At 42.8% G+C, this 72,089-nt stretch overlaps 1 protein-coding gene across 1 annotated transcript; it reads left to right on the top strand.

Moving 5' to 3' along the window:
* Positions 1 to 25,566: 25,566 nt before the first annotated feature.
* Positions 25,567 to 54,297, top strand: LOC120944265 (vomeronasal type-2 receptor 26-like). Its single transcript, XM_040358276.1, has 5 exons — positions 25,567 to 25,592; positions 30,479 to 30,614; positions 42,807 to 43,034; positions 46,392 to 46,515; positions 53,393 to 54,297. The coding sequence occupies exons 1-5, from the start codon at positions 25,567 to 25,569 to the stop codon at positions 54,295 to 54,297; spliced, it is 1,419 nt and encodes a 472-aa protein (XP_040214210.1).
* Positions 54,298 to 72,089: the final 17,792 nt, after the last annotated feature.

Here is a 72,089-nt window from a genome sequence, read left to right as displayed (position 1 = left end):
TTTGCGCAAAATTTATAGTGTTTACAAAATAGGGGATAGTTTTATTGCATTTTTATTAATTTTTTTTTTTTTACTACTAATGGCGGCGATCAGCAATTTTTTTCGTGACTGCGACATTATGGCGGACACTTCGGACAATTTTGACACATTTTTGGGACCATTGTCATTTTCACAGCAAAAAATGCATTTAAATTGCATTCTTTATTGTGAAAATGACAGTTGCAGTTTGGGAGTTAACCACAGGTGGCGCTGTAGGAGTTAGGGTGCACCTAGTATGTGTTTACAACTGTTTGGGGGTGTGGCTGTAGGAATGACGTCATCGATCGTGTCTTCCCTATAAAGGGAATGACGCGATCGATGCGCCGCCATAGTGAAGGACGGGGAAGCCGTGTTTACATACGGCTCTCCCCGTTCTTCAGCTCCGGGGAGCGATCGCGATGGAGCGGCTATAAACAAATAGCCGCGCCGTGGTCCCGGATCGCTCCCCGAGCGGACCCGACCTCCGCATGTAGCGGGGGGGGTCCCGATCGGACCCCCCACCCGCTAATAGGCGAGGACGTACGTGTACGCCCATGTGCCTGTACGTGCCATATTGTGGACGTATATGTACATGCGGGGGTCGGGAACTGGTTAATAGGGCAAAAAATCAAAACCGTAGAGGTGATCAAATACCAGCAAAAGAAAGATCTATTTGTGGGAAAAAAGGACGCCAATTTTGTTTGGGAGCCACGTCGCACGACCACGCAATTGTCAGTTAAAGCGACGCAGTGCCGAATAGCAAAAAGGGGCCAGGTCCTTTACCTGCATTAAAATGATTATATTTTTAATAATATTGAATATATGTTTTAAATATTAAGAGGAAGAAAATAAAAATAGAAAAATACATTATCAATGAGACATAAAAGACTACTAAATATAAGGGCATATACTTTTCTGCATATCACACCTAATTAAATAGTATACAAAGAGCAGTAAATATATATATATATATATATGTACAGTATATCAGAATTATTTTTTTTTCAATTGTATTTTTATTGGAAATCTCCAGAATAAAACAAACATAAGAGAAAACATCGAAATATATGTCATCAGATACCGTATATCGATAGAACGACATAATGAAAAGAGGTTGTGATGATGTACATAGACAAAAACGACATGGTACATACCGTAAACATTATAAGGGTAGCAACCTATAGAGCAGATGTATAAAAAAAAAAAAATAAAACTTGCCTCAAAACATATGTAATTGAGGGGGGAAGGGGTTACACCATGGGAAAGAGGGGGAAAAAAAGACAAAAAAAATTATGTACTATAGTGTAATAAAAAATGGAGTAGAGGGAAATAGTTAATCAGGTGTATGGGATAGAGATCCTGGGTTAAGTTTAGAATTGTCCAATAGATCCCATTTTTGAAAATTATAAAGAGAATAGGTTTGGGACTTTAAATGAGGCATATGAAAAACATACGCCTCCATCCCTGTTGGGTAGAAGAAGTTTTTTTTTTGAAAATTGGGTAGAGAGTGATTTACCATAGCAGTAAGATGTTCCATTCTACGAATATGGGTTAGAGCTTGTAACATTTGAGAGAGTGTAGGGGGAGAAGTAGATAACCCAAGTAGAGCGTTTATGAGTGGACAGAGGACCAAAATGGTTGGGTAATGGGGCATTCCCAAAAGATGTGAAAATGTGAGCCCACAGCACCATAGCACCTCCAGCACAACCGGGAAGCCTCAGAATTATAATTGTGAAGAACCTCTGGGGTTCTATACCAAAATCACAAAATCTTATCAGCTGCACTCTCTCTGCTCCACTCACCTCAAGGCTCTAGATAAAGAGTCCCATAATTTTTGCCATTGTGAAATAGTATCTGACCGTTGCATAATTTGGGACCATTTTTTTTTTATCAGAATGATACGTAATATTAAGCAGGGTGGTGTCATGAAGAAATTTGTAAATTAATGATATATGGTGAGATTGATTAGGGCCTTGGGCGAATAGTGGTGGAAACAAAGTAGGTTTATCTAGGGTAAAGCCTCGTACACACGCACGGTTTTCTTGACTAGAAACAGCAAGAAAACTGCTGGCAGAGCTTTCTTGCCGAGTAAACCGTGCGTGTGTACAAGGCTTTGAGGTTTCTCGTCGAGAAAACTACCCAGAATTTAGATGAGAAAAATAGAGAACCTGCTCTCTATTTTCTCGTTGTGATTCTCTGCAGTGTTTTCCTGCTGAGAAACCCGAGCGTGTGTATACTTACCTGTCTCCATAGAAACCTTTGCATGCTCGAAATGACTTTGACGCATGCGCTGTAGCTTCTAAGGCATAGGTCGGGTGAAGCAAGATGGCATTGAAGGCATCGAATGTGACGAGCGCATGCTCGTCGTAGTCGATGACGTCAACGCATTAGTGCCATTCAAAAGAACAGCGGTTCTTTTGAATCGTACGTGTGTACACTCGGCCGGCAAGAAAATCTTGCCAGGAATCCTGTCAGGAAAAACTACATTTTTTTGCTGACAAGAATCCCGGCCGTGTGTACAGGGCTTCAGAGTAGAGGATTTGGAGGAGAAATAGTGTTTATACTAAAGATATGTATAAAAGAGCTGCTTAGGGATCTGCAATTTGTGTTGGAGCTCTGCAAGGGAATACAGTCTACAGGAAAGTGGATGCACCAAATTTCGGAGTTGGAAGATACCAGCTTGTGACCAGGGGTACATTTGGCTATAGGACAAGCTGTTGGTGATACAGAGCACATTTAATAGAGGTGGACATAGAGAAGAGAGAGAGAAACATTGGGCCAGATTCACGTAGGAGGGCGTATCTTTGTGCGGGCGTAGCGTATCCTAGATACGCTACACCACCGTAACTTAGAGAGGCGAGTACCGTATTTACAAAGAACTTGCGCCCTAAGTTACGGCGGCGTAGCGTAAATGGGCCGGCGTTAGCCCGCCTAATTCAAACTAGGCTGGTAGGGGGCATGTTGTATGGTAATGAATCGTGACCCAACGTAAATGACGCACCTAACGAACGGCGCATGCGCGCGCATGCTCAGTATCACGTCGAATTTTCTCCCTAACTTACGCCAGCTCAATGTTTAGTCGACGTGAACGTAACCTACGCCCATACCCATTCATGGACGACTTACGCAAACGACGTAAAATACGACGCTGTTCCAAAGTTTCCGACGTCCATACCTAACATGACTTACCCCTGCTTTATGAGGGGTAAAGTTACGCCGGTCAAACGCCTTACGTAAACAGCGTATTTTAATACGCCGGGCGCAAGTACGTTCGTGAATTGGCGTATCTAACTCATTAGCATATTCTACGCGGAAATATACGGAAGCGCCCCTAGCGGCCAGCGTAAAAATCCCCCCCCCCAAGATACGACTGCGTAGGAGACTTACGCCGATCATATCTTGGCAAGCGTGAGGCGTATCTGATTCTATGAATCAGGCGCGAAGATACGACGGCGCACATTCAGACTTACGAGGGCGTATGTGGAGATACGCCGTCGTAAGTCCTTTGTGACTCCGGGCCTAGGTGAGCATTTTTTTCCATATAGAAGGAGTAAACAACATTGGGTTCAAACATAAGTTTCTTAAAGTGGTTGTAAACCCTCCAATACAAGTGTATCTCTTAGTAATGTAGATCGCACAGACAGCTGATCGCTGCCTGTGAAAGTTTACTCACTGTTTTCGTTTCCATGTAAATTGTCGTCATTCCTGCAATGAAAAGTGACGTCATACGCGATTGCGCAGTAGGTATTTTCATTACCGGCACATTAAGTGTGCTGTTTCTATCTCCCCCGCATGCTGGGTCATTAGTATTGACGAGCTTCATCTCTGAATGGCACAGAGGGAAGTCTCGTGATACTGCTCTGATGCTTTACCTTTAGATGCTTCACCTTTAGTGCTTTACTTTTAGCTATGGTTTATCTCTGTTGCCGTAGTAACGGCAATCGAGATAGAGGCTTGTTTTGGTGCATTCACAAGATTTCTAAAGGGAAACCTAGTAAGGGCGGAAGTGACGACCATAATAGATTCACGAAACAGTAGAAGCAATGGCGCGGCCAAAACACGTAAATTGAGATTTAATAAAAACTCTGAAAAAAGGTATTTACAGACCTTGTTTTATGCCGATTTTAATGTATGATACTTTGTAATTAGCTACAGTATTTGGATATTGATCTGTTTTAAGAAATGTTAATATTACACCTCTTTAACTGGGTAATAGATGTATCCAAGGTTGACCATAACATAGCACAAGGATGCACTGGGCAAGTGACGCTCATTTCAATCTGCTAGAAGCCATTCTAGTTGACCATGAAACAGTCACCCTGAGGAGAGTAGCATTATAATATTTAATGAGATCCGGGGCCCACAGACCTCCACGGGAACAAGGAGCAAATACCACTGAACTTGCTTTGCGATGTGACTTATTGTACCATATAAAATTAAGACAAGATTTCTGCGTAAATTTCAGCTGTTTCTTTGGTAGTGTTTCAAACAAATATAAAAGTTTTGGAAATATAGACATTTTAAGGACGTTGATCCATCCTAGGAGAGAAAGTGGGTATGTATCCCACTGACATAAAAGATGATCAACGTCCCTAAAAAGAGGGGGAGATTAAACTGGTAAAGAGTGTAGAATGAGGAGGTTAGGTGGCTCCCCAAATATTTGATTGATTGAGAACACCAGGGATATGGGACATTTTGTTGTAAAATGGCAAGAGTTGGAGGGGGATATGTAATGGTAGGGCTTCTGTTTTGTAAAAATGGTGATGCTGCACTGTAGAATAACTGATGAGTAAACTAAAGTGCAAAGGACATGAATGTAAAACAGTCACAATAAATAAATAAGATGGATATGGTGAATGAATGGATAAAAAGGTGGTGTTCAAAAAACAGTTGATTAAAAAAGAGCACTAAAGATGCAATAACAGTGAATAGTGCAATGAAGGTATATCACATGTGTCAAACTGGGCACAAATGACAGCCAAAGTACTAATACATAAATAGCCAATATGCCAACCTAGGTACAAATAACAAACAAAAATATAAGAGTCCATCAGGCAGTATAAAGTGAATGAATGAGTGATGATTCCCTTCACCAAATAGTGAATTAACGGCTGGTGTCAAGCCACTCCAATGTGATGGCACCTCAGTGTGCGCTAGCCTCTCACCTTAACATCATATATCTGAATCCAATACTCCAGATAGCCTCAGGGGGTCCTCTATGGGGTCCCTCTCCAATGGGTCTGGTAGTAATTCCCTTTGCTGGATACAGCCTCCTATGTAGTTACCAGTGGCACTTTTTATGGTACACTTTCTTTATCCCACAAAAATCAGTCCCTGCAATATAAATAGGTTATAGTTGCCCAACTGGCCAAAATTAGCCAATTCTATCCTGACTGTTGTGTAGCATACCCAATCAAAATTTGAATCCAAAATTGAAACTTGTGATTGTCCTCTTTAAATCTTAAGATAATTTTTACAAAGTATTTTAAAATGTCCTTAATTTATTTTCAAGTAATACAGCATATTATTCCAGGTACCCCGAGGCCGATGTTCTGAGCTGTGTCTTCCGGGAACAAGGAAAGTTCTACAGGAAGGATATCACATATGTTGCTATGACTGCGTTCCTTGTTCAGATGGAGAAATATCAGTCATTGCTGGTATAATTTATTTATTTATTTATTGATTTTTACAAAAAAAACAATGGGCCAAATCCTCAAAGCAGATGCGCCGACTTAACCAGAGTTTTCTAAATTTACACGGCGCGTATCTTTGCGCCCGATCCTCATAACGAGTTACGCCTTAAAATCCGGGTTTTCCGTCCTACCTAAAATAATTACACCTGCGCATCCCCGGACGCAAATTACGCTAGTCACGCCGCTGTTTTTGATAGGCAAAGATGCAAATGAGGGAGATAGGGCGATCCACAAAATTACGTGTGTGCGCCGTAGATTACGCCCTGTGCGCACCTGTTAGTTTCCCTGCGCAAATTTACACTTTATAAAAGCAGACCTAATTTTACACATGCCGTGTAAGGGTCTGCTCAAGCAACTGAATAGAGGTAGAGCGGACAACACATCTCTGCAGGACAACAATCTGACTGCCAAAATGCCCGGGCCATCAATGGTTGTAACGGCACTCGCCACTTTACAGGCACAAAGAAGGAGGAGGGCACAGAGGAGGAGGAGGAGGGCACAGGAGAGGGTTTACCGCCCACGGCGAGATCTGTTTGCCATGCCTGCTTCAGAGGTGTATGGCAACTACAGATTTAACAGGGAAGCCATCCTGGAGCTCACAGAAATCCTGAAGGATGATCTCACCACCTCAACCCAACGATCCCATGCCCTGCCACCTCTCCAAAAAGTAATGGCAACATTACATTTTCTGGCCACTGGGTCTTTCCAGCGCGCATCTGGAGGTCTGTCTGGGATGGTCCAGTCCTCTATGAGCAGGTGTGTCCATCAAGTGGTCCCTGCAATACTGCGGCGCATGGCCAATCAGTTCCAAAAGCCCACCCAGGAGGACCAGTGTCTGCAAACCATGACTGACTTTTATGAAATTTATGGGTTCCCACGGACCATCGGGGCGATAGACTGTACACATGTGGCACTACAGCCCCCCCATGACACTGAGCACCTGTTCCGGAATCGAAAAGGCTGGCATTCTATAAATGTGCAGGTGATTGTAGATGCCCATGGCCTCATCTGGCACATTTGTGCTAAATTTCCTGGTTCGTGCCATGACAGTTTTATTTTCCGGCAGACCAACATCTCCCGAGATTTGGAGATGAACGTGTATGGAGACAGCAGATGGTTTGTCCCTTACTTTCTTTTTAGTCTTCTTTAGCTGCTGTCTACTCTTATTTTCTCCAGATATTGCTCCGTTAGTTTAAATCCTTCCACGGCCTCCATCTCTTTTTGTATATATTGAGTTGGCCCTCATCACAGCTACATAGGTGTTCCAGATTATTATAATTTTCCACCCTTTCGAACCATTCTCTTATATCTGGTTTTCTGATACTTAACCATTTTTTTAGTATCGGTCCCTTTGCGGCATTTATCAATGGTGGGATTAATGTTTTCTTATAACTACTGTTTGACTCTTTTGATTCATGGAACAGGCAAGCTTGTATGGTATTGGGTACCTTTTTCCCAGTTATCACTTCAATATACTCAACTTCCTGCCAATATTCCTTTATCGTTGGACAGTCCCACCATATGTGTGTGGTTGTTCCTATCTGTCCACATTCTCTCCAACACAATGGCGTTTTATCTTTACTGAATTTATGCATAATTTCAGGTGTCCTGTGCCATCTCGCGATGCATGTATAATTCATTTCAATTGTAGTCATATCAGTTGCAGTGTTGTGTACGGATGCTATTATTCTTTCTACTTGTTGGTCTTCAACAATTTTTTCCCATTTTCCTATAAAGTGTGGATTTCGTTGTAGATCTAGTTCTGTCAGAATTTGATATACTTTTGATATAACATGCCGTAATGCAGTTTTTATACAACATAATTTTTCTAAGGCTGTTAATTTTTTTCTTCTCTTATGGGCGAGGAAATTGACTTTACCAAATGTTTTAGTTGTATATATTCCCATTCACTGATGTCCCATGTATTCTTTTCCTTTATCTCTCGGAATGTTTTTATTTTTGACTATTGTGTTCTGATCCATCACATATAATTCAGATTAAAAAAAAATTGAACTAAAGGCTGTAATGTAACAAAATAGGTAAAAAGCCAAGGGGGGGGGGGGTGAATTATTTTGCATGGCACTGTATATGAACTGGTTAAGGACAATAGTTTTAGTAATTGCTGCATGCAAAAAATCTAACTAATATCTAATTTTTCTGCTTCAGACAGTGAAAATTGTCAAAAATGTCAAAATAATAAATGGCCAAATAAAATGAAAAACAATTGTGTTGTTAAACTCCAGGAGTTTTTATCCTTTAAGGATGATGTCTCTGTGTTTTTTAGTTTAACCTCCATATTATTTTCAGTGAAATGTCTATTTATAATTGGACTGTTTGTTTTATTCCGGAACACTCCCATAGTCACTGCTAATAATCGGAACCTCAGTTACATTATTCTGACATGTCTCTTACTGAGTTTATTAAGTGTATTTCTTTTCTTGGATCGCCCAGTGGACATAACCTGCATGCTACGCCAAATCTCCTTTGGAATAACCTTTACTATTGTCATATCTTCCATCTTGGCCAAGACTATCATAGTTTGTATTGCTTTTAAAGCCACCAAGCCTGGCACTTTCTGGAGGAAGTGGGTGGGAGTGAAATTGCCTAATTCGGTAATAGTCATTTGTTCATCTGTTCAGGTGGTAATGGGTGTTATTTGGTTGTCAGTTTCTCCTCCATTTCACGAGTCTGACATGAGCACTTATCCTGAGAAGATCGTCATTCAGTGTAATGAAGGATCTGTTTTGGCATTTTATTTTATGTTGGGTTACATGGGGCTTCTGTCCGCTGTGAGTTTTGTTTTAGCTTTCATGGTGAGAACATTACCGGACATATTTAATGAAGCCAAATACATCACCTTCAGCATGCTGGTGTTCTACAGTGTTTGGATCTGTGCCATCCCAGCCTATTTGAGCAGTAAAGGGAAACAAATGGTAATTGTGGAGGTTTTTGCCATACTGGCTTCAAATATTGGAATACTGAGCTGTATATTCTTCCCGAAATGCTATTATATCCTCATGAAGCCTGAGAACAACAAAAGAAAATTGATATATAAGAGCTCTTCGTGAACCAAACAAAGGACTATTATTTACTCAGTTGATACAAATACAGTCAATTTAAGTTCTCTTTATTGCTATTCTATCTTTTATTAAAATTTTGTAGCTCAAACATGATTTTTTTTTTAATTACTAAATGAATCCATAAATCATTTGTCTGTGGACCAAATCAAAAAGTTGTAAATCCAATGAGGTACCCTTACCTTTGTTGCCACTTGCATGGTAGGTCTCTGAGCTCTTAAGCACCATAATCTATTCAAGTACTCACCCTGGTATTGAAGAACATATGTACTAGGGTGAACAATGAGGAGGGATTATTCGTAAAACACACACGACATCAGATTCCACCATTCAAAAGTAAACTAAAGGAAACTAAAGGAAAACAGATGGGCATTGTGGAGATTTTCGCCATACTGGCTTCAAATGTTGGAATACTGAGCTACATATTCTTCCCTAAATGCCTACTTCATAGACTAGACAAAAGGTCTGACATTTACTCACAAATTACTCAACAAATTCAAGATCTTTAACTGTATTCTTCCTTTAACTAAATATGTTTCTATGTTGTGCTTGATATTTAACTACCTGCAGTGTGGTAAATAGATACATGAATCAGTTCACTAAGGATCAAACTTTTTTTTTTTTCACATACAGGGGGTCCCCGGGTTACAAACAAGATAGGGTCTGTAGGTTTATTCTTAAGTTGAATCTGTTTGTAAGTCGGAACAGGTAATTTTTTTGAGTGTAGCTCCAGCCAAAAAAACTATTTTTTATGATAGCATGGGTAAGGGTTATCACCCATGTAACATTTGTTGCTGTCTGTGCCCCTGTTCAGAAGATTTCACCTCACTTTCTGTCCCAATGACAATTGGATTTTGAAAATGTAGGGTTATTAGGGAAACAAGGATTGGTGATAAAGCATCAGTGGAGACACCTTTTTCCCATAAAGATAATTTCCCTTCCTAGGGGTAGATTTCATCTCACTTCCTGTTGTCTCCCTCCGTTTGTAAGTAGGAGTCATTTGTAAGGCGGGTGTTTGTAAGTAGGGGACCCCCTGTACTTTACTTTCCAAATAAGGCACCCTTTCTTTTGTCACCACTTATCTTGAAGAGTTCTGTGCTCATAAGCATCATCACCTATTCTGGTACAGAAGGACAGCATTGAGGAGGTGTTAATCATAAAACACTCACATGATATTGGATATTGTACTCAGTTAAGAATAATAAATACCAATAATAATAATAATAGATACCAATAATATTTTTCTTCATTAATAAACTTTAATTGTTGAAACATCGTCGTCTTGTAAAGCATTATTTATTTTATTTTATCACCATTGTATAGAACTCTTTTTCCTGCTTCCCTTGCCTATGATTATGGAAAACCTGAAACTAACAAAGGTTTCAAGAAGAACAAGAGTTTGATATTCCTTAACATCTAAAGTATTACATAGTTACATAGTAATGCGTTGTACACACAATCGAAATTTCCGATGAAAAAAGTCTGTCGGAATTTTTTCATCGGATATCACAACCGCGTGTAGCCCCATCTGAGTTTTTTCATCGAAAATGTTGATGAATTCCATCGGAGTTTAGATATAGAACATGTTATATAGAATATATATAGAATACTATGCTCTCTTTTTGCTCTTATTTTTGTAAATTTTTTATTCATTTCATATATAATTTGATTTGGTTGATTTATAATAGTAAGACTGGGATGCCAAGGCTCTACTCCAACTGAACCTGATATCATCCCTAAAATTGGATTGAATCTGATATGATAAGGGTAAATGTGAGCCTCTGAAAATATATTCTTCATTATTCATTTTTATACGTGATAGTTCACATATGTTTTTCACCACACACGCTATTTACTAGATTTTATTTAAGGTACCTTGATTTTAGATTAAAATAACAAAGATTGAAATTAAAGGCACTTAGTTAGTTGGATCTGAAAACAAAGCTCCTTCATGGAGACACACTTGATAGGATTTGTATTGAAAACAAAAACTGTTATCTAGAATATTACCGATTGTTGATGGAACATTTCGCTTAACTGTTTTCAGATTCTCGATCCTAGTATTGTGTATTTTCTACTGCTTGTGTCCATATACGTTTTTTGTACACCTTTATTTGTACCTTTTTTATTATATGGAAAATGGAAATACCTTTTAACCTCCCTGGCGCTATGATTCTTTCAGAAAAAACATGCTGAAAGCGGTACCATTATTTGCAAGGAAATTTGGCGTTTTATATTGTAGGTCTGTAATTTTTAGAAATAACTCACTTAAATCTGACCAAACCAGAGTCTAATAGGCATCCCGGGTATGAAATTTTTTTAAAAACAAAATTATAAATTATAATATAATAAATAATTATAAATAATTATAACAAATAATAATATAATTATAATAAAAATTATTCAATAATGTAATCAAATCAAAATCACTGAAATTTGCTCAGTTGCAGAATTGTCGCTGTCATTTTTTTTTTTCTTTTATGACGAATTTCCCCACAAATCGCTATCGCACAATTCTGCAAGTGATTATAATTTATTATCGCTGTTTTTTAGCTGATCTAAAACCATTTTTGACATAAAGGGACACTTTTGGTTGCTATGGACAATCTACAGTTTGCAGGGAGAAAGAAACGTTTTTATTATATAAAATGACATGCATGACACAGGACAGACCACTAGGGACAAGGGGGGTATGTTTTTTTTACATACAGTACTGTAATCTATAAGATTACAGTATACTGTATGTAAAGTGTTTGTTTACTTTTTTGAATTTCGCGCCGTTCTCCGTCCCCGTGCGTCGTAACGTCGCAGGGAACGGAGATCGGCGTTACACAGAGGCAGTGGGCCAGATTCAGGAACATCAGCGGATCTTTGGTCCGGCGCAGTGCATCTTTTTTACACTGCGCCGGAGCAGCGCAGAGAGGCATGCTAGTGATTCAGGAAACTTTTTTCCTGTCTCTTGCCCCGGCGTGGCGGATTTTACACGGCGTAGGGCGGCGTAGCGCGGCTTAAGGCGGGGTAGAATAAAATGGGTGGCTCCCTATGCTAATGAAGCGGGGAGCGTGGCGCAGGGGTCACGCCGGGGCGCATCTTAGACCGCACATGCTCAGTGACATCCAGGGGTAAATGCCCCAATCTGCACATGCTCAGAACTGCGCCCGGCGTGATCCCTGAGCTCCGCCGACCCACTACCAAAGCCCAGTCCCTGAATCAGCCCAGACTTCCGCCCTGCAGGTGCAAATGTACTGAAGCTTTTTTTTTCCAAGCTAGGTGGTTTGCATTGTGGTGGGGCAGTTATGGCTGATGAGGAATCCTCAGGTGGGCGGATGACCAATTTCAGCCCAGAGGAGAGGGCTGTAATTATTGAGGGCCTCTCCCAACATGGGGACCGCCTCTATGTGTTGTCCAGCAAGTGTTGTTGCTCAGTTCCTTTGTAACGCTGCTGCTTTAGCTGCTCTTCAGCTGACCTCTGCAAGTTTGGTGTAAAGTTACCCCTGCTTTATAAAGGGTAACTTTCCGCTGCAAACCAGAGTTACACGCACCGGGAGTAGCCTGCGCCGGCAATTCGTAATTTGCTGAATCGGACCAACTCCCTCATTTGCATATTTAAAATAGAAAAACCAGGGCCGCGCTAGTTCAGACCAGCGTAAATGGGTGCCCACGCCGCACCGGCGTGGAAAGGTCCAAACGAAAAAAAAAAATCTACGTTACGGCGTAATATTGTTTGCTGAATACGGCGCGGAGATACGCCGGCGCAAATTGGCATTTACGCCGCGCATCTCAGTCTACACCGGCGGAAATTGTTCCTGAATCTACCCCACTGTGTGAATCGAGCGAGGTCCCGCTCGCTCACACAGCGCGGTGGCATCGCTGGATCCAGGGACAAGGTAAGTAAACCAAGCCTGTGGATCTAGCGAGGCAAGCCCGAGTCTGACTCGGGGTTACCGCTCGCAGCAGGAAAATCTAACCCCCAGTCAGACTCGGGAATACCGCCAGGCAGGTTAATAAACATATTGAAAAAGAACCTACCCTTTTGACCTGCACCATCGAGGCCCCCTATTTTTTCTTTCTTTTCATGTTTTGTGGATGAAAGCTTTTTGAGTCTCTCCAGTTGGTCCCTATCACCCTTGAAAGGGGTCTTAGGCCTCGTACACAAGACCGTTTTTCTTGACAAAATCCATCAAGAAACTTGGTGGCAGAGCTTTTTTGCAGAGGAAAACGGTCGTGTGTATGTTTTTCGTTGAGAAAACTGTCGTGGATATCGACGAGAAAAAAAAGAGAACATGTTTTTCTCTTCGGGAGTCTCAATTTTCTCGTCGTGTTCCTCATTGGGCTGGTTTACGACGAGAAACACGTTCGTGTGTATGCTTAGAAACCCATGCATGTTCAGAATAAAGTATGAGATGGGAGCGCGCCTTCGGTAAAAGTAGCGTTCGTAATGATAGCACATTCGTCACGCTGTAACACACTGAAAAGCACGAATCATCTCTCACCAAACTTTTGCTAATACGCAGTAACATGAGATTAGCAAAAGCAGCCCCAAGGGTGGCCCCCCGTGGAATCGAACTTCCCCTTTATAGTGCCGTTGTACGTGTTGTACGTCACCGCGTTTGAGAACGACGAGATTTTGTCTTGACACTGTGTACGCAAAGAAAGCTTGACAAGATTCTCGACAAGCCTGACAAGAACCTCGTCGAGGAAAACAATGTTTCTTTTACGACGAGATTCTCAGTCGTGTGTACGAGGCCTTACTTACCAGAATTGAGATGTCTTGTGGATTTCTATCGTTGTCCTAGCCACTCATATGGTTGGGATATTAGCATTGAATCAACCTTTAGCTGAGGAATATTGGGCCCATTGGTTTTTCCCCCTGGTTGACACCATCAGGATATCCAGTGAGGCGTACTCTACACTCGTCAGGATTTCTGCTTACAGTTTGGTCCACTAGCCGGTTGGGATACCGCATGCTCGATCGATCCGTTATCGGGTCCAACAGTTCGGGTAAGCATATTTTATCCATATATTCGGCTTGAAGAATTGTCGCTGGAATGGTCAATTTAATCTCATGACATCTCTACTGTGTTATGTACATCCACTTATGATGGACACTTTTATTACATTGGATTTTTTGTGTGACTTGATTACCATTTCACGTGTGTATACTGTTTAGTGTTTTTTCGACATTTCACTTTACTATATGTAGCGCTGCATATTCACCTGCACTCTTTTCAATTTTTTGTCACATTCCTATGCAGCTGCTCCCCTTTTTCCTCTTTTTGGTTTGCTTGTGTTTTTTTTGGGATATCGCAATAATTATTCACATTTACACTTGCATAGAGAAACAATAGAACATAATATAATAAAATATAATATATATTATATTTTTTTCTATTCCTTTCTATTGTTTTTCTATGCTATTCTTTTCTATTATTTTCTATTCTATTGTAATCTTTTCTATTCAAATTTTAGAAATTTCTGAAAGTCTGAAATTCATATTTTGTATAGAATGAATTAGAATTAGAAAACAATAGAAAAACATAGGACAGAATAGAATAAAATATAATATATTTCATATTTTTATCTATTCTGTTCTATTGTTTTTCTAGTCTATTCTTTTCTATTATTTTCTATTTTATTCTAATTCATTCTATAAGAAATTCAAATAAATATATATATATAATGAAATAGAATTCTAATAGAAAAGACTAGAATAGAAAAAACAATAGAGCAGAATAGAAAATATATATATATATAATTAAATAAACAAATAAATATATATATATATATATATATATATATATATATATATATATATATATATATATATATATATATATACATACTTGATTCTTTGTATCAGTACCAGCCTCTCTCTCATTGTGATTTTTGACCTATATCTTATCCCAGTATGGCATTATAGTGTGATACTTTTTTATTCTTTTATTGACATCATTTCCGGAGTCCCATTATCTATTAAAGCGTTTTTAGTTTCATTGGCCACACTTCCATTAAAATCATGGCTGACACGTAGTTTGTTCCATATTAAAATATTTTATTATGATTCCATTTTTATCTATTACCTCATTTAATGTCAGTTTAATGCTTTTATTTTATGCGGTCACCGCGTTCTTGACGTTTGCAATTTCCGACAACATTTGTGTGACCGTGTGTATGCAAGACAAGTTTGGGCAAATATCCGTTGGAAAAAAATCCACGGTTTTGTTGTCGGAATGTCCGATTGTGTGTACGTGGCATAATTCTACGATTTTATAAAAATGGGTTTTACTCTTAGCTTCACTGATCATGCTAATGCATTTCTTATTGCATTCTTTGTAGTTTTGGTATGCTGATGGTGACTCTTCAGCCTTGCAGTATATTTATTAACCACTTCTCTACCGCCCGCCATCAAATGACGGTGGGAGGAAGAGCCTGTTGTTCTGGGCAGACGTCATATGACATCGCGTCTTCCAAAGCCACTAGGGGGCGCAAGCGCCTGGCAGCTGCGATGGCCGCCGGGTACCCGTGATTGCCCAGTAATTGAGCAGGACCGTGGATCTGTGTGTGTAAATGTCCTGTCAGGAAAAGGAGACCGATGGTGTGTCCCTTGTACATAAGGACACAGATCGCCTCCTCCAGTCAGTCCCCTCCCCCCACAGTAAGAATCACTCCCTAGGGAACACATTAACCCCTTGATCGCCCCCTAGTGTTAACCCCTTCCCTGTCAGTAATATTTATACAGTAATCAATGCATTTTTATAGCAGGGATCACTGTATAAATGCGAATGGTCCCAAAAATGTGTCACAAGTGTCCGATGTGTCTGCCGCAATATTGCAGTCACAATAAAAATTGCTGATCACCGCCATTACTAGTAAAAAAATAAATAAAATTAAAATGCTATAAATCTATCCCCTGTTTTGTAGCCACTATAACTTTTGCGCAAACCAATCAAAATATGTAGAAGAATACGTATCGGCCAAAACTGAGGAAAACATTTGTTTAAAAAAAAATATAAATTTATTATAGCAAAAAGCAAAAAATATTGGCCCGGATTCACAGACACTGGCGCATATTTATGCAGCTGTAGCGTATCTCCTTTATGCTACGCCAACGCAGCGCAGAGAGGCAAGCACTGAATTCACAAAGTCAGTGCTTCCAAATCTGCGCTGGGTTTCCAAGGCGTAAGTCAGCGTAAGTGGAAGTGGGCGTGAGCCATGCTAATGAGGCATGACCCCATGCAAATTATGGGCCGAGCACCAGACAGATACGTATCGCCAACTGCGCAAGCGCCGTCCCGTGGGCGCATCTCAGTGCGCATGCTCACAATCACTTCGGAACAACTGCCTAAGATACGCCTAGTCATATTCATGTCCTACGCAAACTACGTAAAATACGTCGGCTTGTGTTCCCTGGTGCAGCCCTTTGCATGGATGCTGCTGAGTTACACCTCCTTTATGGGGCATAACTTTACGCCGGATGTATGACTTTACGCGCACTGCGTCGGATGGACGTTCGTGTATCAGCGTATCTCCCTCATTTGCATATGTGAATAGAAAATCAATTGGAGCGCCAAATACGTCCAGCGTAAATATGCGCCCACTCTACGCCGGCGCAGGCAAGTTACGTTGGTCGGATGAAGACTATTTTCAGGCGTATCTTAGTTTCGTGGGCACGGCACATAGATACGACGGCGCATATTTGCACTTACGCGGCGCAAGTGCTTTGTGAATCCGGGCCATTGTGTTTTTTTCAAGCTTGTGCCTCTTCTTTTGTTTATAGCGCAAGAAATAAAAACCGCAGAGGTGATTAAATACCACCAATAGAAAGCTCTATTTGTGGGGAAAAATTATAAAAATGTCATTTGGGTACAGCGTTGCATGACCATGCAATTGTCATTCAAAGTGTGACAGCACTGAAAGCTGAAAAATTGCTTGGGCAGGAAGGGGGTGAAAGTGCCCAGTATTGAGGTGGTTAAAGACACTGATTTGTTTTCTCTAATTAATTTACCTTTTTACATTATTATTTAGCCACCCAGGTTTAACTTTAGTTCTTTAAATTTTTTTGTCAATTAGAATGCACTGACAAATTCCATTGTCAACTCTCTAGCTAATTAAAGTGGAGGTTCACCCATAGCGAACACATTTTCCCCTTAGCTTCATGCTCGTTTTGTCTAGGGGAATCGGCTATTTGTTTTAAAATATGATCCGTACTTACCCGTTTACGAGATGCATCTTCCCTGCCGCTTCCGGGTATGGGCTGCGGGACTGGGCGTTCCTTCTTGATTGACAGTCTTCCGAGAGGCTTCCGACGGTCGCATCCATCGCGTCACGATTTTCCGAAAGCAGCCGAACGTCGGTGTGCAGGCGCAGTATAGAGCCGCACCGACGTTCGGCTTCTTTCGGCTACGAGTGACGCGATGGATGCGACCATCGGAAGCCTCTCGGAAGACTGTCAATCAAGAAGGAACGCCCGCTCCCGAAGACCCATACCCGGAAGCGACGGAGAAGATGCATCTCGAAAACGGGTAAGTACGGATCATATTTTAAAACAAATAGCCGATTCCCCTAGACAAAACGAGCATGAAGCTAAGGGGAGAATAGAAAAAAAAAACTAATTGGGTGAACTCCCGCTTTAAGATGGCCAATGACCAGCACCTAGAAGATGACAGGCAGAAGACACTGGCTCTAGTGAGGGACCCGCAGGCATCAGATTGTTGGAGCATAGGTAAATTGTATTGCCTTTAAATTGTAAATTGTATTGCCTTTAAAAGTTATGAAAAAAATTATTGCTGAATAAATAGGCCCATAATAGAAATAAAAAAAATGCTGCTCTAGTACCTAAAAGGTTAGGGCAACAAGGGTTAAATATTGAAAATAACTTTTGAAAGTTCTAAAACTTTTACATTTTTAGTACATGAGAATTTTAATAATAAGGACAAAAAGCAAAATGGAAGGATGAGGTAAGTGAAGGAGGACTGCACTAAGGTAAAGGAAGCTATTTAGGAAATATACATTTTACCTTTACAACCCCTTTAATTTAAAATTGTTTTGAAGAGGACACCAGTATTGATATGAGATGATTTATCTACTTTATGTGCTTAACTGTAATATACTGTATTATAAGAGGATACATAGATAAAGCATAAAAAAAGCAATTCATATATTTTATGACTGTTTATAAGTGAAAACATCTGATGCTTGTAAAAGTAAGAAGAGAATGTGACAAATTTAATCATGTTGAATGAAACAGTACAATATAAATACTGGGTCAGTGTCTGCTCTTTCAAGCACACATAAGAAAGCAGCAGATACCATATTACCTGGTATAATCATTATTACCTTGACACCTGAAGGCCGTCCGTTTTCAATCCTATGAACATTGTTCTCTTCTTGTGAAGCCATGTTTAGGATAACAGTTACTTGTCATTCACTTTTTCAATGTCTGGTAATCTTTAGTTTGGGACAGTGTAAATTCTGGACTCCGTTGAAACCATGTAGATTAAAACTGAAATCTGCAATTGAGGACTACAAGTATTTCAAAGGGGGAGACATTATTATTGGAGGAATATTCACTGTGAGTTATACTATGGAAGATTTTGAAATAATGAAATTTGACAGTCGAATGTTTTGCTTTGGGTAAGTCTGGGTTTTAATAAAGTTGAGGAAAGTGGAAGAGTAGCACCAGATCTGTAGGGTTATCTCAATAATATTACTACCTTAAAGTGTTGATGTAAATGATCTGGTTCCCGGGCAGGCAGCTTCTACACCCCAGAAACTCTCTAGTCCCCTTGACTTGAAGTGTAATGTAATACAAATTGAAATTGAAGTGTCACACCACTGCTTAGAGGTCCATACAACTTTATTCCAATAAAAGTCCAAGGGACAATCCAACTAGTAGACAATGGGGGTTATTTACTAATGACAAAACAACTTTGCACTACAAGTGCAAACTAGACATGTGCACACTGAAATATTTTGTTTTGGAATTTAGTTTTCGTCCGAAAAATACATTTATTTAGTTACTCCCGAAATTTGTTTTTATTTATTTTGTTTTTAGTTAAATGCATTCGTCCGAAAATCAGAATGAATTAAGGTCGAATCTGTCATTGAAGGCTTATGGTGTCTGTCGAATGTTCTAAAAAGATTTGACTGAATCTTTAAAAAAAAAAAAGAATATTCGATAGAATCTTAAAAAAAAAAAAAAAAAGATTTGACAGAGCAGAGAAACTGTACGTACATTTCCGGTCGAATGTTCCGCCTACAAGCTATAGTAGAATTCTAATGTTGTATAACTAGTAATAATTATATTTATTAATTATTATTACTAGTCAACCAACATTAGAATTCTTCTATAGCCTATGGGCGGAGCATTTCACCATAAATGTCCGCTCGCTGCGATCGTATGTTTTTAGCTGCTTCGTCGAATCTTCATGTTTCTATAATGTCAAATCTTTTCTCTCTATGTCAAATCTTTTCTCTTTATGTAGAATAATATTGGACTAATAGAGTTAAGGTTAGGCACATTCGACCGCAACGAAAACGAAAATAAAGCATTTGTTTATGTCGGTTCTTTTGGTTTTCGTTTTCTACGCTTTCGTTATCGTTTGTTAAAACGATAACGAAAATACCTGAAATTCGGACGAAAATGCATTCGGACGAAAAGGAATGCACATGTCTAGTGCAAACTACAACTGCAAAGTGCACTTAAAATTGCACTGAAAGTGCACTTGGAAGTGCAGTCACTGTAGATCCGAAGGGGACATGCAAGTAAAGTAAAAAACAGCATTTTAGTTTGCACATGATTGGATAATAAAATCAGCAAAGCTTCCCCTCATTTCAGATCTACCCCTCCGATTTACAGCGACTGCACTTCTAAGTGTACTTTCAGTGCAATTTCAAGGGCACTTGTAGTTTGCACTTGTTGTGCAAAGTGGGTTTGCCTTTAGTAAATTTCCCCCAATGTTTTCTAGGGGTCAATTGAATAGACTAGAAGTGAAATGGACCTTTTATTTTATTTTCCCGCATGTGAGTGCAAGCATCTTTGGTATGATAAAAACAAAAAATACAAATGTCTTTTTTAGAAATCTCTCATACACATGTCCACACAGAGAACCTACAATTGTCTACTACAGGTACTTTGTTTATTTCTACTAAATATTGTCAAACTGAAAAGCAATACGTGGGCTTCGTTGTGTTGACCTCAGCATTTGAAAATATTTATTGCCTGGATTTCATGCTAATCTTTTCATTCCAATGCTCAAAGAATGAGTATAAGGATGTGCCAATCAGGAGATGTAGAAAAAAAGGGGGGGGAGCTGCCACGCAAATGTCAGCTTTAGCATAAAGGAGTTGTAAAGGGAAAAAAAATGTTGCCTAAAATTAATGGTAGACAGACAGAATAGTGTAATGTTTCTGTCACGTACCTGATGGGAGACTGAGATGACGAGGTCGGCCTCTCTTGTATCTCCCGCCCTGGCACCGCTGGAGATGAAACAGAGGACACCGAGGGACAGGAGGAACACGAGTGCCTGCAGATGAAGACTCCGACAGCAGTAGCGGGAGGTGCGAGCCGGGATGAGCAGGAGGCACTCCGCGGGAGCAGCGACACTGGATATCAGATGAGGTGTAGTTCCTGGAAGACTTGTAGCAGGAAGTCGCAGGAAGTCGCAGGAGCAAGTCGCAGACACTGGGGGGTTGCCAGGGCTCAGCACAGGAAGCAGATGCGGGGTCATACAGAAAGCCGGGTCAAGTGGAAGACGGGCAGCGAGGTACCAAGCAGCAGGCGGTAGCAGCGTCAGGTGAATAGCCAGGATCAGAAACTGGTAGTCAGGGAATAACAGAGTTCAGGAACGGGGTCAGGGCAAGCCGGGTTCAGCAACAGGAGATCAGCAAGGTAACAGCAAGATTCAGGGTATCAGGGTACAAGCTGAAGACCAATCAGCACTGCCTGATGGTCAAATCTCTCTTTAAATAGGCATCAGGAAGGATCTTCCTGTCACATGATGAGCCTATGGCTCCCATTTCATCTACTGGAAAGATTGCCAGTACTTCTTCTATGGCCATTTCTTCTACTGGCAAGATTGCCAGTACTTCTTCTATGGCCATTTCTTCTACTGGCAATATTGCCAGTACTTCTACTACGGACATTTCCCTGACACTTCGTCCTTTCCTTACATTGCCCCCCCCTTACGGGCAGCCTCTGGATGCCCCTCAGGGCTCTCTTTTCTGGGTGGCGTTGAAAAAAGGCTTGCACCAATCATGGTGCATGTATGTTAGAAGCCGGTTCCCAAGAATTTTCTTCCGGGCCGTAGCCCTTCCATTTGATTAGAAACTGGGTTTGACCCCTTCTCTTCCTGCAATCCAGAACGGTTTCGACCACAAATTCCTTGTTTCCTTCGACAAGCACAGGGGCTGGGGCTTGGGGTTCACGATCAGGGAAGGGGTTAGCAATGGATCGTTTCAAGAGGGAGACGTGAAACACTGGGTGAATCCTCAAACTTCCCGGCAGGCCAAGCTCAAAGGCAACAGCATTAATCCTCTTCTTAACAGGAAATGGGCCAATGTACCTGGGTCCTAATTTCTTAGAGGGGCAAGCCAACTTTAAATTTGCAGTGGAAAGCAACACTTTATCCCCTGGTTGAAGGTCAAGGTTACCTCTCCTCCTCCTATCGAAGAACCTTTTGTTGCTTTCTTGGGCTTTAGTGATGGTTTCCTGCAAGCGTTGGTTGTTGGACCTCCAGAAGTCCAGACGATCCTGTACTGCTGGGACTGAGGATTCCTGGGGAACATCAGACAAAAAGGATGGGTGGAACCCATAGTTAGCAAAAAAGGGGGTTTGTTTGATTGCAGAATGAATAGAGTTATTGTATGCAAACTCTGCTAACGGCAAGAGAGAGGCCCAGTCATCTTGTGCGAATGATGAAAAACAACGCAGATACTGCTCCAGAGTCTGGTTTGTCCTCTCTGTTTGCCCATTAGTCTGAGGATGATAGGCAGAGGACAAACAGTGTTTAATGCCCAGAGCTTCACATAGGGACTTCCAAAATCGGGATGTAAATTGCACCCCACGATCAGAGGTGATGTTAGCAGGAATGCCGTGTAGGCATACAACTTCTCTGATAAAGGAAGAGGCAGTTTCCGCTGCAGAAGGGGTACCTTTCAGGGGCACAAAGTGGGCCATCTTAGATAGCCGATCCACAATTACAAAAATGGTGGTAAACCCTTCGGAAGGGGGTAACTCGACAATGAAGTCCATTGAGATCATAGACCACAATTTGTCAGGAACAGGAAGGGGTTCCAATAGGCCCCAATTCTTAGCCCTATCAGACTTATTCCGAAGGCACGTTGTGCAAGATTTAACATAGTCCCTGCAGTTTTGCAACAAGTGGGGCCACCAGAAGGAGCGCAGGACCAAATTTGAGGTCTTATAGGCTCCAAAATGCCCTGCCAAGGGATGGTCATGGCACATGTAAAGAACTGCCGTTCGTAGGTGCTCAGGAACAAAAATTTGCTCACCGTGGTAGTAGAGCCCTTCCTTACATTGAAGATGGAGTTCCGGAGGTGGAGGATGGTTCTGGACTGCTGACTTGATTTGCGAGATGAGATCACTCTGTAACAAAAGAAAATTTTTAGCAGGCAAAATGGTATCAGGTTCAGGAAGAACCTCAGTGTCTTGGAACATACGGGAAAGGGCGTCTGGCTTCCCGTTCTTAGACCCTGGCCGATAAGTGATATGGAAGCAGAATCTTGCAAAAAAGAGAGCCCATCTAGCCTGGCGGGGTCTTAGTCTCTTGGCTGTTCTTAAATACTCAAGATTTTTGTGATCGGTGAACACAAGAATAGGATGGGCCGCTCCTTCGAGAAGATAGCGCCATTCTTCCAGGGCAGACTTAATAGCGAGTAATTCCCGATCACCAACGTCATAGTTCCTTTCCGAGGTACTTAGTTTCCTAGAAAAGAAGGCAACAGGGTGAAGTAGGGACTTTGTCCCCAGGCTTTGAGACAATTCGGCTCCCACAGCAATTTCGGAGGCATCAACCTCAAGAACATAGGGCAAAGCAGGATCAGGATGTCTCAAGATGGGTGCAGAAGTAAAAAGGCCCTTCAATTTTTCAATTTTTGCCTCTAAAGTCCATGAGAAGGTTGTGTGTGATCTGGTTAATTGTGTGATGGGAGATATGATACCTGAAAAGTTCTTGATGAATTTCCTGTAAAAGTTGGAGAATCCCACAAACCGTTGTACAGATTTTTTATCAGTCGGGGCTGGCCATTCGAGAACTGCAGAGACCTTTTGGGGGTCCATAGCAATCCCATCCGCGGAGATAACAAGACCCAGGAACTGAATGGTGGACTTCTCGAACTCACTTTTTTCTGCTTTGGCATAAAGATGGTGTTTCCTTAGTCTGTCTAGTACCTTCTTAACATGGACTCGATGACGCTCAAGGGAAGTGGAGAACACCAATATGTCATCTAAGTAAACGAAAACACATCGTTCACAAAGTGCTGGAAGGTCGCTGGCGTGTTACAAAGCCCAAAGGGCATCACCAGGTACTCAAAGTGCCCAAAACGAGACCTAAAAGCCGTCTTCCACTCATCCCCTTCTCTGATTCTGATCAGGTTATATGCCCCTCTTAGATCTAACTTGGAGAAAACACATGCTTCACGCAGTCTCTGAAACAACTCAGGGATGAGGGGTAGAGGGTATCGATTTTTAATGGTAACCTTATTTAAGTCCCGATAATCGATACAAGGCCGAAGCGTGTGATCTTTCTTTTCAACAAAGAATATCCCCGCTCCAGCAGGGGAAGAAGAAGGCCGGATAAAACCCTTGTCAAGGTTTTCGTTGATATACTTCTGTAATTCCTCAAGTTCAAGTTCAGAAAGGGGATAAATTCTGCCAAAGGGGATCTCAGCGCCAGGTAGCAGTTCAATAGGACAGTCGTATGGTCTGTGAGGAGGGAGAGTGTCGGCATTCTTTTTATTGAAAACATCTAGGTATTCATGATAGACGGAAGGCACAAGTTTAGCAGTCTCAGGATCCACAGTGATGCAGAGGAATGGTTCACCCGGGCTGGGCGTGTGAGGAAAACAGTGTTTCTTGCAATAATCAGAAGAGAAAGACACCTCCCCAGAGGACCAGTTGATGAGAGGATTGTGTGTCTTCAGCCATGGTTGCCCTAGGATAACTGGGAACAGAGGGGATGTGATGACATCCAGACGTAGGAGTTCATGATGCCCAGAAGCCGTGGAACAGGGAATAAGTGCAGTCTCAAGAGTGACGGGTCCCGATTTAATACCTGAACCATCCGCTAGATGAACTAAAAAGCTGTTTTTCTTGGCGCACAATGGCAGTTCATGCATGGTAGCTAATGAAGAGTCTACAAAACAGCTACAAGCCCCAGAATCCACAATGGCGGGGACAGGATCTTTCCTAAAAAATGGAGAGAAATTGGTAGTGAGGTGTGGTTCTGGCCCAGGCTTGGAGAAGCAACCATCTGGGATGGAGGGGAGGGTCTCCTACGGTGTCTTCGAGGACAAGACTGAAGGAAATGGCCTTCATCGCCACAGTAGAGGCAGAGTCTATTATGATAACGCCGAGATCGTTCTTGCTGAGTCAGAGGAGATCTCGGAAAACTGGCAGGCGGAACCTTCTGGGTGTCTTTCGGCATAGCTGCGGAGGAGGCGGGTAAAGGAAGTTTGGAATGAACAGGCAACAAGTGGGAATTCAAGGCTTTTTCAGACTGTCCTTCCCGCAGACGACGGTCAATCTGTATAGCAAGAAGAATCAGGTCATTCAAGGAAGAAGGTGTGTCCACCCTGGCTAGCTCATCCTTGATAGCTTCCGACAAGCCGAGATGAAAATGGAAACATAAGGCAGAAGTGTCCCATTTGGTATCAGCGCTCCATAAGCGAAAGTCCGATACATAGTCCTCAACGGGCCTGGAGCCCTGTTGCAGGTGACTCAGAGTAGCTTCCGCTGTGTGATGAAGGAAAGGGTCAGCATATAGTTGAGCCATGGCCGCAAAAAAGGAGTTCACGGAAGCCAAGACAGGATCATGTTGCTCTCGAAGCCGGTGGGCCCAAGCCTGGGGTTCATCCAGCAATAAGGAGATAAGGAATCCCACTTTAACTTCTTCCATAGAGAAGGTGCGGGGTAGCAGAGAGAAGTAAAGTTCACATGCATTTTGGAAAGTTCTGAATCTTTTACGATCTCCAGAGAAACGTTCAGGTAGGGGCACTCTTGGCTTAGGGGAACAGGAAAGTTCAACATGGTTGCAAGTCACGGTTTGAGCAGCAGAATGCCTGATTCCCAAGTCCTCAGAGGTAGAAGCCAGGCTGGGTGCAAGCTGCAATTGGTCATGAAGCTGAACAAAGTCCTTATGTAACCCTTGCACCGTTTGAGAGAGTGCGGTAACAGTCCGACAGAGGGTTTGTAGAAGAGAGACCTCCCTTTCAGACTCCATCATTGGCTGACTGGTACTGTCACGTACCTGATGGGAGACTGAGATGACGAGGTCGGCCTCTCTTGTATCTCCCGCCCTGGCACCGCTGGAGATGAAACAGAGGACACCGAGGGACAGGAGGAACACGAGTGCCTGCAGATGAAGACTCCGACAGCAGTAGCGGGAGGTGCGAGCCGGGATGAGTAGGAGGCACTCCGCGGGAGCAGCGACACTGGATATCAGATGAGGTGTAGTTCCTGGAAGACTTGTAGCAGGAAGTCGCAGGAAGTCGCAGGAGCAAGTTGCAGACAACTGTTGGTGTCAAAGCCACTTGTGAGAATGAACAAAGCCAAGCAGAAGGGAAGGTAGCCAAAAAAGGCAATGGGAGAACATGCAGCATACATGTCATGGCATAATGAAATTACCCAAAAAACAGCAGAAACAAAATAAGAACAAAAAAGGAGATAGCCATGCCAAAATATCAATATATATATATAAAAATAATGTATAAACAATGTGTGTAACAAAAAAAAATATATATTAAAACCATAAGTGCCGGTTCACACAGGGGCAACCCGACTTACAGCACGACTATACAAGGCGACTTCAGCGCGACTTGGAGCAACTTACAATGCAACTTAAATTTGCCTCCAGGACAGGCGACTTTGGCTGTGGCTAATCACAGAATAATCAGCTCTGTAGGAGGGAGGGGTTTGCCTGAGTAAACTATTTTCTTTTCCTGTAAAGTTGCTTCAGTCAAGATGGTGATCCAACTTTGGAGGCAACATTGAAATCTATGGGTACAAGTTGCCTAGAAGTCGCCTTGAAGTCGCCTTGAAGTAGTACAGGAACCTTTTCTGAAGTCGGAGCGACTTAAGTAGTGTGCATTAAGACGGCTCTCATTGACTAACATGGGATTACTGGTGTCAAGTGTCTTGGGGCGACTTGAGGTCTGACATGTCGGATTCCAAGGCTCTGAATATGCCATCATTACCATGCCCCCAAATTAAACAACATACTTCCTCTTCTGATATCAGGTTCATCACCAACTTTCACTGCAAAACTAAACAAATGGAACATATCATTTCTTGGCACTGAAACATACTTCTCAGAGACCCAAAACTTTCCTTAGTTATCTCTCCAAAACCCCAGTTTGTAGAAAAGAGCCCCAAACATTAAAAATAAAATTGCACCTAGCAAAAGATTTCAACAACTATGCAAACTTGAGACGTTTTGGATCTTCACTCTAAATACTTTGGCTCCAAAAGGTCTTAACGAAGAGCTGGATGTGCACACAATTATTTAGTCACCAAATATACATACATGTGTCAGTTTTTTACAAGTTTTTTACAAGTTGGAATTTTCGATTTTCCATAAAAATCCCCACATTCACATTTATCAAGCATATGACATTTTTGGTCTTAAGAATAATTAATTTGGTTAAACACATTGGGCCAGATCCACAGACGAAGTACGCCGGCGTATCTACTGATACGCCGGCGTACTTTCAAATTTCCCGCGTCGTATCTTTAGTTTGAATCCTCAAACCAAGATACGACGGCTTCTGGGTTCGATCCGACAGGCGTACGGCTTTGTACGGCTTCGCATCGTAGGTGCAATACTTCGGTGCCCGCTGGGTGGAGTTTGCGTCGTTTTCCGCGTTGGGTATGCAAATTAGCGATATACGACGATCCACGAATGTACGCGCGGCCGTCGCATTTTCTAACGTCGTCTGTAGTCGGCTTTTTCCGGCGTATAGTTAAAGCTGGTATTTTGCGGCAAATAGATACACTTGCCATGTTAAGTATGGCCGTCGTTCCAGCGTTGAAATTAGTTTTTTTTTTTTGTGTAAGTCGTCCGTGAATAGGGATGGACGTAACTCACGTCTAAGTTAAAAAAATGACGTCGTTGCGACGTCATTTCGCGCAAAACATGGTGGGAAATTTCTGGACGACGCATGCGCAGTTCATTCGGCGCGGGGACGCGCTTCATTTAAATGAAACCCGCCCCCTACCCGCCGATTTGAATTCCGCCGCCAGAAATACACTATGCCGCCGTTACTTACGGCGCGAACTCGCTGAGGATTCGAATATACACCAGGTAAGGTACGGCGGCGTAGTGTATCTCTGATACGCTGCGCCGATCCAAATGTATGTGGATCTGGCCCATTGGTTTTATAATATTTTATATATACTGTATATTGATTTTAGATTAAATGCATGGCATTTCCTTTTTTGCCCTTATTTTGTTTCTGCTGTTTTCTGGGAATTGCATTATGCCCTGAATGCTGAATTGTATCCCATTGCCTTTTTTGTGGCTGCCTTCCCTTCTGCTTGGCTTTGTTAATTCTCATGAGTGGCTTTGACACCAACAGTTTTAAGATCCATGGGATTGACTTCTGTGTGAGTTAGGAATGGGCCAAACACCCGCACTGTTCTGTTCGCAGCAGAACTCTTACACAGGGGAAATGTTCTAACCTGAACGGCAAACTCTATTGAAGTCTATGAAAGTCAAACAGGCATCTATCTGCTACCATAACAACGGTATACCACTTCAAACAGCTGATGGCGGGTGGTCCACTAGTAGTTAAAGTGTAACAATAAAAATGAAAAATTCCTTTAAATATAGTGCCTGGTGGGCCCCTTTAATGTGCCTGTAAAATGGTGCATCTTTAACATGCATAAAACATGCTGCAGAAAAAGTTTTGAAAGAATCCCATTTAAAATAACTCACAGTTGCAATAGCGGGCCCCCGGCTAAGGAAAAAATTAAGAAAAAAAATGGTGTGGGATCCCCCCAGTCCTTACCAGGCTCTTGGGGTCTGGTATGAATTTTAAGAGGAACCCTGTGCCAAAATGTAACAAAAAAATGGGATCCCCCAAAAATCTATACCAGACCCCTATCCAGGCATGCAGCTTGACAGGTCAGGAAAGGGTGGGGGATGAATGAGTGCCCCTCCTTCCTGAACCCTACCAGGCCACTTGCCCACAACATGGGGTATGCGTGCTTTTGCACAGGGGGGGCTCTCCCCCCACCCCAAAGCACCTTGTCCCATGTTCAAGGGGACAATGGCCTCTTCCTGACAACCATGGGCTGTGGTTTTCAGGGTCTGTGGGTGGGGGGCTTATTGGAATCTGGAAGCCCCCTTTAATGTCAGAAGGAGGTGGTGCCACTGGGGTGATGTAGCCTGGTGGCCCTGCCCCTTGCCTATATAATAAATTTCAAAGTGCAGAGGAGGCATTCAGTAGGAGGCCTCCCAGAAGGCAAGAAATGTTTTCATTTTTTACATTTTTCGGGTTCAGCGGTTGGCGTAATTGATGATGGATTTACATTGAGGGACACTTTTTGTAAACTAATAACAATAATCATCCATTAATAATTGGTTTATCATTATTGTAAATTAAGGATTATTAATGTACAGGTTGCTGATCCAAGCACTGTAACTAGTGGTATTTAGTAATATTCTGTAACTTTTACTACCTGGATGAAATGAAATCCTTTACAGATTCAAACAATGGTTTCTATTGATAATAAATTGTCCACTGAAGAAAGCACGGGAAGAAGAAAAAAAAGATTCAGTGCTCAGTATTCAAGGCAGTGATATTTTCTGGTAGACCTTTAAAGGGTAACGTTAGGCCTCGTACACACGATAGGTTAACCAGAGGACAACGATCTGATGGACCGTTTTCATCGGTCAAAACCGATCGTGTGTGGGCCCCATAGGTTATTTAACCATCGGTTAAAAAAAAGCCAACTTGCTTTAAATTTAACCGATGGATTCCTAACCGATGGGAAAAAAACGATCGTTAGTAGGCACAACCATCAGTTAAAAATCCACGCATGCTCAGAATCAAGTCGACGCATGCTTGGAAGCATTGAACTTCGTTTTTTTCAGCACGTCGTTGTGTTTTACATCACCGCGTTCTGACACGATCATTTTTTTTAACTGATGGTGTGTAGGCGCGACGGACCATCAGTCAGCTTCATCGGTTAACCGTCGACAACGGTCCATCAGACCGTTCTCATCGGATGGACTGATCGTGTGTACGAGGCTTTAATTTCATGGAAAAAATATAACAAATACAAAAAATTACAATAATACAGCATACAGGCATACCCCACTTTTAAGTACACAACGGGACCAGAGCATGTATGTAAAACGAAAATGTACTTAAAGTGAAAAAATACCCTTTTTCACTTTTAGAGTGTAGTGGGGGGTCAGGGACTGTAGTGGGGGTGTCAAGAGCTGTAGTTGAGGTCTCAGGGGCTGTAGTGGGGGTGTCAGGGGCACACTGGAACAGGGTGGGCTATGCTCTCGGAGCTTCAGCTCCTTCTACTGCGGCTGCAAAATGTCTGTACAGTACTTGTAAGGCACTTTACATACACTCGCAGGTATGTCCTTACTCGCGAGTGTATGTAAAGTGAGTGTACTTAAAGCGGGGTATGCCTGTATACAATTGCTACACATGCCTTGTTGTAATTTAATGTCCTTAAAAATTACCTTCCCAGTTCAATCTATGGTGCCTTAGTTTTTGTAAAATTCAATGCAATTTGGCAATCTGGGGGCATTTTGTGCACCAGGGCTCTCCAAACTTTTTTTTTTTTTTCCACTTCAGACTCAACCAAAGATAAAAAGGATCTATTAGACGAGGAGAGGACCACGCACCTGGCCCACACTTCACTTGCCGATATCATCTCCTCTATGGTATCGCATCATAAGTGGTTCATGATCATTTTAGTTATATTTATGATTTCCTTTTCTTTCCTTTCTATCGTTTTCCTTCCTTTTTTTTTTTTCTTTTCCCTCTTTTTTATTCATTTAACATATATTTCCTCCTTTTTAACATTCATCTCCAAACTTTCTAAGGAAAGGGCCAGTTCACTGTCCTTCAGACTTTATGGATGGCAGACCGTGGCCAGTGGGAGTAGAAAAAGCCCAGGAATCAATGGGGGTAAACAATACCCTATCATTAATATTAACAGGAATAATATTGCCCCATTGTTGGTGTCAGTGGGTGGAATTGTGTCCCATTGATGGTGTCATTTAGAGGAATGCAGCTTTAGACTTTTCCCCAAAATCTTCTAATATTGTGAGTCAAGTTTAAAAATCTATAAGTAAAGCAGACAATGCTATAAGTCAAACCATTAAAACACATATAATTTAATTTCCATCAACAATTATTATACTTCCTGGTGACGCTTTAGTGTATATTTCAAAGATTTTGACCCATCAGTCTTGTTTTTATTTACAGTTCTCTGGTGGCCAGTTACAGGTATGTTCTGGATTTTCTTTTTGCCATTGAGGAAATTAATAATGATCCCAACATTTTACCAAATGTGACTCTTGGATATCACTTGTATGACTCGTGTTCCAATGAAAATAAAGCTGTAAAAAGTGTGTTGCAAATATTTTCTGGGCCTTTAAAGACCATTCCAAACTATTCCTGTTGGGGACATGGACAAATTGCTGGTTTTATTGGAGACATGTTTTCTGCAACAACTCTTCCTATAGCACAACTACTAAGTATATATGGGTACTCGCAGGTGAATCCCTATTTATTGTTTTACTTTTTTTTTCATCTGTATTCATTTTCATTGTATATTTTATAGCATCACTGCAAAGTTACACTATAGAACACTTGATCTACAACAGATCTCATTTGGGAATTCATACCCCTTGATTGTATGGATACCAAATGATGGGGATATGGGACCAGATTATTGAATCTGAAATCAGCTTATTGTATCAAATAACAATGTCAGTAACTGCACCTTGATTCCATGTTTTGATTGCACAAAACCAACACTATAAAAGCCAACTAGTTTTAGCTACCTTGTGTATTTGTGATTTACAGCTTTTAAATAAATGAATACCTATGATAAAATCCAATTTGTTTTTCCACTGTTCACAAGTAAAGTAAAAACCTGTCCAAATGTAAAGTAAAACCAAGTGACTGACATCTTTTGAATCCATACTGGTACCTATGGCGATTCATTAATAAAGTAAAATCAACAAATTACTTCTTTTAGCGCTACTGGTACCTATAATATTAGTGATGATTTGGTATGAGTAAAACTGCCCCATTTTGCTCTGCCACAAAGCAGAGCAAAATGCTACAGACACAGCTGATCATAGATCAGGGTAAAGGGCCAATCAATGCAGCCTATCAGTGCCAGTCAGTGCAGCCTGTCAGTGCCCAACAGTGCTGCCTGTCAATGAAGCCTCATAAGTGCCATCTCATCAGTGCCCATCAGTGCCGCCTCATCAGTGCCCATCGGTGCCATCTCATCAGTGCCCAGCAGTGCAGCCTCATCAGTGAACATCAGTGAAGAAGAAGCATTACTTAAGCCTGGCACACACAATCAGATTTTCTGCGGACAGAGCGTAGGACTTTTGTCTGAAGGGCGTTCGCCGTGAACTTGTACTGCATACAAACGGCAAAAAATTGTCGGCTAACAAACATGAAACTACGTGGTCTATCAGCTCTTTAGCGCCACCCTTTGGGTAACTTCTGCTAACGTTGTGTTATGGTGAGCATTGCTTCTGAGCATGCGGGTTTGTACTTTGGAGTTTTGTCCGATGGACTTGTGTACACACGATCAGATAATCCAACAATACTAATTTTTGGCAGACAATTTTAAAGCATGCTATCCCACAATTGTTGGCGGAAAATCCAACAACAAATGTCCGATGGAGCATACAAATGGTCGGATTATATGACAACAGTCTGTCATCACACAATTCCCGTCGGATAATACGATCGTGTGTACGAGGCTTTATTTGCTACATTTTATAACAGAAAATAAGAAAAAACTTTTTTTCTTTTAAAATGTCTTTTTTAGTTTGTTTAGAAAAAAAAAAAAAAAACAGTGGCAACTACCACCAAAGCTTGTTTTGTATGAAACCAATGATACAAATGTCATATGGGCACAGTGTTGCATGATCGCACAATTGTCATACTATACAGTACATAAAAAATTAATTTATTACAAATATTATTTTTATGAATTCATTTCTCTTTTATCCTAGTGATGACGCTATCACATTTAAAAGCTCCCTCATGGAGTGACAGGGCTTGAGAATGACTTGCTTGCACAGTTATTGTTCCTCATGGATGCGGAGTGCTTGGTCTTGGACATAATAAATTCAGTACAGAGAGTGATGTATACAGCGGCTGGTCAGCAAGCAGTTAAAAAAAATGGCGTGGGGTTCCCCCCAAAAATCCATACCAGACCCTTATCTGAGTGCACAACCTGGCAGGCCGCAGGAAAAGAGGGGGGGATGAGAGAGCACCCCCCCTGAACCGTACCAGGCCACATGCCCGCAACATGGGGAGGATGTCCCCATGTTGATGGGGACAAGGGCCTCATCCCCACAACCATTGCGCGGTGGTTGTGGGGATCTGCGGGCGGGGGGCTTATCGGAATCTGGAAGACCACTTTAACAAAGGGGAACTCCAGATCCTGGCCCTCCCCTATGTGAATTGGTAACAGGGTACATTGTACCCCTACCATTTCACACAAAAAAGTGTCGCTACGAATGATACTGCCTCATAGGAGGCGCCCGGTCGAATGACGTTCACTCGGTGTGACAGTTCTTTTATAGCTAAGGGCGGGGCCATCCATCACAAGTGCGAGTGACCCCGCCTCCTCTCTTCACTATATGTTGCCTCCCACAGTACACACAACATGAAAATGCAATGATTTTAGTAAATATAAACTGCTTATTACCTTTTCTCATCAGCAGTATATAGCAGTCTTGGGACTTCTATCAGTGCCTGCCTATAGCTTGCATGAGGAGTTTTAATGCTACTCTGAATGTCCTATAAGGCTGCAGGACCCCTGACCCTCTGTCTAGACAGCGCTGATTTTCCCTGTGCCGATCACATGCACCCTCCCAAGAAAAAAAACTCTCTAGCAATACACACCAAACTGAGCATGTGAATCCAAAGTCTCTGTACTATTAGCAGATGGATTGGGGACAGTAGAAGTAGGGGAGGATCAGAGAATACAGTCTCAAACATCCTTTTTACACAATGCAGAGGTTCCACGGTACATAGAACAAGCATGCTTTACTGCATATACAGACTGATTTTACTGTTGTGGGTTTAGTAACACTTTAAATTCAACTGGAGAGATTGTCTTTGTACCACTACTTGTAACTCTCATCTTTTTTTTCTGCTTTTTTAAAAATGTTTAATTATTTTTAAAATGCTTAACCAACCATCATGCAAGAGCTTGTATTGTCACCATAGCTTTCACTATATGTACAAGAGCTGTCTCAATTGGACTTTCTGTGATGTTCCTTCATGTATACGAGCAGTCTTATTTAACCACTTCCCGCCCGGTCAATAGCATATTGACGTCCGGGAAGTGGTTCTGTTATCTTGACTGGACGTCTATTGACGTCCTGCAGGATAACAACTGCCGCGTGCCCGATGTGGCGCGCATCGCGGTGATCGGTGGTGCGGTGTGTCAGTATGACAACTGCTACACCGATATCGGTCCAATCAGGAAGAGCCATTGATCGGCTCTTCCTCACTCGTGTCTGAAAGACACGTGTAGAGGAGAGCCGATCGGCGTCTCTCCTGACAGGGGGGTTTACGCTGATTGTTCACCAGCACAGCCCCACCTCGGATGCCCACACTGGACCACCAGGGAAGCCACCTAGACCACCAGGAAAGCCTTCAACATGTGGATGGCCAGGTACATCCCCCATGGCCATCCACATGTTCCGAAACATGCCATACATATGCCAATCAGTGCTGACAAATGGGCACTGACTGGCACCACAATAGTGAAGTAGTAAAACCAGTGATGCCCAGCAATGCCACCCACCAGTAATCAGTGCCACTTATCCGTGCCCGTCCATGCCCATCAGTGCCCACCTATCAGTGCCCATCTGTGCCACCTATCAGTGCCACCCATATGTACCCATCAGTGCCACCCATATGTACCCATCAGTGTCACCCATAAGTACCCATCAGTGCTGCCTATAAGTGCACATCAGTGCTGCCTATGAGTGCCCATCAGTGCTGCATACCAGTGCCACCAATCAGTGCCCATCAGTGCCGCCTATCAGTGCCCATTATCAGTGCCCTTCAGTGCAGCCATATCAGTGTCCATCATTGAAGAAGAAAACGTATTTATTTACAAAAAAAATTAACAGAAACAAATAAAAACTTTTTTTTCAAAATTTTCGGTCTTTTTATTCATTGCACAAAAAAAAAAAATCGCATAGGTGATCAAATAGCACCAACCGCTCTATTTGTGGGAAGAAAATGATAAAAAAAAATTGGGTATAGTGTTGCATGACTGCGCAATTGTCATTCAAATTGCAACAGCGCAGAAAGCTGAAAAATGGCTTGGGCAGGAAGGTGCGTAAATTCCCGGTATTGAAGTGGTTAAAAATATTAAAATTAAGAATGTTTACAAAAAAAGAAAGGGGTAAGCAAGGAACATAAGAGCTCATTCACACAGGGGCAAAATGACTTCTAGCACGACTTTGGGAGGCAACTTGGACACGACTTAAGTATGAATCATCAGGCAACTTTCAAGGCAACTTCAAGCCGCCTCCAGGACAGGAGGCTTTCCAGTGGCCAATCAAACAACAATCAGCTCTGGGGGAGGGAGGGGGAGGGAGGGGTTTGCCTGAGAAATGTATGTTATCTTCCTGTATTGTTGCTTCAGTTAAGACTGATCTGACTACTGAGCAGGGCTGGCGCTAGCAATAGGCGGGTCAGGCGACTGCCTATGACGCCAGGGTAGGGAGGGCGGCAAAATCCGGATTCTCAGCCACTTGCTGGGGATTCTGATTTTTTAAATACTTGCAGGGATGGCCGGCGTCACCATCCATAAGGCAGCATGGGCGTCTTATTGTGCCAGGCTAGGGGGGCAGATAAATTGCGCCTGTGAAGATATCCCAGCGCTCTGTGTGAAAACAGTTGGCTCTCTCCGCCCCTGTTCTGTCAGCCTGCTATCTCCGGGACCACTCCGCCCTAGCAGCATCAGTAATAAGAGGAGGGGAGAGAGCCGGGACAAGGAGCAGCCCGGAAGTGCTGCATTAACATGGAGCCGGATGAGATGAAACTGGAAGCCCTGCATGTAACCCTGACTGGGCTTGCCGCGATTTCCCCTCCCTCCTTTTCCTCCTCCTGGATCGTCAGAGATCTGCTGTGGGAGAACAGGCAGCAGCGTCGCTCTCACTGAGATAAGTCCACCACCACCGCTGGCTCAGGTAGTGAAAAACAAACAGGCAGCACGCTCAGCTGAATTAACAAAAATACTTGAATCTGCTATCTGCATTGTGTACACAGGGGGACAGATGTGCGGTGGGGGGGATGCAGTGGTGAACAGAGGTGTTGGGGGATACAGTGGGAAACAGAGGTGCGGGGGGGATACAGTGGGGAACAGAGGTGCGGCGGGGATACAGTGGGGAACAGAGGTGCTGGGGGGATACAGTGGGGAACAGAGGTGCGGGGGGGTTACAGTGGGGAACAGAGGTGCGGGGGGGGGGATACAGTGGGGAACAGAGGTGCGGGGGGATACAGTGGTGAACAGAGGTGCAGGGGGATACAGTGGTGAACAGAGGTGCGGGGGGGATATAGTGGAAAACAGAGGTGTGGGGGGGAAACAGTGGAGAACAGAGGTGCAGGAGGGAAAAAGTGGAGAACAGAGGTGTGGGGGGGATACAGTGGAGAACAGAGGTGCAGGGGGGGATACAGTGGAGAACAGAGGTGTGGGGGGGATACAGTGGAGAACAGAGGTGTGGGGGGGGGGATACAGTGGAGAACAGAGGTGCTGGGGGGATACAGTGGAAAACAGAGGTGCGGGGGTGATACAGTGGAGAACAGAGGTGCGGGGGGATACAGTGGAGAACAGAGGTGCGGGGGGGATACAGTGGAGAACAGAGGTGCGGGGGAGATACAGTGGAGAACAGAGGTGTGGGGGGGGATACAGTGGAGAACAGAGGTGCGGGGGGGATACAGTGGAGAACAGAGGTGTGGGGGGGATACAGTGGAGAACAGAGGTGCGAGGGGATACAGTGGAGAACAGAGGTGCGGGGGGATACAGTGGAGAACAGAGGTGCGAGGGGATACAGTGGAGAACAGTGGTGCGGGGGGATACAGTGAAAAACAGAGGTGCGGGGGGGGATACAGTGGAGAACAGAGGTGTGGAGGGGATACAGTGGCAAACAGAGGTGCAGGGGAGGATAAAGTGGGGAACAGAGGTGCGTACGGGGGGAGATACTGTGGGGAACAGAGGTGTGAGGGGGGACAGGCATTCATTTACTAGAAGACTGTAAAGCATTGTCAGTGTATCTGTCTGCTCATACAGACAGGCAGTTACACAGTTAGCCTGTCTATATACTACCCTACTGTACCTGTGGACCACGGCTGGCGTGAGGAAGCAAGCCGGTGCCACCACTATTTGTCTTTAGGCCAGGTCCAGAGGCACAGGTGTGAGCCTGTGGACCACCGCTCAAGAAATAGGTGGAGAGGCGCCGCAAAAATCTCCACCTCCGCCCCCTCCATCGTATACACGTACAGGACAAAGGGGATGAAGTCAGGGGCGGAGCCAATGGGGGGTGGCAAAATGAGGTTTCGCCTAGGGTGTCAAAAACCCTTGCACCAGCCCTGATACTGAGGCAACTTCCATTGAAATCAATGGGTACAAGTTGCCTAGAAGTTGGATTGAAGTAGTACAGGAACCCTTTCTAAAGTCGGAGTGACATTAAGACGGCTCTCATTCACTCCCATTCATTTTCTCGACCGCGCAACTTGGGGAAACTTGGGGCGACTTGAAGTCGGATCCCAGGTCGCCCCAGTGTGAACCAGCTTTTAGGTTGGGGAGAAAAGCTAAATGATACTGGATGCCTTCCCCCCAGGAAATGAGGAGGACTTTATCTGAATTCTTCAGCTTTCATTGCAGTCTGCAGTGACATCAGAGTAAGCAATTTCAGTACAGACCTGTACAACTGTGTTAGGCCGCGTACATACGACCGAGTTTCTCTGCAAAACCCAGCAAGAAAACTGCTTCTTGCCGAGATTCCCGTCCGTGCGTATGAGGCATTCAGGTTTCTCGTCTGGAAATCTGGCCAGAATCTCAATGAGAAAAAAAGAGAACCTGCTTTTTTTTTTCTCGTCGAGATTCTTGTCGGCCTGTTTCCCGACGAGAAACCGGAGAGTGTGTATACTTACCTGTCGCCGTGGAAACGCACGCATGCTCGAAATGACTGTGACGCATGCGCGGTAGCTTCCACGGCATAGGTAGGGTGAAGCAAGATGGCGGCGACGGCATCGAATGTGACGAGCGCATGCTCGTCATACGCGATGACGTCACTGTGTTCTTTCCTTTCAAGAGCACCGCGGTTCTTTTGAAATGAAAGTCAGTAAACTCTGGCGGCAAGAGTTTCTTGCCAAGAATCTCGTCAGGGAAAACGACAGGTTTTTCCTGACGAGATTCTCGGACGTGTGTACGAGGCCTGAAGCCTTGAACACACGACCGAGGAACTCGACGGGCGAAACACATCGTTTTCCTCGTCGAGTTCCTTGTCAGGCTGTCGAGGAACTCGACAAGGCAAGTTTCTCCATTCCCGTCAAGGAAATAGAGAACTTGCTCTATTTCCTTGGCTCGTCGAGTTTCTCAACAGTTTCCTCGACGAAAATGTACACACGACCGGTTTCCTCGGCAAAAAATCATCTCCCAGCAAGTTTCTTGCTGGTTTTTGCCGAGAAACTCGGTCGTGTGTACGAGGCCTCAGACGGAAGGTAAGGCGTGAGTATCACTGGTAAAAAATGACACACCTGCATATTGTTTCCTTTATTTTTATAGATCAGTTATGGTGCTACAGACACTCTACTAAGCAACAGAGCTGTCTACCCCTATCTTCTTCGCACATCATACAACGACAATATTTTTTTTAGTGCTGTAGCAAAGTTACTTAATTATTTTTCATGGAGCTGGGTTGGGATAGTTACTAGTGAAGATGACAATGGAAACAAGAAAAGCCAAATTCTCTCTTCCATTCTTCAACATCAAGGCATCTGTGTTGAATTTATAGCTAGGGTTATTTTGTTAAATCGCTTTCATGTGAGAGATCAAGGCCGATACACGATAAATGACAAAAACAAAGAGATTATTTCCAAGTCAACTGCAAAAGTCATTATATTATGTGGAACCTTCTCCTTCTATATAACTCGTGTTTTGGAAGCTGAAGTCATTCACACAAAAACTTTCATTCTCCCTCCTGCATGGTTCAGCAATAACGATCTACTTCATTATTCCTTTAATGCGTTTAATTGCTGCTTGGGATTTCTGTTTAGCATGGACATTCGAGAAAGGTCTAACACTAGCAGCCTTGGACCGCAGTCAACCAATCCATATCATACAGGGGCAATGAAAGAGTTTCTACATGGCATCAGTTTATACAAGAACCCTCAAGATAAGTTTCTTGAAGATATCTGGATGACACGATTTAGGTGTTTGTCACCAAATAAATATAAAAACAAAGCTTACGAAGCGTTATATAATATAAAACTTTACCCATGTTCAGGACAGGAGAATTTTACATCGATCCCTTACGCTTTATTAAACCTTGATTCCCCCGCTGTATACCATGCATTAAAGACATTAGCACATGCACTGCAAGCAATGATTACATCTTCTGGGAGACCTTATAGGCAAAATACCTCTTGTTTGCCAAAATTTAGATATCAGGTAAATCATAAAAAGTTACAGTATGTGCTTTATATTTGAGAGTTGTTGAACTTTTTTTTTTATTAAAGTGATGTGAACTCAGCTTGATCACCTGTACCCAGGGCCGCCATGAGGAATTATGGGGCCCCTTACACAGCTTCAGGCATGGGCCCCCTGGAGCAGAGAACCAGGGGGCCTCAAATTGAGAAAGCGGGGGAGGTGCCGCCTCTAATTGAGAAAATTAGAAAATTGAGAAGCGGGGGGGGTGCCCTGGGGACCTCTGGGCCCCTTACAAAAGAAAGAAAAACATTATATAAAAAAAGGAAGGGGGGTAGACCTCCAGGCCCCTGGGGACCTCTGGGCCCTTTAATAAAAAGAAAAAAGAAAAAGAAATTAAATAAAAAAATATATATATATATATTTTTAATAAAAACAATTAAAAAAGGGGGGGTGGCCATCCGGGGGCCCTGGGGACATCTGGGCCCTTTAATAAAAAAAAATATATTTAAAAAAAAGGGGGGTTTGCCATCCGGGGACCTGGGGACCTCCAGGTCCCTTACAAAAAAAAAGCGGGTTGCCTCCGGGCCCCTTACAGGTGTTCTGCATGTACCCCGCTGATGGCGGCACTGCCTGTACCTACAGGTTAGTTTATAATAAAGTTTATCTGTAGGTGCAATGAATGTCCCCCAAACTTGTAACATTTAGGAGATATTCAGTTTCTTCAGTCAGTGACGTCACTGGTGCATGCACTCTGAAGTGAAGGCACACTGAATGTGCTGTCAAATCAGAGTCCATGACTCCCATGCGCAATGTGTGGGAGTGACGTCATAATGGCTTGGCCATTCAAATGGCTAGATCCCGTGAACCCGGAGGGAAGACTGGATAAAGATGGAAGCCCTGTCAGTGGTCTCAGCATGTCAGGCCTCGTACACACCACCCAACATGTCCGATGAAAACGGTCCGCGGACCGTTTTCATCGGACATGTCCGCTGGGATCATTTGGTCTGATGTGTGTACACACCATCAGACCAAATTCCCTGCGGACAGACTCCGCGACGTGAGCGCACCAGGAAGTTTAATGCTTCCACGCATGCGTCGAATCACTTCAACGCATGCATTCGATTTCTGGCCAGCGCACATGTCCGATGAGTCGTACTGACCATCGGACATGTCCGACGGACAGGCTTCCAGCGGACAAGTTTCTTAGCATGCTAAGAAACTTTTGTCCGCTAGAAACCTGTCCGCTAGGCCGGGAAACTGTCCGGTCGGCCCTACACATGACCGAACATGTCTGCGGAAACTGGTCCGACGAACCAGTTTCCGCGGACATGTTCGGTCGTGTGTACAAGGACTCACTGGAGGGATGCCTTTTACGGGTAAGTCTGTCATAATGTGCTAGTGTATACTAGTGTTACCCGTTTATAATATTTAAGATTTAATATAAGATTTTAAGATTTTATATATATATATGATGATATGATCAAAGATATGATGTGGGTTAAATAAGAGTTCTTTGACCAAGAGTGAAAGCTTTAACACAATAACATTTATTGGTGAGTAGTTGGTAATCTATGTAATACACAACCATCTATCTATAGTCTACTCTACAACATAGAAGAAAATATTAGGTTAAAATAAAAGAATCACATGAAGGAATACAGAGTATGTTCCTTGAAACATTATTCTACAAACATATTCAGTTACAAGTAAAAGGCAGACCTTTCCCATAATTACCCTTTGAACCAAGGTTCCACTTCCGGACCGCCGCACAACTATATACATTGGCACTTTGAAGAGGGATATCTTGGTTATGGCAGCAGCCATAACCAAGGTATCCATCTCTTCAGGCGGCGGTTCAGTTTACGATAATGGTGGTCTCTGCGGCGGATTTGCCGCAAGTTCACCGTTATCTGCGGTGGAAAAGGGCCCCACCTCCTGCTGCTCCCCCCCCCACCCACCGCTTACCGGAGCCGTCGGTAGCAGCAGAGGTGATCGGGTCATGTCTCCTGCTGGGTATGGATACGAGTGAGGGGAAGATGGCCCCCAACCGTCTCCATACCATAGCAGTGCGGAAGCGATGTCAAAACATCACTTCAGCCCATAGCTCTTAAAGGGCCATTTTTCAAATGACAACATTTTTTTTATTGCATTTTAGTCTAAATATGAGATCTGGGGTCTTTTTGTTCACAGAACTCATATTTAAGAGGACCCGGCATGCCTTTTTTTATTACAAGGGATGTTTATATTCCTTGTAATAGGAATAAAAGTGACCTAAATTAGAATTTTTTTTTAAAACAGTGCAAAAATAAATGAAATAAAGTAAAATTAATAATAAAAAAAAAGAGGGATCTCATAAAAGAATAGGTGGTTGGCCCTTTCAGAAGAAATAACGGCGCGCTCCACAAGAAGCAACCTTCTAGGCAGCCGCCTGTAGAGACTCAATGAAGTCAATATGCAAGAGGGCAATGTGGTACTCCATACAAATACATATTTCTCAGTATCTCCTAGATATGCCATTATTGACAACTGTTAATTTTGACAAAACGGTTATCTTGTTAGACGGAAGCCATAATTAACCATATTTTGTTTCCGCATTATCCCTCCCTGGGTAGCTAACTTGTTCCCAGTAGTAGGCTGAAATGGAGCTGTCAGGAAAACTGAAAATTTGATATCAAATACCGCAATTTTCCTTTCCTGATGAGTCAGCACAGACTCCCACCCAGGTGCGGAAATAGACTTATGGAATGCTGGTCTGAGGGCGGGAGTCAAATTTATGAGTTAGGTCCTGCAGGTGGGGGTATGGGTGGAGCATACCCAGTTGTAGGCCGACATAGAGCTCGTCAGGAAAGCAAAATTGTGGTACGTATGTGATATTACATTTTTTTTTTCTAATTGGTCGATATTGATTTAGGATGTGGTATACAATTTTATACCAGCCTGCATTCTAGTTTGTCAACTATCAATCATCCACATGTCCTCTATTCATACATCACTTTCCATTCATAGAATCTGTAGTAAGGCTTCAATTTATGGGGGAGGTGGGTGGTTAGTGGTCGATGGTCCTAATGAAGATACGGCATCCCTTGATGTAATTGAAGGAAGGGATTGGGGAATATGGGATTATTGCGGTGCCAGCAAATAGAAACCAAAACACATTAGATAATATAAAAATAAAAAAGTTTTATTGATTACAAAAAGATAAAATTGGGTTCAAGCATTATAACAGAGCAAATCGGAACGTGGGAGCAAAACATAGAGATACAGGTCAAAGATCAAGTCCTGTATCTCTATGTTTTGCTCCCACGTTCCGATTTGCTCTGTTATAATGCTTGAACCCAATTTTATCTTTTTGTAATCAATAAAACTTTTTTATTTTTATATTATCTAATGTGTTTTGGTTTCTATTTTCTGGCACCGCAATAATCCCATATTCCCCAATCCCTTCCTTCAATATGGGGGAGGTGGATGGTGCATAGGAGGGCACTTGTGATGGGTGCCTATCACAGCTCCCTTGGCTCCATTAACGCCAAGTGCGCTGAAAGATTGTGGTGGCAGGGGTGGGGGATCAGAGGAGACAGCAGCACAATGGACATGTGACATCAACTGTAAGTACAGGCGTGCGTACAGGGTGTGCCTAAGTACACCTATACTTAGGATTTAACGTAATATGCTCCCAATCAACTGTCTCCCACCATCAGAGCCTCCTCCCTGTGACAGCAGGTGGCGTTATTGCGTGTTTGAGCTTTGGGGTGCACACCCTAACGTAATAGGCTGCTCACACCTTCGACTGTATATTTTGTCCCTTGTGTAGTTTTCTTTTTTTTCTTTTAGTAAACCTAGGCTTTCATTGGAAAAGTACATTCAACAATCTTTTTACTCTAGCTGGATAAATATTTAAGACACGTTGAATATGATGATAAATTGGAGAAAAGACAGTACTATGATGAAAATGGAGAAATGAAGACAGTCTACTATATTTATAACTTGGTAACTTCCCATAATGAGCTTAACAGTTATAGGCATGTGGGTTCATACACCCCATGGGCTCCACCAGATAAGCAGCTTTTTATCAATTTACCAGCAATTACCTGGAAAAGTGATTCTCGGCAGGTAAGTCACTTATATTGGCTTTCACCTTTTGCTCTTTAACCACTTCCACTCTGGAAATTTTACCCCCCCTTCATGACCAGGACATTTTTTCCGATACTGCACTGTGTTATTTTAACTGTCAATTGTGCGGTCGTGCAACGTTGTACCCAAATAAAATCAATGTCCTTTTTTTTCGCAAATAGAGCTTTCTTTTGGTGTTATTTGATCACCTCTGCGGTATAATTTTTTTGCATTATAAACCAAAAAACAGTGGGCCAGATTCACAGTGCAAGTAAGCCGGCGTATCTACTGATACACCGGCGTACTTTCAAATTTGCAGCGTCGTATCTTTAGTTTGAATCCTCAAACCAAGATACGACGGCTTCTGGCTTCGATCCGACAGGCGTACGGCTTCGTACGCCTTCGGATCGTAGGTGCAATACTTTGGCGCCCGCTGGGTGGAGTTTGCGTCGTTTTCCACGTCGGGTATGCTAATTAGCTTTTTCCGGCAATCCACAAAGGTACGCGCGGCCGTCGCATTCTCTTACGTTCTCGCTAGTCGGCTTTTCCCAGTGTATAGTTAAAGCTGCTATTATGTGGCGTATAGATAGACTTGCCATGTTAAAGTATGGCCGTCGTTCAGGCGTCAAATTAAATTTTTTATTTTTTTTGCGTAAGTCGTCCGTGAATAGGAAAGGACGTCACTCACATTTTAAGTTCAAAACATGACGTTGGTGCGACGTCATTTCGCGCAAAGCACGGCGGGAAATTCCAAAACGGAGCATGCGCAGTTCAATCGGCGCGGGGACACGCTTCATTTAAATGAATCACGCCCCCTACCCGTCCAATTTGAAATACGTGCCGAGAAATACACTACGCCGCCGTAACTTAAGGCACAAAATCTTTGAGGATTTCAAAATACGCCAGGTAAGGTACGGCGGCGTAGCGTATCGCTGATACGCTGCGCCTGGGCAATTCTATGTGAATCTGGCCCAGTATTTCTGCTACAAAACATACCCAATAAACAAAATATTTAAATCTAATTTCTTCATCAATTTAAGCCAATATGTATTCTGCTACATGTTTTTGGTAAAAACAAATCCCAATAAGCGTATATTGATTGATTTGCACAAAAGTTATGGGATATATATATATATATATATATATATATATATATATATATATATATATATATATATATATATATATATATATATATATTACTAGTAATGGCAGTGATCAGCAACTTATATTGGGACTATAATAATGTGGTGGACAAATTGAACACCTAACTGACACTTTTGGTAAAGTTACTTCTGGTTACTGATGATTTCAAAAAGAGGGCAGAGATAGATATTGAACAGAACAGGCGACAAAGGGGATCCCTGAGGGACTCCGCATGATACCGTGCGTTTTTCAGAAGTGAAAGGACCAAGTTTCACTGTTTGTGATTGGTTTTCCAAGAAGGAGGAGAACCACGCTAAATCACATTCTGCGACTCCGGCTACTTCAACTAGCCGTGTCAGCAATAATTTGTGGTCTACCGTATCGAAAGCTGCGCTTAGGTCCAGCAGTACAAGAAGACAAGATTCTCCTTCGTCTGCGGGCCTCTAGGGCGTTATCCCATATTTTGAGCAGTGCTGTTTCCGTCCCGTGACCAGGACGGAAACCGGACTGGAATGGGTCAAGTAATTTATGGGTGTCCAGATGACGTTGTAGATGTTGTACAACTTCTTTCTCCATTACCTTGGAGAAGACATTTAGGCCTGTTATAGGACGACGGTGGTTAGGGTCTTTGAGGTCGAGGGTGTTTTTTTTTAGAATGGGTTTGATTATACCTTGTTTCAGCAAGGGTGGCACCATGCCCTCCTTGAATGACTGGTTTATGAGCTGCATGATTGCAGGTGCCAAAATATCGGCACATTCTTTCAGCAGTTTGGTGGGGATGATATCATTGGGCGCTGTGCTATTTCGCAGCGTCTCAATGATATTTTTAGTGGCATCGATGGTAATGCGTTTTAGAGTGAAATAAGATGATTGCGGTGTAATTATGGGGGTATTAGGTTTGTGATTTAGGGGGGGTGGAGGTTCTTTTTTGCCGAATACTTTCACAGATTCTTTCAATTTTATTGATGAAAAAATCCGATAATTTGTTGCAAAATTCTTGTGAATCGGAACTAGGGGCTTCTAGACAGACTGGGTTCATGGTCTTGGTGACTAGATTGAAGAGTTCACGGGGGCGGTTTAGGGCATTAGTGATAATATTGGAAAAATTGTTTTTTTTGGCAATAAAGATTTCTTTATGGTATTTTTTTGTTATCATCTTATAAATAGTGTGGTTTTCCTCTGAAGAGCTTCTTTTCCAGGCTGCTTCAGCTCTTCTGTGCTCTTGTTTTAGCAACAACAACTAGTCATTAAACCAGCTGGAGTTGTTTTTGCGGATGCATGTTTTGCGTTTAGGCGCTACTAAGTCGGCTGACTGTAGTAGAGCCTTGTTTATAGCATCAAGAGTTTCTGTGGCTGTTTGATGTAGTTGGATTGTTTTTATTTGTTCCCTAATGTAGTTTTGAAGAGTTCTGAATGGAGCTTCTTCTGAGATCTAGTCCAGTGTGTTGTCACTGGTTTTAACGTTTTTTTAGAGGGGGCATTTATGGTAATTGTAAATTAAATAGCATGGTGATCTGTCCATGGTTGCGGTTCGTTTTCCCGCATATTGATTTCCAGATCTTGTCTGAAAATGAGATCGAGCGTGTGACCTGAAGCATGTGTGGGCCCACATACTAGTTGCTGCAGACCTAATCCTTTCAAATGGTCAATGCAGGCGTCGGCGACGGGGTCCTGTGAGGAGTTAGCCCAGAGGTTAAAATCTCTGGTAAGTCTCCCTGCTGTCAGAGGATAATGTTGCAGTGAGGAGAACTCCCCCATCCACCTTGAATGTGTGGATGGGGAAATTGAGTTTATTTTTTTCGTTCAACCCATCGGTTGATTTTAAAGAAAACTGACTCATCTATGAGCTCACCTTTTTGATGACCAAGGAACTATTCTATGGTTACTTACTTGTTTGGGTGTAAATATCCTATTAATAATGCTAAAGTGTACAGTTGTATAGAAGGGTACTGCATCCAGTATATATATATATATATATATATATATATATATATATATATATATATATATATATATTTAATACCATACTAAAAACAATAACTTTCTCCTTTCCAAGTGGAAATTCCGACCATATGTACAAGGCATTACACTCATTAAACAAATACAGTATATGAATAGACAATAGTCATGGTTTATTTACAATGGTTTGCAAAATGTAAAACAATTGAAATAAAAAAAAGGTATGTTTACTTGATATTTTACATCTTGCAGGTTCCGAGATCTCAATGTTCTGAAAACTGTCCACCTGGTAAAAGAAAAACAAAGAATGATATGCCGCAAATCTGCTGTTATGACTGTGTACAGTGTTCTGAAGGAGAAATCTCCAATGTGACTGGTATGTATACAGGGTGTAAACATAAATAAACATCCATGATAAATTATGTATTAATAAATATAATAGCAGCTATACTTAACTTACAACTTGGCTCCCACCAGTGTTGCCTTAGTGAGGGTGATGTCACTGGCCTTCTGGTGAAATTCTGGCAAAGCTGAGGATTCTACATTTGATGAAAAGACCATCCAGTACTGTCCTAGAGAAGAGATTTGGCATCCTCAGCATTCACAGGGTCTCAGAGGTTGGAGTTTAAGTTAAATGTATAAATTTAGTATATATTTCAATTAGGGCTGGGGAAATTAAAGATTAATTCCTCAATTAATCTTTAATTTTTTTGATCGATCAAAATTCTTTTGATCGATCAAAATTCTTGACGTCACTGGACAGCCTGGACAGTGAGACTTACCCTGCTGGATGCGAGCAAACTGCACCCATTGGGTTGAGGTACCTTTGCATCTGTGGAGCAGGAGGATGCATCAGGCTCCATCAGGGGAAGGGGGCAAAAATAACCATCGTTTTCCTGTCCTAAGCAGTTTTGTGCAGACGATTCTTTGATTATCGCCAACTTCTGTTCTGTTCGAAAGACTGTTCAGTTCTTCAGGGTATATTGTCAATAAAATGCGATCATGACTGGCTAAAGTGATGCCTCCTTGCCTACTATAAAGTAACTGACAGTGAATATACTAGATACGTTTTATAATTAAAGTTAAATTAACTTTCTACGTTTTTCTAAAAGTTTAATAAGAAAAAATTACTTACCGTATTTGCCGGCGTATAAGAGGTTTTGGGATATACTCGCCGTATAAGACTACCCCCTTCCTACTAGTCATGCCTCGCCTCATGGTGCCACCATTACATGCCAGACTGTGCCACTACATGCCAGGCTGTGCCACTACATGCCAGACTGTTCCCCATTACATGCCAGACTATGCCCCATTACATGCCAGACTGTGCCCCATTACTTGCCAGACTGTGCCCCATTACATGCCAGACTGTGCCCCATTACATGCCAGACTCGCTGAGCAGACCTGGGGGGTTTTCTGCCCTTGTAAATCAGTTATTCCACTGTTTGGTAAAGTATATCAAAAGCCCTTAACTTATCCTAAGACATTCAGACATGCAGAATTGCGGCCGTACGTTTTTTCAAAAGCCGCGCCTCCTACGTCTTCTGTTCCGTGATAGGCGGAACACTCAGCTTCCCAGGAGGCACTGTGTTCAGTGTTCGCCTATCACGGAGGCCCTCTCGTCCGAGGGCGAGAGGGCCTCCGTGATAGGTGGACACTAAACACGGGACGAGAGGGCCTCCGTGATAGGCGGACACTAAACACAGTGCCTCCTGGGAAGCTGAGTGTTCCGCCTATCACGGAACAGAAGACCTAGGAGGCGCGGCTTTTGAAAAAAAAGTACGGCCGCGATTCTGCATGTCTGTAGGATAAGGTAAGGTTAGGTTACCGGTGTATATAAGACGACCCCCGACTTTTAAGAAGATTTTAGGGGGTTAGAAAGTCGTCTTATACGCCGGAAAATACGGTATGTCAGTGCTACAGTTTGAATTTAAAATGTATTTGTGTGAACTGTGAAGTTAAGTCATGGATTGTGGAAACTAACTAGTGTCGGGTGATTGTATATAGTGTATACCACATTTACCACTGACTAATGCAGAGTTGCAAGGAGATCAGCTAAAACTAGTTGGATCTGTATGTGCGTTATAATTAATCGAAATTAGTCGATTAATCGATTAATAAAAAAATCGATTAATCGAACACGAAAATTGTAATCAGTAACAGCCCTAATTTTTTCAATCTTACTTGTCAGGTGTTTGTTTTTTCTATACATAATACATGGATTTCCATGGTAGGGTGGGCCAATAATGAATAAGCAAAGCCTGAATTTTGGTTCAAGGCACACTTTGAATCCAGAAAGAATTATAGCATTTTTGAAATTAGTGCTCAGAACATTTCCTTAAGAATCTAGCACCAAAATCATAAGATAGTGTAGTCTTCATCAACTGAAGAAAATGGGTTTCATATAGTTGAAACAGGCCATTTTCCAGCAGGCCATTTAAAAAAAAGAAAGAAAAAGGTTGACAGGAAAATGTAAATGAGCAGGAAATGCTTTTGTTTTCTGTCTAAAACGTTACTGTTTTTTGAAGCCTTTTAGAGCTCTAATAGGTTTCAAAAAAGGTGAGCTGCGAGCACAGAGCATTGCACTCAGAGTTCACCCAGGTGTGTTAGAACAGAGAATAAATATTTGCTGTTCTAACACCTTTGATGGGCACAGTGGTGGCATTTGATGGGCACAATGGCAGTATTTGATGGGCACAGTGGCAGCATTTGATGTGCACAGTGGCGGCAATTGATGGGCACAGTGGCTGCGTTTGATGGGCACAGTGGCTGCGTTTGATGGACACAGTGGCTGCGATTGATGGGCACAGTGGCTGCTTTTGATGGCACAGTGGCGGCATTTGATGGGCACAGTGGTAGCATTTGATAGGGCACATTGGCTGCGTTTGATGGGGCACAGTGGCTACGTTTGATGGGGCAGTGGCTGCGTTTGATGGCACAGTGGCTTCAATTTATGGGCACGATGGCTGCATTTGATGGCACAGTGACTGCAATTGATGGCACAGTGGCTGCATTTGATGGCACAGTGGCTGCGTTTGATGGCACAGTGGCTTCAATTTATGAGCACAATGGCTGCATTTGATGGCACAGTGACTGCAATTGATGACACAGTGGCTGCAATTGATGGCACAGTGGCAGCAATTGATGGGTGCAGTGGCTGCAATTGATGGGTGCAGTGGCTGCAATTGATGGGCACAGTGAGGCTGCAATTTATGTGTTCTGAATTTTTCAGTTTGCGCCCCCCCCAAAATTTTGAACACCAGCCGCGCCACCACTGGTTGAGGTAGCACAACATTAATAACCAAAAAAAAGGTACCCTCAAAATTCATGTATTCATGGATTTTAAGAAAAAAAAAACCTGCTCGAAAAAAGAAGAATAAAAAGTGGGGTCCCCCACAAAATGCAAACCTTTATACAAGCCTACAGCCTGGCTGGCTGTGAAAGAAGTGTTTCCTGTAACACACCATCCTGAATCACACCAGGTCATCTGCCCTGAACATGAGTAGGGTACCTTGCCAGAGGGGACCTCCCTGGCACAGCACCTTGTCTTCATGTTAAATCACCCTGGCCCAGTTGTTGTAGGGGTCTGTGGGTGAGGCCTTATCACAAGATGGAACCCACCTTTATAAATAATGGGGCCACCAGATACACCAATCCCCCACATGAATTAGTAAGGGGTACATAGCACCCCTACTCATTCACAACAAATGTAAATAGTAAATAAACATTCCACATGCCTAGATAAAACCTAAAAGACCCACTGTGTAAATCCATGGTATATCACATTATCCAGCTCCTCTTTAATCATGATAAATAGCGCCAGACAATCGCCAAAAGAAAAGATACCCTGGGCCTAATTCACTAAGAATAAGGAGAGAAAGTAGTCACTCTCCATTTAGTTACTCACAAATAAGCCAATTAAGACCTCAACTAGGTGAACATGCAAATGGAAAAGTGAGTAAGTGAGCATTAGTAAATTCCAATTTGGCATAGTTACGGTTCCATATCTGGCAATTGGCAATGAGTTCCCTATATGGAACTGCACTTCAGTATTTAGCTATGATCATGAGTGTACATGTATGCCAATAAACCATTCTTATATGGGGTGTGCTCTACCTTGTGTGCAGCTATTTATTTATATTACAAGTATTGTGCATAGTTTGTTTTCTTATTTTGCTAACAAATGCTGTTGTGAATGATTATTACAGAGTAATGTCTGCTATTCCGTAAGATTACATGTATTTATCATTTTACAGTTACATAGCTGTTATATCGTCATTTGTTTTTTTTGTTAAATATATTTTTTTAGGAGACTACAGAGTTCTAATTATCTATGTTCATTCTTTAACTGCTTGCCGACCAGCCGCCGTAGAATGATTCTACGGCGGCAGGTCGGCTCTCCTGCGCGAGAGCCCGTCATGCTACGTCGGCTCTCCCACAGGCTAGCAGGGGCGCATGCGCGTGCCCCCCGCTCGCCCCCGACTCCCTTGCGTGTGCCCGGCAGGCGGGGACCGGGAGCTGTGTAAACACACAGCTCCCGGTCCTGTCAGGGGGGGAAATGCTGATCCTCTGTTCATACAATGTATGAACAGAAGATCAGTGTTTCCCCTAGTGAGGCCACCCCCCCTTACAGTAAGAACACACCCAGGGACATACTTAACCCCTTCCCCGCCCCTAGTGTTAACCCCTTCACTGCCAGTGGCATTTTTATAGTAATCCAAAGCATTTTTATAGCACTGATCGCTATAAAAATGCCAATGGTCCCAAAAATGTGTCAAAAGTGTCCGAAGTGTCGGCCATAATGTCGCAGTACCGACATTACTAGTAAAAAATAAATATTAATAAAAATGCCATAAAAATACCCCCTATTTTGTAAATGCTATAACTTTTGCGCAAACCAATCAATAAACGCTTATTGTGATTTTTTTTTACGAAAAATATGTAGAAGAATATGTATCAGCCTAAACTGAGGAAACATTTTTTTTTTTAGATATTTTTGGGGGATATTTATTACAGCAAAAAGTAAAAAAATATTCATTTTTTTCAAAATTGTCGCTATATTTTTGTTTATAGCGCAAAAAATAAAAACCGCAGAGGTGATCAAATACCATCAAAAGAAAGCTCTATTTGTGGGAAAAAAAAGACGCCAATTTTGTTTGGGAGCCACGTCGCACGACCGCGCAATTGTCAGTTAAAGCGACGCAGTGCCGAATCGCAAAAAGTACTCTGGTCTTTGACGAGCAATATGGTCCGGGGGTTATGTGGTTAATCATACTAAACCAGTGTTTCTCAATTCCAGTCCTCAAGGCGCACCAAAAGGTCTTGTTTTCAGGCTTTCCATTATTTTGCACAGGTGATTTGATCAGTTTGACTGCCTTAGTAATTACCACAGCCATTTCATCTGAGGGAAAACCTGAAAACACGACCTGTTGGTGCGCCTTGAGGACTGGTTTCGTGAAACATTGTACTAAATAATTATGCAAGTCTAATCATACTCAGCACATTGGCCTAGTGGTCTGCACTGATGCACTAAGGTCATGAGTTCAAATCCCAATCATGCTGTGTGTTCACTAGTGTTTGAGTATTTTATCTCTACACAATAATATTTTTGCTAAATAACATACCATTGTATACAATTGAGCATGCAAATTATGGAAACAAGCACTGTGGCAATTAGGGGTTAGCCTATTTTCAGCATATTATGCTGTTTACAATTAAAGCAGGTTATACCTTGCTTGGGATTTAAACCCATGGTCAAGCATCTTTTCAGGTAGGAGTGCAACCCACTAAGCCATTGAGATGAGTACAAGCATTCATAGAATATAGAATAGTACAATGATTAACAAATGAACATAGATCAAGAGACTCTATAGTCTCCTAAAATACAAATGTATCATTGCTAAATCATCAAAAATTGGTAGATGTGACTTGTTTTGCTTCTTTTGCTGATATTATTTAGATTATTATCATTGATTTAAGAGTTATATCTCTATTTTACATATGCCAAACCTGTTTTATGTCTGATTCGTGTTTTATGAAAATGTTGAATTCTATTAGCCAGATTCAGGTAGGGCTGCTTAACTTTATGCTGGCGTAGCGTATGTTATTTACGTTACGCCGCCGCAAGTTAGAGAGGCAAGTGCAGTATTCACAAAGCACTTGCTCCGTAAGTTGCGGCAGCGTAGCGTAAATTGGCTGGCGTAAGCCCGCCTAATTAAAATATGGAAGAGGTGGGCGTGTGTTATGTAAATTATTCGTGACCCCACGTAATTGACGCTTTGAACGAACGGCGCATGCTCCGTCCGTGGACGTATCCCAGTGTGCATGCTCCAAATCACGTCGCAAACAGTCAATGCTTTCGACGTGAATGTAACCTACGCCCAGCCCCATTCACGGACGACTTACGCAAATGACGTAAAACGTGAAAAATTTGATTTGGTCCCGACGTCCATACTTAACATTGGCTGCGCCATCTTTTTGGTGGTTTATCTTTACGCCTGAAAACGCCTATCTAAACGGCGTATCTTTACTGCGACGGCCGGGCGTACGTTTGTGAATAGGCGTATCTTGATGATTTACATATTCTAGGCGTAAATCAGCGTACACGCCCCTATCGACCAGCGTAAATATACAGCTAAGATACGACGGCGTAGGAGACTTACGCCGGTCGCATCTTAGCAACATTTAAGCGTATCTCAGTTTGAGCATACGCTTAAAGTTACGACGGCGTGGATTCGGACTTACGACGGCGTATCTACTGATACGCCCGTCGTAAGTTTCCTAAATCTGGCTATATATGTTCATTTTGTAATCATGGTACTGTAAGTCTTTAAATTCTAGTTTTGATTGTACTCAGCACAGTGGCTTAATCTTTAGCACTCTTAGCTAGCAGCACATTGGCCATGAGTTCAAATCCCACCGGCTCGTTCTAGTGTTGTACGTCACTGTGTTCTTGACGGTCAGAATTTTGTGTGACCGTGTGTATGCAGCACAAGTTTGAGCCAAAATTCCAATCGGAAAAAAATCCACAGTTTTCTTGTTGGAATTTCCGATCGTGTGTACGTGGTATTAGCATAATATTCTGTTATGCACATGGATGATGGTGGATACATACGTTGTAGATCCACCCTTAGATACTAGTTGAGTCTGTTGAGTAAACAATTGAATTCTTTCAATAGATTCTGAATCTTAACACACGGCTTTAGCACTATCAATTTAAAACACAACTATTACTATTCTTTATTTTTTCCTAGATAGCCAAAACTGTATAAAATGTCTGGCGGTGGAGTACGCCAATGACCAAAGGGATCGCTGTATATTAAAACAAGAGGAATATTTGGCTTATTCTGACACTCTTTCCATTATCCTTTTATGCACCTCGGCCCTTTTAACAGTTACTTCTGTTCTAATACTGTTTATATTCACGTTTTACCGGGAAACACCAATTATCAAAGCTAATAACAAGAACCTGAGTTTTATTCTCCTTGTCTCCCTTTCATTGTGTTTCCTCTGTGTATTCTTGTTCATCGGTCGCCCTGCTGATAGCACCTGCATGTTCCGACAAGTCGTATTTGGAATCACCTTTTCCATTTCGGTGTCTTCTGTGCTGGCCAAGACTGTTATGGTCTGCATTGCCTTTAAAGCATCCAGGCCTGGGAGTTTCTGGACAAAACTGATTGGGGTTAAATGTTCTAATTGTATTGTTCTCTTGACTTCTTTTGTAGAAGTTATAATAAGCATTGCCTGGTTGGCTTTTTCACCTCCATATCAAGATGTAGACACACAGACTTACCACAAAAAGATTGTAATTGAGTGCACCGAGGGCTCCACAGTTGCTTTTTATACAGTTCTAGGATATTTAGGATTTTTGGCCTTTCTTAGTTTTTCTGTGGCATTCATAGCCAGAAAATTGCCAGATCAGTTTAATGAAGCCAGGTACATCACCTTCAGCATGCTGGTCTTCTGCAGTGTCTGGATTACTATGATCCCAACCTACCTTAGCACTAAAGGTAAAAACACAGTGGCCGTGGAAATATTTTCCATATTAGCTTCAAGTGCTGGGCTGTTAGGCTGTATTTTTTTCCCAAAATGTTATATTATATTGCTTAAGCCCCAAATGAATAAAAAGATTCATATATCTGAGAAGGTAATCACATGATCCACAATTATATTTCTTTAATATGCACCAGAGTATATAGTTTCCATAAATGCCTGCAAAAGGTTGATTAGCTATCAAATAAACAATAATAATTGTTGATAATCAATCGATGTTGATGATATTATACAATAGGGTTCTTTTCAAATTATTAGACACTTGGGAGTATAGGTACAGGCAGTCAGTTCTCCTTTTTTTCTTTAAAAATACACTGTGCCTACCTATTTGTGTAATTAGACTTATGCCATAGTCGCGATGTATCTTCCATGCATGTGCAGCTAGTTTATCTGGGATTTTGGATTGTAACGCCCTCCTGTTACACATCTGTGAATGTCTTAAGCCCTGTACAGACGACCGGTTAACCGATGAAGCTGACTGATGGTCTGATGTGCCTACACACCATCAGTTAAAAAAACGATCGAGTCCAACGTGGTGACGTAAAACACAACGACGTGCAGAGAAAAATTAAGTTCAATGCTTCCAAGCATGCGTAAACCTTATTCTGCGCATGCGCGGGTTTTTAACCGATGTTTTTGCGTACTAACCATCGGTTTTGACCTATCGGTTAGGCGTCCATCGGTTGAATTTTAAAGCAAGTTCTATATTTTTGGACCAAAGGATAACTGACCGATGGGGCCCACACACGGTCGGTTTGGACCGATGAAAAGGTCCTTCAGTCCGTTTCCATCGGTTTTGACCGACCGTGTGTATGCGGCCTTATACATGAGGAGGATTTGTGGCTTTGTAACTTCTGTGAAACAAAAGTAGTTTGTTCTCTTTTCCTTGAAATTTCAAATAAAAATCATTGGAAGTGAAAAATACACTGTGCCTGTGGCTAACTGACAGTGACTGTATAAAGCCTTTACCTAAATCCCCGAACAATTATACTTATCCATGCAGCATCCCTTTGCTGCTTTTTCCTCTGGTGCTTACTGTCAGGCCTCATTTACACCTGGGCGACGCGTCACATTTTTAACTGTGTTTTTTGGTGCATGACATCATTCAAGTGAATGGGCTGCCCTGCGCACACCAGAAACAAGCCAAAAGAGGTGGTGTACCAGTCTTTCACACTAAGCCAAGCCCATTTTGTGATGTGCAATTTTGCACATTTTCACTTGTTTTGTTGCACAGCAAACTACAGCTACCAGTGTAGCACAACATTAGTTTTGGCATGTGTTCCTGGAATGCCAAAGTGTGAATGGGGCCTCAAGGAGAGCAACAACAAGCAAAGACACAGAATACGAAAATAACGAGAGAGAAAAAGTAAATGGCAAAACAGGTACAGTACTAGACATTCACATCAGAAGGTTTGCCTAGCAGGGAAAATGCATATAGAAGCACAAGTACAAATACTGTCAGGGCCGTCTTTAACCACTTACCCCCCGGACCATATTGCTGCCCAAAGACCAGAGTACTTTTTGCGATTCGGGACTGCGTCGCTTTAACAGACAATTGCGCGGTCGTGCGACGTGGCTCCCAAACAAAATTGGCGTCCTTTTTTTCCCACAAATAGAGCTTTCTTTTGGTGGTATTTGATCACCTCTGCGGTTTTTATTTTTTGCGCTATAAACAAAAATAGAACGACAATTTTGAAAAAAATGAATATTTTTTACTTTTTGCTGTAATAAATATCCCCCAAAAATATATAAAAAAACATTTTTTTTCCTCAGTTTAGGCCGATACGTATTCTTCTACATATTTTTCGTAAAAAAAAATCGCAATAAGCGTTTATTGATTGGTTTGCGCAAAAGTTATAGCGTTTACAAAATAGGGGGTATTTTTATGGCATTTTTATTAATATTTTTTTTACTAGTAATGGCGGCGATCAGCGATTTTTTTTTTGGTATTGCGACATTATGGCGGACACTTCGGACATTTTTGACACATTTTTGGGACCATTGGCATTTTTATAGCGATCAGTGCTATAAAAATGCATTAGATTACTATAAAAATGCCACTGGCAGTGAAGGGGTTAACACTAGGGGGCGGGGAAGGGGTTAAGTATGCCTGGGTGTGTTCTTACTGTGGGGGGGGGGGGGTGGCCTCACTAGGGGAAACACTGATCCTCGGTTCATACAGTGTATGAACCGAAGAAAAGCATTTCCCCTGCTGACAGGAACGAGAGCTGTGTGTTTACACACACAGCTCCCGTTCCCCGCTCTGTACCGAGCGATCGCGTGTGCCCGGCGGCGATCGCGCCCGCCGGGCACACGCACGGGAGTCGGGGGCGAGCGGGGGGCGCGTGCGCGCGCCTCCGGCAGCGCGCGTGCGCCCCTAGTGGCGGCTAAAAGGTAGGACGTCATAATACGTGATCTCGCCTAGGAGAGCCACCTTGTGGACGTATTATGACGGTGCGGCGACGGCAAGTGGTTAAGGCAGAGAAAAAGGGGCAGCTGCCTTGGTCCCCATGATTGTTGTTGGGCCCAAAGCAGCTCCCTTATACTTGCCAAGTTATGCCCCATAAAGGAGGGTAACACAAGCCATCGTATTTTATGTAGCTTACGTTGTACGTGAATATGGCTGGGCGTAGGTTACGTTCACGCCGTAGGCAGTGATCCAATGTATCTTAGGGTGTTGTTCTGACGTGATTCTGAGCATGCGCACAGGGATGCGTCCACGGGACGGCGCATGCGCCATTCATTAAACGTATCTGTCTGGCGCTCGGCCCATCATTTGCATGGGGTCACGCCTCATTTGCATGGCTCTAGCCCACTTCCACCTACGCCGGCTTACGCCTAGGAAACTCAGCGCAGTTTTGAGAGCAAGTGCTTTGTGAATTCTGTGCATGCCTTTCTGCGCTGCGTCGGCGTAGCGTAAAGGAGATACGCTACGGCAGCATAAATGTGTGCCACTGTCTGCGAATCCGGGCCTAAGTGTTTATGGGGTATTGAATTAAATGCAGGGATGTACTGGCCATCTGGACTACCAGGAGTTTCCCGGTGGGCCGATGGCTCGTGGGCCGGCTGTCACTCGTCTGCGACTCTCTACCTCACTCTGAGTCTGTCTGTGTGTGCAACAATGTACGCTAACGCTCCTGCACCCGGCACACAAGCACCAGCCAAAAGCCATCATTGCTGCCACAACTTCACTCCCCCTAAGGCACTTTGTAGTCCTGTCTCGGCGGCGTGACATCACTCACGGCTGAAGGTGGGATGGGATTACGAGGGGAGCATAGAGAGCTGCTGCCCAAGCTCAGCTGCAACCAAGAGGAGCCAACGCCTCTGAGGAGGAACTAGCAACTTCCTTGCAAGTTCAGACAGCACAGGAACAAAGTCAGTGTGTAACGCATTCGCAAGTAAGAAAGAACTAAACTAAACTGATACCATATGGGATGCAGCCATCTGACTGCAGACTGCAGATTAACAATTGACCAGTGACTGTCTGTCTGTGATTTTAGTAAAATGCAGTGTGGGGGGGGGAGGGAGGTAAATGTACAGCCACTGGTCATGATCACTGATGAATGAACTTACTGCCACTGGTCACAGTCACTGATAAATGAATGTACTGTCACTGGTCATGGTCACTGATGAATGAATGTACTGCAACTGCTGGTCATTGTCACTGATAAATTAATGTACTTCCACTGCTGGTCATGGTCACTGATAAATGAATGTACTGTCACTGCTGGTCATGGTCACTGATGAATGAATGTACTGCCACTGCTGGTCATAGTCACTGATGAATGAATGTACTTCCACTGCTGGTCATGGTCACTGATAAATGAATGTACTGTCACTGCTGGTCATGGTCACTGATGAATGAATGTACTGCCACTGCTGGTCATAGTCACTGATGAATGAATATACTGCCACTGCTGGTCATGGTCACTGATGAATGAATGTACGTCCACTGCTGGTTATGGTCACTGATTAATGAATGTAATGACACTGGTCACAGTCACTGATGTATTAAAGTGGGCAGGTCCTGATGAAGTCCAGGGCCGAATTTGTGTCCCAGTCCAGTCCTGATCAAATGCCTTAGTGAAATCCAGATACATTACATTGAAAGGCCTTCCTCTATCCAAATTATAGCTCACCTCCTCGTACAATGTCAAAATGTTGTTCTGTCAAGATGCAGTAGGTCCTCCATGAAGCCACGCTGATTACTACTAATTATAATATTTTCATCAGCAAATTCTTGGATATGGTCCCTTATCATTTCTTCCAATAGTTTACATACTATTGATGTTAGTCTGACTGGACTGTAGTTTCAAAATGTATATCTTGGCTTTTTTTTTTATATTGGTACTACCTTTTTTTGCCAGTCAGCTGGTACCATTCCATTCAAAAAGCTGCCCTTAAAACCTTGGAACCATGATCCAGATATAACATTGTTAAGTTCTTTGAAAACTCTTCGGTGTAGGCCATCAGGTCCTGACTGTTTATTCACATTATGTTTTTCTACACTTTTTGAACAATGGTTTCTGTAAGCCACAACAGTCCATTCAATGTTATCAACATTACTGTCATTTTTATTAGGGCTGTGCAAATTAACTTTTAATTAATCGATTAATCTCTAATTTTTTTGATCGATCAAAATCTCTTTGATCGATTAAAATTCTTTTGATTGGTACTCACCTCTCTGCCGGCTTCTGGGCCTTCAGGGAGTTCCGTCGGAGATCCAGTAACGTCACGGACACCGGAGGGGCTTGCCGTGTCCATCTGAAGGGCTCCTTTGCTGTGCCTTCATATCTGCATGCCGTCGGGACCTTACTATTTGCCACACGCAAGGGCTGTTACACTTCCCTCTATCACTTCCCTCTATCAACCTGGGATTCTACAACCATCCACTGGGAGTTGTGATAGTTCCCTTCATGGGACATCTAAATGCCGACAGACTGATGTTAACCTCTCCTCATCTGGATTCAGCAGTGGTATCGTTGTACACATTTTTATACCAGTATCATACTTAGCTACATGTTTGTATGACTGCTTTTGGTACCGTTTGGTATTACTCGCACCATTTTTACAGCTTATGTAGCTACATCAATTTTATCTCCAGTGCAATATTTATTTGGTTACCTACTTGAAGACTATAAAAGTTTTAATGCTATTCCCATCGAGCGCTGCCTTTGTGTGTTTTTTTGTATCCTGCTATCCATTTTCCAGTGGTTGGTAGCTGCACTGGGAATCAGCCTGCAAGGAGATCAGCTAAAAGTAGTTGGATCTGTATGTGCGTTATAATTAATCGAAATTAGTTGATTAATCGATTAAAAAAACATAACGATTAATCGAACAGAAACATTTTGATCAGTAACAGCCCTAATTTTTATTATACCTCTACTTTTCCTTCATATAAACTGAGGAGAAGAATGTATTTAACCACTTAACCCCCGGACCATATTGCTGCCCAAAGACCAGAGTACTTTTTGCGATTCGGGACTGCGTCGCTTTAACAGACAATTGCGCAGTCGTGCGACATGGCTCCCAAACAAAATTGGCGTCCTTTTTTCCCCACAAATAGAGCTTTCTTTTGGTGGTATTTGATCACCTCTGCGTTTTTTATTTTTTGCGCTATAAACAAAAATAGAGAGACAATTTTGAAAAAAAATGAATATTTTTTACTTTTTGCTATAATAAATATCCCCCAAAAATATATAAAAAAACATTTTTTTTCCTCAGTTTAGGCCGATACGTATTCTTCTACCTATTTTTCGTAAAAAAAATCGCAATAAGCGTTTATTGATTGGTTTGCGCAAAAGTTATAGCGTTTACAAAATAGGGGGTATTTTTATGTCATTTTTATTAATATATTTTTTTTACTAGCAATGGCGGCGATCAGCGATTTTTTTTCGGTATTGCGACATTATGGCGGACACTTCGGACACTTTTGACACATTTTTGGGACCATTGGCATTTTTATAGCGATCAGTGCTATAAAAATGCATTGGATTACTATAAAAATGCCACTGGCAGTGAAGGGGTTAACACTAGGGGGCGGGGAAGGGGTTAAGTATGTCCCTTGTGTGTTCTTACTGTGGGGGGGGGGTGGCCTCACTAGGAGAAACACTGATCCTCTGTTCATACATTGTATGAACAGAAGATCAGCGTTTCCCCCGCTGACAGGACCGGGAGCTGGGTGTTTACACACTCAGCTCCCGGTCCCCGCTCTGTAACGAGCGATCGCGTGTGCCCGGCGGCGATCGCGCCCGCCGGGCACACGCACGGGAGTCGGGGGCGAGCGGGGGGCGCGTGCGCGCGCCTCCAGCGGCGCGAGCGCGCCCCTAGTGGCGGCTGAGAGAGAGGACGTTATACTACGTGCTCTCGCCCAGCAGAGCCAACTTGCCGACGTAGAACGGCGGTGCGCGGTCGGCAAGTGGTTAATACATTTGCCTCCTCCCTGTCACTTGTGACCAACTTCCCCATCTTTTGTGGGGTTAATATGTTCTTACCTACCTTTTTACTAGTAACATATTTGGAAAACAAAATGGGTTTTACTCTTCTCAGCAAGATGTCTCTCGTATTCTATTTAGCGGCCCTAATCATGCTCTTTTCTTGCATTTCTTATTGCATTCTTTGTAGTTTTGGTACACTGTTGGTGACTCTTCAGCCTTACAGTATATTTATTAAAGGATTGTTTATTTTTCCCATTATTATACCTTTTTACGTTAATATTTAGCCACCTAGTTTTAACTTTTGTTCTTTCAAATTTGTTGTCCATTGGAATGCACTGACAAATTCCATTGCCAACTCTCTAGCTAATTAAGATGGCCAAAGACCAGAACCTAGAAGATGCCAGGCAGAAGATGCTGGCTCTGGTGAGGGACCCCCAGGCATCAAATCGTTGGAGCATAGGTACATTTTATTGCCTTTAGTGCTTTAAGTTATGAAAAAAATATTGCTGAATAAATAGGTCCATAATATAAATAAAAAAAATGCTCTAATACCTAAAGGTATAAGGTAAAGTGGTTAAAATATTGAATACAACTTTTGAAAGTACTATAACTGTTACATTTATACTACATGAGAATTTTAGTGATTGGTTTATCTTTAATTTAAAATTATTTTGGATACCAGTAGTGATATGAATTGCTTTATCTGCCGTATGTGCTTAACTATAATATACTGTATTATAAGAGGATACATGAATAAAGCAGAAAAAAAAAACAATTAATATATGTTATAAATGTTTATAAGTGAAAACATCTGACACTTGTAAAAGTAAGAAGAGAATGTGACAAATTTAATCATGTTGAATGAAACAGTACAATATAAATACTGGGTCAGTGTCTGCTCTTTCAAGCACACATAAGAAAGCAGCAGATACCATATTACCTGGTATAATCATTATTACCTTGACACCTGAAAGCTGTCCGTTTTCAATCCTATGAACATTGTTCTCTTCTTGTGAAGCCATGTTTAGGATAACAGTTACTTGTCATTCACTTTTTCAATGTCTGGTAATCTTTAGTTTGGGACAGTGTAAATTCTGGACTCCGTTGAAACCATGTAGATTAAAACTGAAATCTGTAATTGAAGACTACAAGTATTTCAAAGGGGGAGACATTATTATTGGAGGAATATTCACTGTGAGTTATACTATGGAAGATTTTGAAATGATGAAATTTGATAGGCGAATGTTTTGCTTTGGGTAAGTCTAGGTTTTAATAAAGTTGAGGAACGTGGAAAAATAGCTCTGGATTTGTAGGGTTATCTCATTGATATTACTATCTTAAAGTATTGATGTTGATGTAAATGATCTAGTTCCCAGGCAGGCAGCTTCTACACCCCAGAACATCTCCAGTCTCCTTGGTTTGAAGTGTAATGCAACACAAATTGAAATTGAAGTGTCACACCACTGCTAAGAGGTCCAGATACAACTTTATTTCAATAAAAGTACAAGGGACAATCCAAAAAGTAGACAATGTGCTTCAGGGGTCCATGAGCTCACCCTTCACCCGGGCTTGACTGACAATAATTTGAATAGACTAGAAGTGAAATGGACCTTTAATTTTGTTTTTTACAAGAATTACAAATGGCTTTTATAGAAATCTTTCATATACAGGTCCACCCAGAGGGGGTTTTCATGAGCTGTAAACCATAATCATCACAATTATGACAAATCACGCCTTGAACTATCTTGCTTTGCACGTAATGAGTCTATCTCATATATTAGTTTCACCTTTTATGTTGCATTAGTGAAATAAATTAACTTTTTCACAATATTCAAATTTTTCGAGTTTCACCCGTACAGGCTGCTGATCTAAGCACTGTAGCTAGTAGTATTTACTAATATTCTGTATGCTTTGTAGAGATGGCCTGCCGGTTCGCCCGACGGTCGTTTCGCGGCAAACTTTGCATGTTCGTGATCTGCCAAACCGGCGGACATCTAGCGATGTTCGCGACGGTCCGCAACGTTACATGGGTAAGAACTTTGATCTATGACACATCCATCAGGTGGTGCAGGAAAGCCAATTGAGACATTTCAGCACATGGACATACCCCCTACCTTATAAATAGACCTGATCTGGCGGCCATCTTACATTCTGCTTTTTGTCAGTGTAGGAAGAGGGTGCTGTTTGGAGCAGGGACATGCTGTATTCAATCAAATAGCTATCTAAAAGGTCCACAAAAGTAATTTTAAGGACTGGTATAGGTGTGCTACTTGCTCTGCAGTATATAGGTGTCTAATACATTCATTCATATACTTTTTGTCAGTGTAGGAAGAGGTTGGCGTTTCCAGCAGGGACAGACTTTAGCGACACAAATCGCTAACTTACAGGTCCACAAAAGTCCTTTCAAGCACTGGTATAGGTGTGCTACTTGCTCTGCAGTATATAGGTGTCTAATACATGCATATACTCATATACTTTTTGTCAGTGTAGGGAGAGGTTGGCATTTCCAGCAGGGACAGACTTTAGCGACACAAATCACTACCTAACAGGTCCACAAAAGTCCTTTCGAGCACTGGTATAGGTGTGCTACTTGCTCTGCAGTACATGATAGTGTGTAATACATTCATATACTTTTTGTCAGTGTAGGGAGAGGTTGGCGTTTCCAGCAGGGACAGACTTTAGCGACACAAATCGCTACCTAACAGGTCCACAAAAGTCCTTTCAAGCACTGGTATAGGTGTGCTACTTGCTCTGCAGTACATAGGTGTGTAATACATTCATATGCTTTTTGTCAGTGTAGGGAGAGGTTGGTGTTTCCAGCAGGGACAGACTTTAGCGACACAAATCGCTACCTAACGGGTCCACAAAAGTCCTTTCAAGCACTGATATAGGTGTGCTACTTGCTGTGCAGTATATAGGTGTTTAATACATTCATATACTTTTTGTTAGTGTAGGGAGAGGTTGGCGTTTCCAGCAGGGACAGACTTTAGCGACACAAATTGCTACCTAACAGGTCCACAAAAGTCCTTTCAAGCACTGGTATAGGTGTGCTACTTGCTCTGCAGTACATGATAGTGTGTAATACATTCATATACTTTTTGTCAGTGTAGGGAGAGGTTGGCGTTTCCAGCAGGGACAGACTTCAGCGACACAAATCGCTACCTAACAGGTCCACAAAAGTCCTTTCAAGCACAGGTATAGGTATGCTTCTTGTAAGTCCAACACTCACCTAGGGACGACCGCCTTAAGAAGGCACCTGGCCTCCCATCACTGAACCCACAAAGTCACACTCCAGGCTCTCACCGTCCAGCCTCTTCTCCTTCTCCTTCCCCTCTATGCTCACAATTTTCCTCCACTCAACCTTCCATCATGCCTTTTCTCAAGTTTTTCTGCAAAAAGGCAGGCTTCCATTGCCCAAATGTTCGATCGTAAAAAAAACGATGACACCGGATAACCCTCTTGCCCAATGGTTGACCGCTGGCTTGTCGGAACTGATAGCCCCGCCAACTACTGCCATATAAACTGGTGGACTCGGAGGCCTTTCGAAAATTTGTGGCCACCACAATGGAAGGTCCCAGGAAGGACATTTTTTTCACAGAAGGGCATCCCAGAGCTATATGGCCATGTTCAGCGGCAAGTGAATGTATCTCTGGCACACAGTGTCGGTGCCAAGATACATCTGACTAAGGATGAGCCGAACACCCCCCTGTTCGGTTCGCATCATAACTTGCGAACACACCAAATGTTCGTGTGAACTTTAGAACCCTGTTAAAGTCTATGGGACTTGAACATTTGAAATCTAAAGTGTTCATTTTAAAGGCTAATATGCAAGTTATTGTCCTAAAAAGTGTTTGGGGACCTGGGTCCTGTCCCAGGAAACATGTATCAATGCAAAAAAAAGTTTTAAAAACTGACGTTTTTTCAGGAGCAGTGAATTTAATAATGCTAAAAGTGAAACAATAAAAGTGTAATATTACTTTAAATTTCGTACATAGGGGGGGTGTAAAGTCAGCATGTGAAAAAGCGCATGTTTCCCGTACATAGAACTGTCCCTGCACAAAGTGTCATTTCTGAAAGAAAAAAAGGCATTTAAAACCGGCTTTGCGGCTCTAATGAATTGTCGGCTCTGGCAATTACAGAGATGATTCATTCATAAAGGAAAAAAAAATGTATGGGGGTTCCCCCAAATTAAATTACCAGGCCCTTCAGGTCTGGAATGGATATTAAGGGGAACCCCGCTGTAAAAAAAAATGACGTAGGGTTCCCCGCAAATATCCATACCAGGCCCTTCAGGTCTGGTGTGGATTTTAAGGGGAACTCCACCCCAAATAAAAAAATAATGGTGTGGAGTCCCCCTAAAAATCCACACCAGACCCTTATCCGAGCACGTTAACCTGGCCGGCCGCAGAAAAGAGGGGGGGACAGAGTGCGGCCCCCCCTCTCCTGAACCGCACCATGCCCTCAACATGGGGAGGATGTTCCCATGTTGATGGGGACAAGGGCCTCATCCCCACAACCCTTCCCCGGTTGTTGTGGGGGCCTGCGGGGGGCTTATCAGAATCTGAAAGACCCCTTTAACAAAGAGCGGAGATCACCCGGCCGTCGCTGGATCTTCTCATCGCTGGAGATCACCCGCACTCGTCACTGGATCAGGACAACGCTGGAGCAGGAAGCCGGGAACGCGTGGATTATCACCGCTGGAGTTTTTTTCTTTTTTTTTTATTAATAAAGGATTTTTTCTACGGTGTCTGTTTGTTTGTTTTTTAACTATTTACACTTCCTTCGTGAAATGGTAGAGGTACAGTGTTCCCCATTACCAATTCACATAGGGGGGGCCAGGATATGGGGGTCCCCTTTGTTAAAGGGGTCTTCCAGATTCTGATACGCCCCCCTCCCGCAGACCCCCACAACCACCGGGCAAGGGTTGTGGGGATGAGGCCCTTGTCCCCATCAACATGGGGACATCCTCCCCATGTTGAGGGCATGTGGCCTGGTGTGGTTCAGGAGGGGGGGGGGCACACTCTGTCCCCCCCTCTTTTCTGCGGCCGGCCAGGTTAACGTGCTCGGATAAGGGTCTGGTGTGGATTTTTAGGGGGACTCCACACCATTTTTATTTTTAATTTGGGGTGGAGTTCCCCTTAAAATCCACACCAGACCTGAAGGGCCTGGTATGGATATTTGCGGGGAACCCTGCGTAATTTTTTTTTTACGGCGGGGTTCCCCTTAATATCCATTCCAGACCTGAAGGGCCTGGTAATTTAATTTGGGGGAACCCCCATACATTTTTTTTTTCTTTATGAATGAATCATCTCTGTAATTGCCAGAGCCGACAATTCATTAGAGCCACAAAGCCGGTTTTAAATGCCTTTTTTTCTTTCAGAAATGACACTTTGTGCAGGGACAGTTCTATGTACGGGAAACGTGCGCTTTTTAACATGCTGACTTTACACCCCCCCTAGGTACAAAATTTAAGGTAATATTACACTTTTATTGTTTCACTTTTAGCATTATTAAATTCACTGCTCCTGAAAAAATGTCAGTTTTTAAAACTTTTTTTTGCATTGATACATGTTTCCTGGGACAGGACCCAGGTCCCCAAACACTTTTTAGGACAATAAATTGCATATTAGCCATTAAAATTAACACTTTAGATTTCTCCCATAGACTTTAACAGGGTGTTCCGCGGCTTTTCGAATTTGCCACGAACACCCCTAATTGTTCGTTGTTCGCCGAACAGGCGAACAGGCAATGTTCGAGTCGAACATGAGTTCGACTCGAAGCTCATCCCTACATCTGACCACAGACACGTGGTCTAGCAAACACGGGCAGGGAAGGTATATAACTTTCACTGCCCACTGGGTGAACCTTCTGATGGCCGTCAAGCATGTAACCCATGGCACCCATGTAGATTTGGTTTTACCGCTATGGATAACATACAGGCCTGCCTCTTCTTCTCCTCCTCATCCTACTCCATTCTCCCTCTACTCCTCGGCTGACTCCTCATTTTCCGATGCTACCATCACTTCCGCTGCGCCGCCCAAGATCCCCAGAACCTATTTGACATGCCAGGTGAGACGTTGCCATGCTGTGCTGCGTCTGTTGTGCCTGGAAGACAAGAGCCACACTGATCCTGCACTCCTTTCAGCTTTGCGTTCACAGGCAAATCAGTGGCTAACACCGCTCAATTTGACAGTTGGTAAAGTGGTGTGCGACAATGGTGCCAATCTGCTGAGCGCGCTGAAACAGGGCAAAATTACACACGTGTCTAGCATGGCACACGTCCTGAACTTGGCCGTGCAGCGATTCGTTGCCATATACCCTGGCCTCCAGGACGTCTTGCGGCAGGCCAGGAAAATCTCGACTTATTTCAAAAGATCTTACACGACCATGGCTCGCCTTGCTGACATTCAGCGGCGACACAACCATCAGACGTCTTATTTGTGACTGCCCGATGCGATGGAACTCAACATTGTATATGCTTGATAGGCTGCTCCAGCAGAAACGTGCAGTTAATGACTACCTGTACGAACTCTGCGGCAGGACAGGTTCTGGGGAGCTTGGTTTTTTTGCACCGCACCAGTGGCTGCTCATGCACGACTCATGCAGACTTCTGTGGCCATTCGATGAGATCACCAAACTGGTCAGTCGCAGCCAGGGCACCATCAGTGACATCGTACCTTGTGCTTTCTTTCTGGAACGTGTCATTGGTCAAGCCCTCGAGGAGCAGGAGCAGGAACATGAGGAAGTCGCAATGCTGGATGAATTCCCAGGGGGGGCTACTCCACCTGAGACAAGTCAACCACGGGAGTCTGAAGAGTCAGAGGAGGATGGTGCCGGGGTGGAGGAGGAGGAGCAAGAATAGCATGCTTTAAACCTTTCTGGGATCCCAGGTGTTGTCCGTGGATGGGGGGAGGAGAATGAGGACGACATTATCCTGGATGATGAGCAGGAGCCAGGCCAGTACAGCGCTTCCAGCTTAGTGCAAATGGGGGCCTTCATGCTCCAGTGTTTTAAGAGGGACCCCCCTATAAAAAGCATAAAGGGCAAGGACCAGTACTGGGTGACAATGTACTTAGACCCCCGGTACAAACAAAATATTGGTGGAAATGTTACCACCATCACAGAGGGCTATCAGAATGCAGCACTTCCAGGCCTTGCTTCGAGAAATGCTGCATTCTGCTTTTGAGTCCGCTGGCAGAGGAATTTCCACTCACAAAGAAACAGTTTCAAGGAACCAATCCAACAGCGCCTGCAAGAAGAGGGTGGTTTGAAGATGTCTTGGTCACTAATGATATGAGATCATTCTTTCAGCCGACCCATCAACAGCTGTCCTCTGGATCCAGCATCAGGGAACGCCTAGACCGACAGGTGTCCGACTACATCGGGTTAACGGCCGATGTGGACGCACTGAGAAGTGATGAACCCCTGGACTACTGGGTGGGCAGGCTTGACCTCTGGCCAGAGCTTGCACAATTTGCAATGGAACTGTTGGCTTGCCCCTCATCCAGTGTCCTGTCCGAAAGGACGTTCAGTACAGCAGGGGCGGTCATGACCGATAAGCGCACTCGCCTAGCTCACAACAGTGTTGACTACCTCACATTTATAAAAATGAATGAGGCATGGATCTCGGAGGAATTCAACACATGTGACCAGTAGACCATGTTTCATTCAAATTTAGGTGAACGCCTGTGGGCTAATTTTTGGGGCCTGTACTGGCCTTAACTTTTTTCTATATCCGGTGAATGCCTAATGTACCACCAGCCACAGAATACAAGGTTGTTTGCTGTCAGGTGAACACCTGTGGCCGTGGACTAATTTTTAAGGCGTGTAATGGCCGACACTTACTTCTGTATCCTTTGAATGCCTAATGTACCAACAGCCACGGAATACAAGGTTGTTTGCTGTCAGGTGAACGCCTGTGGGCTAATTTTTGGGGGTTGTAATGGCCGGCACTTACTTATGTATCCGGTTTTTCACTTAATACTTCTGCTAGGTCAGTGTCCATGTTGTGGGACTATTTGTGCACAGCTAGTAAGTATTTTGTGGCTGTAAATATGACCTGCAAGTTTTTCATATTCGCTTGCCATTAAAGTCAATGGGGCCCGCGGTTAGCGTTTGCGAACCATCCCGTCGGATGTTCGTCCATCACTAATGCTTTGCTACCTGGATGAAGTGAAATCCTTTACAGATTCAGACAATGGATTATATTGATAATAAAATATCCACTGGAGATAGCAAGGGAAAGGAAAAAAAAAGATTTATAGCCGGATTCAGGTACAGCGGCGTATCTTTCTGCCGGCGTAGCGCATCCCATTTGCACTACGCCGACGTAAGATAGTGAGGCAAGTACTGTATTCACAAAGCACTTGCCTCCTAAGTTACGTTGGCGTAGCGCAAATGGCCCGGCGTAACCCTGCCTAATTCAAAATAGGCAGGTAGGGGGCGTGTTGTATGGTAATGAATTCACGATTCATTTCCATACATGTAAATGAAGCGCCGATCGTATGTCGCATGCGCGCGCATGCTCAGTATCACGTCGCAAATATGCCTTGCTTTCGACGTGAACGTAACTTACGCCCAGCCCCATTCACGGACGACTTACGCAAACGACGTAAAAAAAATTAAATTCGACGCGGGTCCGACATCCATACGCAACATTGGCTGAGCCATCTTTTTGGTGGAATAACTTTAGGCCTGAAAACCCCTTACGTTAACGGCGTATCTTTACTGCGACGGCCGGGCGTACATTCGTGAATAGGCGTATCTAGCTGATTTACATATTCTAGGCGTAAATCAGCGTAGACGCCCCTAGCGGCCAGTGTAAATAGACAGCTAAGATACGACGGCGTAGGAGACTACACCGGTCGTAGCTTAGCAATATTTAAGCGTATCTCAGTTTGAGCATACGCTTAAATATACGACGGCGCGTATTCGTAGTTACGACGGCGTATCTACTGATACGCCCGTCGTAACTTTCCTGATTCCAGCTATTATTGCTAAATTTTTAAGGCAGTGATATTTTCTGGTAGATCTTTAAAGGGTGACTTTACGTTCATGGAAATAACTATAGCAAATACAAAATAACAATAATATAGCATATACAATTGCTACACATGCCGTGTTGTAATTTAATGTTCCTAAAATTACCTCCCAGTTCAATCAATAGCTGCTGTAACTTTCTGTAAAATTCAATGCAATTTGGCAACTTGTGGGCGTTTTGTGCACCAGGGCTCTCCAAACTTTCTAGTAAAAAAGCCAGTTTACTGGCCTTCAGACTTTGGAGGGCAGACTGTGGCCAGTGGGAGTAGAAAAAGCCCAGGAATCATTTATTCGGTCTACTACACCTGGACTCCAACTTTTCCCCAAAATCTTCTAAAATTGTGAGTCAAGTTTAAAAATCTAAAATCTATACATAAAGCAGACAATGCCTTAGGCCCTGTACACACGATCAGTCCAAACTGATGAAAACGGACTGAAGTTCAGTTTCATCGGTTCACCTATGAAGCAGACTGATGGTCTGATGTGCGTACACACCATCAGTTCAAAAACCGATCGAGTCCAGCGCGGTGACGTAAAACACACGACGTGCTGAAAAAAACGAAGTTCAATGCTTTCAAGCATGCGTCGACTTGATTCTGAGCATGCGCGGGTTTTGAACCAATGCTTTTGCGTACTAACCATCGGTTTTGACCGATCGGTCAGGCGTCCATCAGTCCGATTTTAAAGCAAGTTCTAAAACTTTGGACTGAAGGACAAAAGTCCAATGGGGCCTACACACGGTAGGTTTGGACTGATGAAACTGAACTTCATTACGTTTTCATCAGTTTGGACTGATCGTGTGTACAAGGCCTTTAAGGGTTGGTTCTAAGTCAAACCATTCAAAAATATATATCGTATATACTCGAGTATAAGCCGACCTGAATATAAGCCGAGGCACTGAATTTTACCACAACAAATGGGAAAACTTATTGACTCGAGTATAAGCCTACAGTGTCCATCTGCATGCCTCACTGTGTCCATGTGCATGCCTCACTGTGTCCTTGCCTGACTGTGCCCATGCCTCACTGTGTCCATGCCTCACTGTGCCCATGCCTCATTGTGTCCATGACTAGACTGACGTTTAACATGGGAGTCTATGGAAGGGGTGCCCGGTTTGAAAAATCAGTGCTCCAAAGCCGTAGGTTCTCCTAAAAACAAACTTTGCACACTTGTAGAAGGGAAATGGGGTTACATGTGTGCCAAGTTTGGGGTCCAGGGGACATACGGCCGGTCCCCAAAGTCCGGGAGATCAGGCACAAAAAGGAGACTCGAGTATAAGCTGAGGGGGCATTTTCAGCACAAAAAATTCGCTGAAAAACTCGGCTTATGCCGCGTACACACCATCACTTTATGTGATGAAAAAAACTGACGTTTTTAAAAACGTCACTTTAATTGACTGTGTGTGGGGGAAAACGTTGTTTTATGTCTTGTAAAAAACGACCAAAAAAAATTGAAGCATGCTTCAATTTTATGTGTCGTTTTTCAAAAGTGCACTTTTTACTTCACAGAAATTGACCGTGTGTAGCAAAAAACGTCGTTTTCTAAGACGTTTTTTCATCCACGCATGCCCAGAAGCTACTTATGAAGTGAGCTTCAATGGTAAAACGTGGTGGAACGTAACCTCACTTTGCAAGATCATTGTGAGAAAACGATGGTGTGTAGGCAACTTCGTCTTTGAAAATTGAAGTTTCAAAAACGTAATTTTTTACTTCACAGAAAGTGTCGTTTTTTTTCATCACATAAAGTGATGGTGTGTACGCGGCATTATACTCGAGTATATACGGTAATTAATTTCCATCAATAATTATTTTACTTCCTGGTGACGCGTTACTGTATATTTCAAAGATATTGACCCATCAGTCTTGTTTTTATTTTCAGTTCTCTTGTGGCTAGTTACAGGTATGTTCTGGATTTTCTATTTGCCATTGAGGAAATTAATAATGATCCCAACATTTTACCAAATGTGACTCTTGGATATCACTTGTATGACTCTTGTTCCAATGAAAATAAAGCTGTAAAAAGTGTGTTGCAAATTTTTTCTGGACCTTTAAAGACCATTCCAAACTATTTCTGTTGGGGACATGGACAAATTGCTGGTTTTATTGGAGACATGTTTTCTGCAACAACTCTTCCTATAGCACAACTGCTAAGTATATATGGGTACTCGCAGGTGAATCCCCATTTATTTTTAGAATTTTTGTTTAATTTGTATTAATAAAGATACCAAGAATTGCTACTGTATATCTTATAGCATCACAGCAAAGCTATACTATAGAACACACGGGGCCAGATTCAGATAGGTCAGCGGATCTTTTGATCCGCGTAACCTATCTGATTAACGTTATGCCGCCGCAAGTTTTTGAGGCAAGTGCTTTCAGAAAGCACTTGCCTCCAAAGTTGTGGCGGCGTATCGTAAATTCCC

The sequence above is a fragment of the Rana temporaria genome, chromosome 1, assembly GCF_905171775.1.
Source record: "Rana temporaria chromosome 1, aRanTem1.1, whole genome shotgun sequence".
Lineage (NCBI taxonomy): Eukaryota > Metazoa > Chordata > Amphibia > Anura > Ranidae > Rana > Rana temporaria.
Note: the sequence above shows the minus strand (reverse complement) of the source record. Positions and strands in the feature narration are given on the sequence as shown.

Bases quoted from the DNA above. Each gene is read 5' to 3' on its own strand.
- LOC120944265 (XM_040358276.1), top strand. From the start codon at position 25,567: ATGAACAAAGCCAAGCAGAAGGGAAG. The intron at 30,615-42,806 runs GTAAAAAGTGTG...TTTTTACTCTAG, and splicing joins GTTCCAATGAAAATAAAGCT to CTGGATAAATATTTAAGACA. The intron at 43,035-46,391 runs GTAAGTCACTTA...TACATCTTGCAG, and splicing joins GGAAAAGTGATTCTCGGCAG to GTTCCGAGATCTCAATGTTC.